At 43.0% G+C, this 72,089-nt stretch overlaps 3 protein-coding genes across 5 annotated transcripts in view; 1 reads left to right on the top strand and 2 right to left on the bottom strand.

The window, feature by feature from the left end:
* Nucleotides 1–746: 746 nt before the first annotated feature.
* Nucleotides 747–2,229, bottom strand: otor (otoraplin). The gene is given in 4 exon segments (NM_001140604.2): nucleotides 747–947; nucleotides 1,118–1,234; nucleotides 1,658–1,797; nucleotides 2,047–2,229. Coding segments are annotated over 4 exon segments (408 nt in total). The 5' UTR covers nucleotides 2,174–2,229; the 3' UTR covers nucleotides 747–923.
* A 31,897-nt stretch (nucleotides 2,230–34,126) lies between these two features.
* LOC106576995 (GTP-binding protein 2) lies at nucleotides 34,127–61,119 on the top strand. Of its 2 annotated transcripts, XR_006760338.1 has the most exons (13): nucleotides 34,127–34,515; nucleotides 37,390–37,416; nucleotides 40,738–40,922; nucleotides 41,303–41,411; nucleotides 41,564–41,761; nucleotides 41,899–42,073; nucleotides 56,524–56,743; nucleotides 57,334–57,469; nucleotides 57,557–57,615; nucleotides 57,839–58,010; nucleotides 58,188–58,352; nucleotides 58,830–59,410; nucleotides 59,683–61,119. XR_006760338.1 is itself a non-coding variant. In XM_014154625.2 (12 exons), exons 1-12 carry the CDS (start codon nucleotides 34,303–34,305, stop codon nucleotides 59,013–59,015), a joined length of 1,845 nt encoding a protein of 614 aa, XP_014010100.1. In that variant the 5' UTR covers nucleotides 34,127–34,302; the 3' UTR covers nucleotides 59,016–61,119. The 2 variants fall into 2 exon arrangements, 1 of the variants encoding a protein (XP_014010100.1); XM_014154625.2 differs by having other exon boundaries at nucleotides 58,830–61,119.
* Nucleotides 61,120–66,089: 4,970 nt separating this feature from the next.
* polh (polymerase (DNA directed), eta) overlaps nucleotides 66,090–72,089 on the bottom strand; it is a 9,532-nt gene continuing 3,532 nt past the window's right edge. For both annotated transcript variants that reach the window (XM_014154624.2, XM_014154623.2), the window contains 4 exons: nucleotides 69,884–70,007; nucleotides 69,675–69,740; nucleotides 67,728–67,900; nucleotides 66,090–67,520 (listed from right to left, as the gene is read on the bottom strand). In XM_014154624.2, the coding sequence (XP_014010099.1) occupies nucleotides 66,431–67,520; nucleotides 67,728–67,900; nucleotides 69,675–69,740; nucleotides 69,884–70,007 (1,453 nt within the window). In that variant the 3' untranslated portion in view covers nucleotides 66,090–66,430. The remainder of the gene's footprint in view (nucleotides 67,521–67,727; nucleotides 67,901–69,674; nucleotides 69,741–69,883; nucleotides 70,008–72,089) is intronic.

Below are 72,089 nucleotides of genomic sequence, written 5' to 3'. Positions count from 1 at the left end.
AATACCACTACAGCAGGAGGAAGAGAATGTGCTCTTAAACATAATTAACTTCAATTTTCAGCCATTCAACATCCACAGACCAGGATGCATCCCCAGAGAAATTCCATCACCACAGATAAATACACAACTTGTCTGGTGTTCACGCTCCACACGGCCCAAAAACCCTCATCTTTCTATTTCCACTGCTTATCTGTAAAATATCTTCTTGACAAATCTTCACATAATATTTCTTCTAGAGGTATTTACTACTCTATAACCTAATATCAAGTCATTAGGTTGTTTCTATTAAATGTGTCATACCCAGCCAGATGATGAGGTTTTGCCTCATCAACTGCAAAATCAATGACACGCTTTCTCCTTCCTCTGTTTCCAAGCATATCAAATTGATATAACCTTCCACTAACATTTTATCAGAATGTTTTCAGCGGTGCTTCTCATAACACCTAATTCTATGAAACAAGGTAACTCCCATAACCCTGGCAGGCTTACTCTGAGATCCTGTTTACCAAGGATCTAAAAACATCCAAAATATACAGGAGGCTTTCCAACACACAGCAGCAGTATCCTACCCTCACTGTGATATTGTTGTATGTTTGGGTACTTGGAAACATAGAATTTCCACTCAGCCAAACTCCAACAAGTTTAATAGAGCCAGCCTACAGTAAGCTTAGAAAATTCGTTTTAGTCATATTAGTGATAATTTGATCCCTGATTTCAGAAGATACAACATGTACAGTACAAACATTGGGATGAAAGGGGTTTTATTGAAACATTTTCTATATCAAAATACAAGAAAAGTCTTTGAAATAATAAAAACCTTGCTCCGCAGATCACAAGGATCTCTACTTCCGCATATTTCCTTTGTAATTCTCAGAAAAAAGCAAAAGAGTTTATCAATAAAGAGACCTACATCATCCAGAGATTCAAAAACAGTAGAAGTCAACGTCCTGCAAGAGAGAACAAATGTAACAATGATCAAAACTACAACAATAAGTAATACTTCAGGATCTGTTGATTACCTGTGAGAATGTAGCTACTGAGTGAGAATGAATGGAGACAAACAACATGTTGTTGGTAGCTATAGTGTTGAATGCGTGGAAGTTGAGGTAATACTCACGGCCGTAGGGATCTCCACAGTATCAGTATCCTTCTTAAACTTGGTAGTCTCCTTCACCAGGTTGCTGGGGAAGTAGCCGAGGATGCCCATCTGGTCCACATAACGCTCACTGTAAACCTGCCAGAGAGAGGAACATGGTGCTAGATAGATGTGCTCAGGTGTTTCACCATGACAGAAACAATCATATCTAGCGGGCAGGTTTAGGAAGAGTAGAATAGATGCATTTGTGTGATCGAGTCATATATCTGTGAGATTCTGCCCAAATCTCACACATTCCACAACTCAAAATGATTAAACAATGTGACAGGCACAGCAAAATGCACCTCAAAAGGTATGCACTGCACTACCAACAAGATGGAGCACAGAATCACCTGATTTGATTGGTACATTGATCATGTGGAATAATTTCACCAGGGTCTTTACATTTCAACATGAATTGACAAAAACGGTTCGGATGGACCATTTTCTAAAAACATATTTTGAATAGTGATGAAAATGTTCCTGTAACTCTGGAAACAAACCAGTCATCACAGAACATACACTTCCAGACCAGAAGACTCCAGTGCCCTCCTCTGGTGTGAGTTTGGAGTACACATAGATCATCTGGTCCTTCTTGATGTTGATGAATCTGCAGTCAGGAGCGGTGAAGTCATCCAGAGCCACAGCCATAGAGAGAGCATCTGAGAGGGAACAACAACAAAAACAACATGAAAGCAAATTACCTACAGTACATAAAATAAGAAAAAACATTGACTGTGCACTCTTTTGTCAAATCACATATAAAGCCAGTATTGACTGGATTGACTGATGGGTGCATGGTATTGTCACACCCCTCAAAAAATCCAGAATGTCTGAATAGAGAACACAAATCCATACTCTCCAACAATGGTCTTCTGATCAGTAAGGTGCATAAAATCTACTGTACTCACATGAGCACTCCTCATCTGCACAGATTTTGCTGTTTGCCAGTTTGTCCATAAGAACAGCACTGGTGGTGGTCTGGTACAGAAATCCCAAAGAGAGGAGCAGGAGAGCGAAATGCAGTGGATGGTTCATCCTGAAGACTGTGTGAGAAAGTGAGTGTGCTGTATGTGTGTGAGTGAGTGTGAAATAACTCTACTGTAAACTTCCACACACTTCTTCTCCTATGTCTGGATGGGCAGAACCCTTTCATCACAGGCATTCTGACCAATCAGATTTGACTGGCTCCACATTCCACATTCCTAAAAGAAAAAGAAAAAAAGTGGTCTGCAAGTTTTATGGGGAAAACAAAAGCCCTGCAGTGAGCTCTTATCAAAAACAGACATGGATATTTGTATGTTTTCTTGTTTGTTCTTTTTTTGTTTGGCAACATGCAGCTGCCTCAACACGTATATCCTTAGTGCTTTATAGGACATTTGAGATTTGAGTATGATTCAACCACATCCACTTGATTTCTCCAGAGTTCCATCAGAAACAGATAATATCTGTGAATCCTCCTTCTCCGCATTCTGTTCCTCCTCTAAATCCGAGGGTGTTCAGTGGCTCCCAAGTGGCACAGCGGTCTAAGGCACTGCATCTCAGTGCTAGAGGCATCACTACAGACCCTGGTTTGATTCCAGGCTGGGAGTCCCATAGGGTGGTGCACAATGGGCACAGCATTGTTTGGTTTTGGCTGGTGTAGGCTGTCATTATAAATAAGAACTTGTTCTTAACTGACTTGCCTGGTTAAATAAAAAATGTAATTCAGGACATCACTGCATTTAGGGAATATATTCTTTCTGCCCTTCATTTCCACTAGTTCCATTTAGGCTAACAGGTTTGTCGTTTTGCAGACTACACCTTGATATCCCAGCAGGAGCCTACAAAAGATGGGCCCTGTCTTCAAATTGTACCTACATGGTAGCTGGAAACGCTCTTATCCAGAGCAGACGCTCTGGAGAAGAGCATCTGCTAAATGACTAAAATGTAAAAAAATGTAAATGTGTCAGTAAAACTGGATTGATCATGCGTTATAAAAACTGGTCAATTCTTAAATACCAGCATACGACTGGGGAAAATGAACTTGAACGCCCCTCCAACTAGTAATTACTAGTGGGAAACTTGTCTATCATCTCTGAACTCTGAAATCACATACTAAGGAAATTACCTTGATAACAGCATTTTCTGCAGTTAAATGCAACTACAAAACATTATTCCTAAAAGACAATCTATTAATGTGGATTTTTAACTCTTAATTTGTTAATGAGCATAATAGCTGTACTTTTAGTTTATGGTTGACGCAGCTTGTTTGCCATTAGCCAATCGTAGTTCTCTATGAGTTTAAAGCACGTGAACGCACACAACTTGTTTACAATATTGTTTTCAGAGCCTCTCACTTGTTTTGAGCAAAAGCACTACGATCTGCGTTATAGAGCAATTGAAATGTAAAGGTAATTTCCATTTGAGCCAACATATGCAGCATTTACCGTGAATGCAGTCTCTGCGAATGCAGGAACATCGCCTTTAAATTTCAATCACGCTATAGCGTGGATCTTCCGCGATACGGATTGAATCTAGGCCTAAATTTTATCTGCAGTTATGTCACAGATGTGACTTATTTGCATGTCAATAAAACATGCCTTGCTATTGGACAATTGTCTTGTCATGAGATTGGAGCAGTGTGTATTTAACAAATAGATGTTAAGTCTCCTATAGATGGGACTTTGAGTGGTTCTGGACCGGTTCCGACCAATGTTTCTTTGTACAGCGTGCTCTGTGAACAGTGCAACATCAATTGCTTTAGACTCCCGAAAGCTCTGGTTGTCCCGATTCATTTGCGCTATTGCAAGCGCAGCTGTGAGGTTCACAGACACTGGAAATTGTCTATTTGCATAGGGAGCAACGCGTCACATGTTCTGGCCTATCCAGACAAAGGAATGGTTTTCTATGACTGTGAACCTCATATCTGTGCTATGGGAGAGTCTAGCGGATTCAAAATAGCAGTTTCATCTAGCTGTGATGTTCTCAGATGAATCTATAGCCCTCAACAGGAAATAATATAACACTATTTTGTAGAATTGATTATTTTGCACAAAAGTCTTTGTCGTCAGTTATATGAAATGGTGCCAATATTGTACTGTCACTAAGAATGATCATATTTATTGTACAGTTATAAGAAAGGTGAAATCGTATAGTAAGTGGTCTATAATTTGATTATTACTATGTTTAGAAAGCATTTCAGTCATTTCAAACCCTATTGCCCCACTTTTGTTGAATAGGAAAAAAATCAGATATGATTTTTCATATTTTCATAATATTTTTACTTTGTACTTGAGCTTGTGTCCTCAAAAGTGAGTACACCTCAGCAATTTATAACTATTTTTATCAGAACAGTGAGTTCCAGAAATGTCTAAAACTATGCACCATTATCAGTTATTGTGTATGGCCATCTCATGAAAAATAATTACTTTTGGGCATGTCTATTTAGGCGGAAAATCTACATTTTGCCCTAACATTCAATTAAGTAACTATCCAGTGAAAATCTCACTTTTTAAAGTTCATACCCAAATAATGTTCTTGACTCATCTTATACTTGTATTTGTGGCCAAAGTATAAATTGGAGAAAAACATCTTCAAAAACCCTACCTCAAACTTGTATCTCAAACATATAATTTAAAAAATGCTTGCTATTTCCTCATAGAGTATGATGTCATACTCCTGAGGAGGATGAGATGGACAATCAGCGGTCTACTCGCATTATATTTTCAATGACTGGTATGTGCCCACACCTTTCTGTTGTTGGGGTGCACCCGTACCATTCCAACACAGAAAAGCTTTTTTTTTACATAAGTAATTACTGTTTTTTGTAAGGAAAAATATTTCACTCATATTGCAATTTATTATAGGTCATATTTCATAGATATCTGGAAACACTGGATGCCATGATCTGTTTCACCTGTCCTTGTGCTTGTCTCCAAACCCCCTCCAGGTGTCGCCAATCTTCCCCGTTATACCTGTGTTTTCTGTCTGTCTGTGCCAGTTCGTTTTGTTCATCAAACCTACCAGCGCTTTCCCCCCTTTTCCTGTCTTGCCTATTGTTCCTGTTTTCCCCAATTTTGACCTTTTCTGCCTGCCCTGAGCCTGCCTGTCATCCTGTACCTTGGCCCCACTACTCTGGATTATCGAACCCTGCCTGCCTTGACCTGTCATTTGCCTGCCCCTGTTGCTGTAATAAACATTGTTACTTCAACACAGTCTGTATTTGCGTCTTACCTGAAACGTGATAGGACTGTTACTTTAACCCCATTTCATTTTGTGTTCAAGGTGGCTGCCCACGGGAGGTGATGCAGTCCAGAGGCATGGTGGATTCTTGGTTTCCAGAGCTCGTTCGCTACTGTGTTTGGTGAAAGCATGGCTTATGGAGCTTGTAAGCTGAAATGTGAGAAAAAAATGGATGTGTGCATCCTGGGCTGCACCACTTCCTGTGCCCCTTTTGGTTTCTTTGTTTTGTGTTAGTTTTAAGTGTAGCAGATGGGAATATTTGAAACTCACTCCTCAGTCTGAAGGATCACCACTTGCGCTATTAAATTCAGTAGCGTGACCTGTTAAAACCCTTCAGGATGGTGGTCACGTGTGTTTGCGAGGCAGAAGTTCAAGTCTCGATATGAACTGGATTGGGAGGGAGCACTATGTCTAAGCAAGCAGCATGACGTCCTTTACAATGGTGCCATGACCCGGATTTGAAGGTGCAACTTTCACTCAGCACAACAATGGGGACGGCCATGGAAGAGGCTCTCCGCAGTCTGCAGCATCTCGAACACCCCCGAGAGATGTTGCAGCGGAGGATACTCCAGAGCCAGTCTACCCAGCGAGCCAGCGCAACAGCCCATTCAGCAACCCACTCAGGTCAGCGGTGCGCGTCTATCCCTCCTGGAGAAATACGACGGTATACCATCCAAATGCCGTGGCTTCCTCCTTCAGTGCTCCCTCTATTTTTCACACCAGTTGGGAGTCCCCATCACCAAGAGGTCTAAGGTTGCCACAGCTATTTCTCTTCTGACCGGGCGACATTGGAATGGGCTACGGCCCTCTGGGAGAGAGGCGAGGAGGAGCTAGATTCTTATGAGGGGTTCATGGCTCTGTTTAAATGCATTTTCGCTCATCCCACGGAGGGCAGAGAGGGAGGTGAGTGTCTGCTTCAGCTACAGCAGGGGAATCAGACGGCTGTTGAGTATGCGCTCAGCTTCCGGACAGTAGCAGCTTCCAGTGGATGGAATGAGCCAGCGCTTCACACGCTATTTAGAAGAAGTCTGCGCGAGGAGGTCCAGACGGAACTGGCCTGTCATGACAATAACCTCACCCTGGACTCACTCATTGCGATGGCCATCCATCTGAATAACCTTCTTCCGGGAACGTCGGCATTCTCATTGCTTCTTTCCCTCCGACGAGCACTCGGGATCAGAGCCTGAACCCATGGAGATAGGAGTCACACGCCTTTCCGCGGCAGAACGACGCAGACGGATACAGCTGGGGCTATGTCTGTACTGTGGGAAAGGAGGGCACAAGCTCCAGCGGTGTCCAGTACTTCAGAATCTGGGATCCACTAGAGCAGAGGTACGGTCACGTGATGTTCCATCCCCTGGACCAGGAGTGAGTATTCCAGATTCAGCTCTTTCTGCTAGACTCTTCATGGTGTCCATCACTCTGGCTGACTGTCCCTGATGTACAGTGTCTACAGCTTTAGTGGATTCCGGCGCCGCAGGGAACTTTATGGATCAGACCCTTGCCTCCTCCCTCAACAATACCATCTACCTGCTCTCCTCTTCTTTACCGGTTCAAAGTCTCGACTGTCAGCCATTAGGATCTGGAATCATCACACATATCACACAACCACTCACCCTCATGATGGAGTCCAATCACCAGGAGAACATCCCCTTCATCACCAGTGCACCAGTTCACAAAATCATCCTCGGCCTCACTTGTCTCCAACGCCATGGCCCTACCATCTCATGGTCGAGGATGAGAATCAGACTGGTCACCTGAATGCCGGAGGACCTGCTTCCCTGTCCCCTGTGTTTCCACGTCAGTTGAGAGTCCTGTGGTTGCCCTTCAACCCAACATCCCAGAGGAATACCAGGACCTAAGGGAGGTATTCTCCAAGACCCGCGCTACCTGTCTCCCTCCTCATCGCCCCTGGGACTGTGCCATCGACTTGTTTTCCGGGTGCTACACCTTGTCGCAGATGCATCTACCCTCTGTCTGTAGCTGAGACCCAGGCCATGGAGGTTTACATTCAAGAGGCCCTCCAACAGGGTTTCATCCACACATCCACATCCCTGCGTTGGCTGGTTTCTTCCTCATGGCCAAGAAGGAGGGAGGATTATGCCCTTATATCGATTATCGAGGACTCAATGACATCAACACAAAGTATCGGTACCCTCTCCCGTTGGTGCCACCGAGCATCTCCGCGGGGCCGAATTCTTCACCAAACTGGACCTGCGGAGTGCCTACAATCACATCCACATCCGGGAGGGGGATGAGTGTAAGACGGCATTCAGCACGATGTCTAGACACTACAAGTACTCGGTTATGTCCTTTGGCTTAGCCAATGCTCCGTCAGTGTTTCAGGAATTCGTCAACAAGATGTTCAGGGACATGCTCGGACATCAGGTGATTGTATACATCGATTACATCCTGATCTTCTCGACCAACCTGGAAGATCACATCACCCACGTGATGTTTGTCAAGGCAGAGAAGTGCCAATTCCATCAGAGGGCTGTATCCTTCTTGGTTTACCAAATCAGCCCGCAGGGAATGAAGATGCAGGATAAGAAGGTAGATGCAGTGAGGTCATGGTCAGTCCCATCCACCATCCAGGAGTTACAATGGTTTTTGGGGTTTGACAACTTCTAGCGCCTCTTCATCAGGAACTTCAGTGCCGTCGCCGCCCCACTCACCTCCCTCTTCAAGGGCGGGCCTCATAGGTTGGTGTGGTCTCCAGCAGCCGACGAGGCCTTTTGTCTCCTCAAGGGGCATTTCACCTCTGCCCCTTGCTAAAACACCCAGATCCCATGCTACCTTTTGTGGTTGAGGTAGACGCATCTGAGGTGGGCGTGGGGGCAGTTTTGTCACAAAGACAGGGTAACCGATTGAAATTGTATCCTTGTGCTTTTTTTCTCCAAGAAACTGTCCTCCGCAGAGAGGAATTACGACATCGCCGATTGGGAGCTCCTGGTGGTGAAGTTGGCATTAGAGGAGTGGAGACACTGGCTGGAGGGCGCCAAGGAACCATTTGTCATCCTCACTGACCATCGGAAACCTAGAGTACATCCGGACAGCAAGGAGACTGAATCTGCGCCAAGACAGGTGGGCACTTCTCTTCACCAAGTTTGACTTCATGCTGACCTATCGCCCAGGTTCTAAGAACATCAAGGCCATTGCCCTGCCCCATATCTATGATTCGGGAGAGGTTCCTGTCCAGAGGGAACCCATAATCCCATCCTCCCGAGTCATGGGTCCAGTGGTTTGGGACTTAGATGTGGACATCCGCCAGGCTCTAGAGAGGGAGCTCGCACCCAGGAATTGTCCTCCTGAGCGCATCTACGTTCCCACAGGGATAAGGGATCGGCTGCTGACATGGGCACACACAGCTGTCATCACTGGACATCCAGGTATTTCTCGCACCATCCACTCCATCGCTGAGAAGTACAGGTGGCCCACCTTGGTGCAGGATGTCACTCAGTATGTCAACTCCTGTTCCATATGTGCTCAAACCAAGTCCCCCCGGAATGCTCCAGCAGGGAAGCTCCTGCCGCTTCCCGTGCCTCAGCGACCTTGGTCACATCTATCCATTGACTTTGTAACTGATCTTCCTCCCCTCTGATGGTTTCACCACCATTCTGGTGGTAGTGGATAGATTTTCCAAGTCATGTTGCTTCCTGGTGTCCTCATTTGCTCTCCAGGTTGCTGAGGCACTCTTCCAGCAGGTCATCCGGCATTATGGCCTTCCGGAAGGCATCGTCTCTGACCGTAGCCCCCAACTCACATAATGAGTATGGAGGGCCTTCATGGAGAAGCTCGGTGTCACGGTCAGCCTAACTTCCGGATATCGGCCTCAGTCCATCGGGCAGGTGGAGAGGATGAACCAGGAGCTGGGGAGGTTCCTGAGATGTCATTGTCAGGACCGGCAGGGTGAGTGGGCATGATATCCTTCCCTGGGCAGAGTACGCCCAGAACTCCCTACGTCACTCCTCCACTGGGTTGACCCCCTTCGAATGTGTTTTGGGTTTCCAGCCGGCCCTTGCCCCATGGCCCCCGAGCCAGAGTGCGGCACCTGTGGTAGATGAGTGGTTCCGGCGCATGGAGGAGGTGTGGTGCAAAGCACACGTGAGACTCCAGCGCGCCGTCCATCGTCAGAAGGAACAGGCAGACTGCCACCGCAGTGAGACCCCTGTGTTCCATCCTGGGGACCGCATCTGGCTCTCTACCAGGAACCTCCCACTCTGCCTGCCCAGCAAGAAACTTAGCGCCCGGTTTGCGGGGCCGTTCAAGGTTCTCCGGAGGGTCAACGAGGTGACGTACAGGTTACAACTACCCAGTCACTATTGTATCTTACCCTCTTTTCATGTCTCCCTTTTCAGGCCGGTGGTCCCTCGTCCCCTAGCTGATACTGTCCCCTACAACACACCTCCACCCCCCCTCCCCAGACATCGAGGGGGGCCCAGCGTACGCTGTCAGAGCCCTACTGGACTCCCGATGTCGTGGGGTTCGGCTCCAGTATCTGGTGGACTGGGAGGGGTATGCCCAGAGGAGCGATGTTGGGTTCTGGTGGAGGACATTCTGGACCCCAACATCATCCGTGATTTCCACTTTCGCCGCCCGGACTGACCCGCTCCTCGAGGTCGTCCCTCTGGTTGGTGTCATCCTGCGGCTGGAGCTGCGCGTCAGAGGGTGGGTACTGTCACATCTTCTGCTCCTCCCCTCCGGCGTACGACGTCACTGGAATACTAACCACCAGTCCTGGGATTCATCATTACACACACCTGTTAATCATTATGATTCAAACCTGGACTTCATTACCTTCATCGTTACCTACCCTTTATATGTCACTCTCTTATGTTCACTCACCAGTTGGTTTTATTCTTGTGTAGCCACATGGAATTGTCTCATTCCAGGTTTTGGTTTATTAAATGTTTCACCTGCTTCCAAAATCACAGCTCCGTTATTACAATGATACAACTTAAACAAGTTGTAAATGCAACAAGTGCTGATATTGTGTCATATAATAGCACTAATAGCTTTCCAAGAAAATAGAATCTGAGACATAATTGGTGCAATAAATGTTGACTAATTATTTATGGAAATAAATGACCTAAAAATAGGGTTTTGTAAATCCTGGTGGATTGTAGTATGACATTGAAATATCTGAAAACAAATGTAGTCAGTCATAATAGAACTTCCAAAACAGCATTCAGTGGAACAGAATAAAATGTGCAGCGCAATAAACAGCAATTAGCTAACATACAAAAGATTACAATTAAAAGCACAGACAGCAAGCTACCAGTTATCATTAATTAAAAAAACATTTAATTGTACTGCAGTTTTATTGCAGTTTAATGGCAGTGTATTTTTGTAATGGTATTATTGTACATATTTATTTAATGCTGGCAGCCTATAACAAATATTATGGAAGCGATTGTGCACTTTTCAATTGGGTGGACTGCAACTACAAAAGACACTGCCATACCGCGTAGTAAAAGCAAAAGCATTTATAGTATCGGAGATTCTCTAAATTAGGGACCATCTCTGATAGCTATAGGACCACAAAGACTGTCAAATGTAATCCTTTAATGATAGAGCAAATACCCATGACATGTGGGGTGAAATATATCACATTTATTAGTAAAAAAATGGTATTTCAACAGCTGCTGAATTAAAAACCTCAAATGGCGCTACTCCTGAAAAGGTTCATCGGGACGGATAAGCTGAAGTGGACTCAGCCCGGGTACCATTAGCCGGAGCCCAGAGTAATATGATTCTGCCGGACTCGGGAGTCCAAATACATGCCGAGTCTTATGTGCAATGGGTGCATGGCCCACAAACACTCTACCCATGTTTTTATAGATGTCTATTAATTGAGTAGCATTTAGATAACTGGTCAGTAGTTCAATCAGATTTCAACCAAAAACCAGATATCAACCAAAATAAGGCATATTTTTCATGACGTCTTTTTGATGTCATGAAAAACACCTCTTAAAACCTCTTAAAGATCTCTACAGATCGGTGTCCCACCCTCAGTTGACGGTTGAGCTAATGTTCGCTAATGCGATTACCATGACTTATTAAGTAACAAGAAAATTTCCCAGGACATAGACTTATCTGATATTGGCAGAAAGCTTACTATTTTGTTAATGTAACTGCACTGTCCAATTTACAGTAGCTATTTCAGTGAAATTATACCATGCTATTGTTTGAGGAGAGTGCACAGTTATGAACTTAAAGTTATTAATAAACATTTTAGGCACATTTGGGCAGTCTTGATACATAATGTTGAACAGAAATGCAATGGTTCATTGTATCAGTCTAAAACTTTGCTCATACACTGCTGCCATTTACTGGCCAAAATCTAAATTGCGCCTGGGCTGGAATAATACATTATGGCCTTTCTCTTGCATTTCAAAGATGATGGTACAAAAAAATACAAAAAAGGCATGTTTTTTCATTGTATTATCTTTTACCAGATCTAATATGTTATATTCTCCTACATTCATTTCACATTTCCACAAACTTCAAAGTGTTTCTTTTCAAATGGTACCAAGAATATGTATATCCTTGCTTCAGGTCCTGAACTACAGGCAGTTAGATTTGGGTATGTCATTTAAGGCGAAAATTTAAAAAAGGGCCGGATCCTTCTGCCTTTGATCTGGTTATAAGACGTTCTGACCAGATTTCAACCAGTAAATTACATCTTTATCGCATCGTATACCCACTGGATTGTGATCAAAACCATTTTTCTTTGGGTGATTGGGGGTGGGGTTCTAAAACTCAATCATATCACACAATTTTAGCATTTATAAAATGTTTTTTTTTTTTTATATTCAGACTATTGCAAAAATATGTGAAACTTCACAAATGATCCAATGGATTATGATCATTTGCTGATTAAAAAGTATAGATGCAAAAACATAATTTGTTCCATGGCTCAGGCAGCCAAGTTTAGCGAGAGACAGAAGAGGAAGTGAGACACCCCACTCATGTTTTTTTTCTGGTTCAATGAAAGTCAATGAACTAAGTAGACCAGACCAAGCTGCTATTGCATCGGTATCTATGGGTATCCGTTAAGTAGACTGGAACTGACCCAAAAAAACGATACCGATAACCGCTATAAAACATTTTTTAAAGCATTTTTAAGCATTCTAGTACAGTTAAATAGTTAACACACACACACGGACGCAGCGGTCTAAGGCACTGCATCTCAGTGCAAGAGGCATCATTACAGTCCCTGGTTCGAATCCAGGCTTTATCACATCCAGCCGTGATTGGGAATCCCATAGGACGTCGCACAATTGGCCCAGCGTCATCCGAGTTTGGCCAGGGTAGGCCGTCATTGTAATTAAGAATTTGTTCGATGGGCTCGTCCCGTATACGCCTGAAAAGCATAACGAAATGTTATATATATATTTTTTCAAATATAGGACTATGTTATATCGTTTTATAGATACACCTCTCCTGAATCGAACCACGTTGTCCGATTTCAAAAAGGCTTTACAGCAAAAGCAAAACATTAGATTATGTTAGAGGAGTATATCGTAAAAGTAGCCACATAGCCATTTTCCGACCAACCACATGCATCACAAATAACCAAAAATCAGCTAAATGCAGCACTAACCTTTGACAAACTTCATCAGATGACACTCCTAGGACATCATGTTACACAATACATGCATTCTTTTGTTCTATAAAGTTCATATTTATATATAAAAACAGCATTTTACATCGGCGCGTAACGTTGACTAACTATTTTCCCTCAAATGCATGCGGTGAAACAGCGCTACAATTTACTAAATTACTATTCGAAAACATTTTTAAAATGTAATATTGTCATTCTAAGATTTATAGATGAATATCTCTTGAAACCACCTGTAATGCCAGATTTAAAAATAACTTTACTGGGTAATCACACTTTGCGATAAAAGGGGATGCGATACTCAGAACAATAGGCTAGCAATAGCAATAGGCTAGCCATCTTGGAACAATCGCATATCAAATCTAGTCTTGTATTTTATTGTCAAAAATCCCTTACCTTTGATTATCTTCATCAGAAAGCACTTCTAGGTATCCCAGGTCCACAACAAATGTATTTTCGTTCGAAAAAATGTATCCTTTATGTTCCAATAGCTTGTTGTTGTTAGTGCGTTCTGAAGGCTGCTCCAAAAGCTCCGTCGGCCGCGGGACTACTCTTTCGAAAAAATGCGTTGTATAACATAAATCTTTCGGGCCTTTTTCAACCAGAGCTCTAATAAGATTCAAGGGAGACGATTGCATTGTCATTCAAAACGTTTCGAAAGGGGAGGGTAGCCCGGGGCGCCGGCGTCATAATGGTGATGGCCCTCTCCGTGTGACCACGTTCCACAGCGTGTCATTCAGTCAGTTTTCAACGTAAGAGACTCAAACCACTTTGTGAAGACTGGGGACATCTAGTGGAAGCAATAGGAAGTGCTCAATGAACCATTTCTCACTGTGTGATTTCTAGGCAACGAGATGAAGTTGACTCCGCAATTCAGAATTCCACTTCCTGTTTCGATCGGTCTCGGGGTTTTGACTGCCATATGAGTTCTGTTATACTCACAGACACCATTCAAACAGTTTTAGAAACTTTAGGGTATTTTCTATCCACAAGTATTAATTATATGCATATCCTAGCTTCTGAGTTTGAGTAGGAGGCCGTTTAAAATGGGCACGATTTTTTTTCAAAAATCGCTGTAGCGTCCCCTATCCTAGGCGACCGTCAAGAGGTTAACTGACTTTCCTAGTTAAAGGTGATACTTTCTTAAACGGCAACACATGACTGATGTGAAATACTGAACATCCCTTAAAGATGGGTATTTTCTATACATTGTTAATGTGGAGTCGTGCCTCCTGTATACTGGAACCCACAGGACATGGTTTAAGACGGAGATGAACTAATATCTTTAAGAGAATGTTTTAAAAGGGAATTAGTTGCGATTGTCAATATTTGGTTGAGACAAATTCTCAGCAAGGCTGGCCAACTGACTAATACATGAAATGTCTTTGTTCCCATCTACTGCTTGGCTGTCATTGTAGATAATAATTTTCTTAACTGACTTGCCTAGTTAAATAAATACTTTCGTCTCTAGCGGCACTGTGTGTCCCTTGGTGATGAACTGGTGTCTGTACCCAACGTTGTGAAGTACCTTGGCGCAAACCTGGCATCTGTGCACAGCTCTGAGGAGGATCAGTTTCTACAGGAGTTGGTCTTGGTCAAGACTGTTGGTTTCCCTCCTACCTGGATTGGCGGATTTTATTCTGTTAAAGTGGGACTATTAAGCACAGTGTTATATAAAGCCATTATTGCAAGGAACTCCGTTCCGTCTCATATTGCTCAAGTGAACAGCAAACCTGGTTTAAAAAAAAAAAAAATGTGAGGTGTGGCATGTAGGCTACCTGTAATTTGTTTATGTAGTTCTGTCTGAGTTGTGTATAATGTCATTTTGTGTGGACCCCAGGAAGAGTAGCTGCTGCTTTTTTTAACAGCTACTGTAATGGGTTCCCAAATATAATGAGTACCCAGGCGACAGGTAGCCTAGCCGTTAAGACCATGGGGCCAATAAAGGCACGGCTGCTAGTTTGAATCTCAGAGCTTACTGAGTGAAATCTGACGTGCCCTTGAGCAACGCCATTAACCTAATTGATCCTTTAAGTCATTCTAGATAAATATATTTAAGTAATTTAGCAGATTCAACTGTCAACTTCAGTAGGAGGCTTTTATACACATGTAAAACGGTTCTAGTTAAGTATAAATTCGATCAAAGTAATCTATTCCAGACAGTCTTCTTGTAAACATGTGTATGGGGTTTCTAGCTTCAACAGTTGTAGGCTAGTTATGGTCTTTGAAATGCATTGGGATGATTGCAGATGTGAGGATTAAGCTCCACGTTGTTCTTTACACAAGCAACCGTCACAGTCGGTGGGTTTTGTGGTAGCTTTAACTGTTTTGTTGTTTCAGGTGGTAGAGGAAGGACTACATTTAGTTTTTATTATGAAACCCCACTTTCCCCCCTCAGGACAGGCAGTGGTTCTGGAGCGATGGCTCCGACTTTGATCACCAGAACTGGGCAAAAGGAAGGCCCGCGATGCTGGTGCCAGAGAGACTTGTATTCACATCAACTTTGGAGGTACATTCACTGATCCAGTCATCAAATTAAACTTTATTCCCAGTTCATTTAACAAATGAATCTCATGTAGACTTTCCTACTGTTGTGTGTCTGTGTACAGCTGAATATTTCCGTTCTGTGTTTCGTCTTCAGGTCAAAAGCGCTGGAACAATGCTTTATGTGGAAGGAGCTTGCCCTCGGTGTGCTCCCTGAGACTCCTGCCGCTTCGCCAGACTATACATTAAAAGCAGCAATGCTATTCCGTAGTGTCTGAATCCTAAATACTTCATGGTAAAGTCAAATACTTTGTTGCTGCTAAATTAAGTTTCAGTTACTACACAAATGTTGAGGAATTGTTTGCAGCCAATAAAATGTGTACACTATTTTGTCTCACGAGTTATTGAACATGAATGATACGTTGTAGTTAGTACTCTTTCTTACTGGTCCTCTGTGGGACTCAAACCCACAACCCTAATGTTGCAAGTGCCATGCTCAACTGTGCCACCATGCATATAACTGTCATTGTGCCTAACTTTTTGTAAATGTACACCTGTGAAATGACGCAGTATGTTTAGGATACTGGAGGTTCAAAAGACATGTTTAACCTGTCATGATGTTCTTTAGTTTATAAAATGTTTGTTTCTTAAGTTGTGTTTTAAAGAACTGAGAAGGTCATTATGCCGGTCTTTTGTCACCACTCTAAAAAGAGGTGGTTTTAATTCACCTAGGCAAGTCCACTTGTTTACAATGACAACGGATGGCGCTACGCCAATTGTGCGCTGCCCTACGGGACTCAATCACAGCTGAATGTGCTACAGCCTGGAGTCGAGCCAGGTACTGTAGTGACGCCTCTTGCACTGAGATGCAGTGCCTTTAACTGCTACGCCACTCAGGCGCAGGTTCCTGGAGTATCCTTTAGGGTTTCTTCAGATTGTAACTAGGGGGAACCCCTATGTTCAGAAAACCCCTTGTAAGTGATACTTGAAGAAAAAATGTAATCATGAGGAGAAATGCCAGCAGAGCTTCAAGTCCAATGTTTTATATCTAGGGTGTTGCTGTTCTCGATCCATAGCCAGAATGCTCACCATGCACTGCAACACAGGATTCCAGTTATATTCATCAGCGGTGTAGGGAGGTTAAAATCTGAACCCTGAACATTTTTATTATACAGATTAACAAAACAAGCACACGACAGAACTCATACCTTGGTTTTTGTGGTGACAGAACTTTTGCTAAAAGTTCTCATACCGTCTCCAAAATGTAGAGGCCTATAGGGTATTCATTGAAGAGGTAAGGGAGGATGTTAAATGTGATCTGCATAACATACCAATTGACATGCCTCATCTGTATACCTGCAGACAATTGAGCAGTTCAGTCTTCTGCACGCAATACAGCTAACATTATCTTACCTCTTGATTATCCATTGAATTGTGAATATTTTCTGTTTAAGATTGACACATAGGAAAATAAATGGTATCATACAAGGGACAAACCTCACCTTGATCTTATCATTTTTCAGTTAAGCACCTGCTCCTACTGTCCTTTCAAATCGAAATGTTTGTTGGGCAGGTAGGTTCCTGCAAGAACCCCCCACCAGCTAAGGAGGTTCCATGATGAACCCCACCTTCTATGGGGTTCTTGGAAGAACCTTTTTTGGGGGCATTTTCAGTGCCAAGAATCGTAAGTTTCTTCAAAGAACTGCGGCCCTTAGAACTCCAGATGAACCCCGCATTTTTAGTGTACTCTGACTAGGATTCAAAAGGCACTCACACATCTCTTTGTTGCAGGTGCATGGTTTTAGTTGAATGAGATGAGGAAGAACACCGTACACTGTTCATGCTAGTCTCACTGCTCTAAAGCTGTACGTATCGGCCTCGTCAGAGCTTTCAGTGTTCACAACCTGCACCTCTATGTAGACATTGCTCCAACCACATCCGTTCAATGCATTCAATGGGGTTGGAGTGTGAGAGAAAATATGTGTTACCAAAAGTAACAATGTGCGTTTCATGAGTATTCTAATAAAGTGTGTACATAACGTGTCAAACAAGACTAAAATCGCACAGAGGACATAGACCTATCAAGTAAGTTTCCGTACAAGAATAAAACATGAGTAGACTAAAGTGGCAGGATTAATTCATGTTCACATTTACAACGTAAATAGGCATTTCATCATTAAGACCTTTTGGGAATAATGAGGGTGAAAATCCCTAAACATTCTTCAAAAGACACTGATATGATCCCACCATCAATAGACACGGACATGACCCCACCATCAAAAGACAATATGGCGGTTGTTTTGCTTTTCACACAAGCCTCACAAGACTCGTCTGAAGGTAGACCAGTTTAAAAAATGAATAGACGTATACAGTTTATTAGGTACAGCCATCTAGTACTGGGTTGGACCCCCCCATTGCCTTGAGAAAAGCCTGAATTCTTCAGGGCTTGGAAACATTGCTCAATTGGTATCAAGGGACTTAACGTGTACCAGGGAAACATTATTACACCTCCGCCACCAGCCTGTACCGTTGACACCAGGCAGGATGTGGCCGTGGGCTGATGCTGCTTACACCAAATCCTGACTCTGCCATCAGTATGACGCAACAGGAACCGGGATTCATCGGGCCAGGCAATGTTTTCCACTCCTCAATTGTCCAGTTTGCATAATACCTGACATTCTCTTTCGACCTTTCATCAACGAACTGTTTTCGCCCTAAAGAACTGCCACTGACTGGATGTTTTTTGTTTGTCGAACCATTCCCGTTGCTGACAGTTGTATAAATAAATAAATAAAAATAGAGCACGCAACCATGCAATCTCCATAGACATACATTGGCAGTAGAATTGCCTTACAGAAGAGCTCAGTGACCTTCAATGTGGCACCTTCATAGGAAACCACCTTTTCAACAAGTCAGTTTGTAAAAAGTCTGCCAGGAGAACACCAACTGCCCGAATGCATAGTGCCAACTGTAAAGTTCGGTGGAGGAGAAATAATGGTCTGGTGCTGTTCATGGTTCGGGCTGAATGGAAGCACATCACCGCAGCAATGTTTCAACATCTAGTGCAAAGCCTTCCCAGAAGAGTGGAGGCTGTTATAGCAAAAGGGGACCAACGCCATGATTTTGGAATGAGATGTTTGACGGGAAGGTGTCCACATACTTTGTCATGTGGTGTGTTTAAATTTTATATCTTAACTAGTTAGCAAATTATAGGCTGAACATTTACTTACCCCCCTGAAGTTATTAATTTCCCTTCTCGGATGTCCTGTTCACCTAGGGCAATGATGTGAATCACCCAAGCATTCTAGCTAGCTAATACTGTACTAACCATGTTCATGTCTGTCAAGTTTTCTCCAAATATTGGCATGAAGTACCCTAACCATTAATAGATTATAGTCTGTCCCTAAAAGATCAGATGGCAGCAAATGTAACAAAACCAGGAGATATGAATCATCTTTCATCAAGTCACCCTACAAGTTCTAATACAACATTTACTCATGTAAAGATGAAGAGAATGTACTTTATTTTTTCAGGATGATATAATGCATGAAGCAAACAATGGAATGATTTAGTGTAATGTGAAGATGTAGACTCAGTAAAGGGATCTTTTATCCCTCTGTGGCCTGGAACAATTCTTCAGCCTCAGAGTAGCATGGTTCTGATTGTGGACTCTGTTGAACGCCTGTATATATTGGAATGACATTTGGATGTCTATGGAGGACCAAAGCTGCCATAATTAGAATTAAAATATATAAAGAGAAAGCCACACAAAGGAAATACTGACAGATATGATTCCACAGTCCAAGTCCTCCAATCAGAGTGAGAATGCTAATATTTGTAAACTCTTTCAGTTGTGTTCTGTGGGTATCACTGAGTAGGCTGATGCCCCATATCATGGACCCAAGAGCCATTAAAAAGGCCTTGCATGGGCACATGACTAAACCCCCCAACCCCCTTCTCAGCTGTCCATCTTTCTGATTTCCACCAATCAGAGTGGATGTCAGAGTGATTAGTAGAGTGCTGAGTACCAGGCAGTTAGCAAGTTTGGTAGACTGGTAGACTACTAATGACCATCACCAGCATCAGAGCTTGGAGAAGCCTAATTACTAAATGGTCACATGGAATTTGACTGCCTTATTGTCCTGTAACCGCCGGTGTGGTGGTAATACAGTCACCATAACAGTCCTACCCGTTCCTCCATTTCCCAGAAATGGACTGGTTCAGATAAATTGTTCAGCATATGACACCAACAATAAAGTAAGTAAATCAACAGTTTAATCTCTGGATTCCTTCATGTATTTATATGGAATGTGAATCAGTTCCTGTAGTACAGTAAAGACAACTGTCAGTCTTCTACATCTTAGTTCCAACGCCTTTCATCTACAATTACAGACAAAAAAAAGAAACACACATCAAGAATCAGCTGCAAAGTAGTAACATTTAGTGAATGAGTATGTATATACATACACCTTGCTGCAACAGTTGCTAGCAGTTGATAGCAGTGCCTGGAGGAGTTTATACGGAATAGGGTTCCATTTCAGATCCAACCTAGGTATTTCCCGGCTAAATATTGAAGTTCTGCTACTTGTTTAAAAAGGCCTATGCAGTCAAAATTCAGTTTCTGTCTTTTGTATAACAGCTGATGAAACTAAGACTGAAAGTGAGGGTAAATTGTATCAGTGTTGTTTCCTGACAGTTGCTAGACAATCCAATCATACATCCAGTTGAATGATCCAACCATCATATCAGAATACCTCAGTCCAGCATCTAGACACCAATATACATCTGGAACTAGAGGTGTGGCAGGTAGCCTAGCAGTTAGAGCATTGGGCCAGTAGTTCAAATCAGTGAGCTGACAAGTTGATATATCCATCTATGTGCCCTTCAGCAAGGCACAACCTTAATTTCGCCAGTGTCAAGGTTGATAATGGCTGACCTCTCAGAGGGTGTCCCATGGAGAACTGGTTATGAATAGAAACATTTCCAATTCCCACCTGCGTATTAATACCTACGTGTGTGAAGTAGGACAGAGCAACACCAACAAATATTTTTATTAAAATGTTGGTGAGTAGGTGTGAGGTATGTCACGCTTACTTCCCAGAGCAAAAGCTGTGCTGACAAGCAGAATGGTCAAATTCGCCATGGTGATTGTCTCCTGAGAGAGAGAGAGAGATTAGTTGAGCATTTTAAAATCATCTGGAATTGCTGTGGGTACCAGAGGAGAGGTTAAGTAAACCCACTGTTAGGCACAAAACCTAAGCAACTGCCAAAGCAGTATTTTCTAAACCCAGTCCTGAGGACCCCAAGAACTGAGTATTGGCAACGCGGTGCTACAAGTCATCTGCCAAAACTCAGATATAATTTCTTCAACCACATACAATAGATTAGCCTGGCACACAGGAATATGTATCCTTCCCAAATGGCTCTTCATTCCTTATGTAGTGAACTACCTTTGACGAGGGCCTACAATGCACTACATAGGGAATGGGAACAATTATAGATATTGTCAGAGACTACCCATTTACTGCAAAGGTACAGATTAGTCTATGCTCTTAAATTCAGGGGGCCGCTCCACAAAATGTCACAACTATATAGAGCACTACGTTTGACAAGGGCCACATAACATTAAGGTAGCATTTGAGATGCAGATAGTCTATTAAATAACGATGCACTCTCACCTTCTGCACTCTTCCAAGGGATTCACTGGGTGTGTCTCTCTCTGTTCGTGAGTTATGGTCTACCTCTTCCTTTAAAGGACCCGTCACAGGTATGACTAGTTGCCTCATTAACCCAACGAGAGATCCTGTTGTCGGGCCATTAGTTAGTGGTGTAAAGTACTTAAGTACTACTTTAAAGTATTTCTACTTAAGTCATTTTTGGGGGGTATTTTTGACAACTTTCACTTAACTACATTCCTAAAGAAAATAATGTACTTTTTTCTCCAAACATTTTCCCTGACACCCAAAAGTACTCGTTACATTTTGAATGATTAGCAGGACAGAAAAATGGTCCAATTCACGCACTTATCAAATTAACGTCCATGGTCATCCCTGCTGCCTCTGACCTGGCAGACTCACTAAACACAAATGCTTTGTTTGTAAATTGTGACTGCGTGTTGGAGTATGCCCCTGGCTATCCGTAATTATAATTTAAAAAACAAGAAAATGGTGCCGTCTGGTTTGCTTATTGTAATTTGAAATGATTTATACTTTTGCTTTGATACTTAAGTATATTTGATCAATTACATTTAATGTTGATACTTCAGTATATTTAAAAACAATTTTAAACCTTTACTCAAGTAATATTTTACTGGGTGACTTTCACTTTTACTTGAGTCATTTTCTATTAAGGCATCTTCATAGGCAGTAAAGAGAGTAGTAGAGGAAGATGGCTCCAGTATCGAGGGATCCTGAGAGGCTCCCTGTGAGTATGCCGTTGCCAATAGAGAGTGATAGGAATAACATGTGTTTCAGTAAGGTTGGTTTCTTAGCATTCATAGCCATGGTTATCAACTGTACCGCAGAAATGGAACATAAATCACAGAAAATTGATGTTGTGGTGGCAGCTGCAGAGAACTCCTTGGGTTACAAGATTTTACTGCAGAAGAGTTTCAAGGTGTGATGAACGACAGTGTCCCGTTCTCCCAGGCTGCCGGCCTGCTGTAGGATCAGATAGGGCCAAGTAGTGGAATAGTGGGCAGGTTTTAATGGGTCTATAGTCAGATAGGGTCATGTAGTGGAATAGTGGTGAGGTTTTAATGGGTCTAGGATCAGATAGGGTCATGTAGTGGAATAGTGGTGAGGTTTTAATGGGTCTATGTTCAGACAGGGTCAGGTAGTGGAATAGTGGTGATGTTTTAATGGGTGTATGGTTAGTTGGTAGGGCTATTTTTATTTTCAGTTTATTTTTTCTATCCATTTCCGCATTCTTTTTACCCTCCCCTTTTTTGTGTCACAAATTGTAATGAATTCACAAACCAGAACAGGACAGTCCATGCTGAAGGACTCAGCCAACGCAGTACGACTCAGCCAACGCAGTACGACTCAGCCCACAAAGTATTTATTATTAAGTTATACGTTTTAAAAACATTACCATATATTCATTACAGATTTCACAACATATTAAGTGTGTGCCCTCAGGCCTCTACTTTACAACCACATATCTATATCACAAAATCCAAGTGTACATGTGTGTATAGTGCATATGTTATCGTGTTTTTGTATGCATATGTCTATGTTTGTGTTTCTTCACAGTCTCCGCTGTTCCATAAGGTGTATTTTTATCTGTTTTTTAAATAAAATGTTACTGCTGGCATGGGTTTCTTGATGTGGAATAGATTTCCATGTCGTCATGGCTCTATGCAGTACTGTGCGCCTCCCATTGTCTGTTCTGGACATGGGATAATGTGAAGAGACTTCTTGTAGCATGTCTTGTGGGATATGTATATATATATTATGTATGGGTGTCTGAGCTCTGTGCCAGTAGTTCAAACAGACAGATCGGTGCATTCAACATGTCAATACCTCTCACAAATACAAGTAGTGATGAAGTCAATCTCTCCTCCATCTTGAGCCAGGACAGATTGACATGCATTTTATTAATGTTAGCTCTCTGTGGATATCCAAGGGCCAGCCGTGCTGCCCGGTTCTGAGCCAATTGCAATTTTCCTAAGTCCCTATTTGTGGCACCTGAGCACACGACTGAACAGTAGTCCAGGTGCGACAAAACGAAAGGCTGTCGACCTGCCTTGATAGTGCTTCAGGCTGTGTAAGGGCTATTTGACCAAGAAGGAGAGTGATGGAGTGCTGCATCAGATGACCTGGCCTCCACAATCACCCGACCTCAACCCAATTGAGATGGTTTGGGATGAGTTGGACCGCAGAGTCAAGGAAAAGCAGCCAACAAGTACTTAACATATGTGGAAACTCCTTCAAGACTGTTGGAAAAGCATTCCACGTGAAGCTGTTTGAGAGAATGCCACGAGTGTGCAAAGCGGTCAAGGGAAAGGGTGGTTACTTTGAAGAATCTCAAATATAAAATATATTTTGAATTGTTTAATACCTGATTCCATATGTGTTATTTCATAGTTTTGATGTCTTTACTATTATTCTACAATGTAGAAAATATATATATTTTTAATTATTTATTTCACCTTTATTTAACCAGGTAACAAGTTCTCATTTACAACTGCGACCAGAATTGGATGTAGTCTATCACGGTGCCATCCGTTTTGTCACCAAAGCCCCATATACTGCGACCTGTACGCTCTCGTTGGCTGGCCCTTGCTTCATACTCGTCGCCAAACCCACTGGCTCCAGGTCATCTACAAGTCTTTGCTAGGTAAAGCCCCGCCTTATCTCAGCTCACTGGTCACCATAGCAGCACCCACCTGTAGCACGCGCTCCAGCAGGTATATTTCACTGGTCACCCCCAAAGCGAATTCCTCATTTGGCCACCTTTCCTTCCAGTTCTCTGCTGCCAATGACTGGAACGAACTGCAAACATCACTGAAGCTGGAGACTCATATCTCCCTCACTAGCTTTAAGCACCAGTTGTCAGAGCAGCTCACAGATCACTGTACGTGTACATGGCCCATCTGTAAACAGCCCATCTATCTACCTCATCCCCTTACTGTATTTATTTTATTTATCTTGCTCCTTTCCATCCCAGTATCTCTACTTGCACATTCATCTTCCGCACATCTACCATTCCAGTGTTTAATTGCTATATTGTAATTACTTCGCCACCATTGCCTATTTATTGCCTTATCTCCCTTATCTTACCTCATTTGCACTCAGTGTATATAGATTTTTTTTCTACTGTATTATTGACTGTATGTTTTGTTTATTCCATGTGTAACTCTGTGTTGTTGTATGTGTCGAATTGCTATGCTTTATCTTGGCCAGGTCGCAGTTGCAAATGAGAACTTGTTCTCAACTAGCCTACCTGGTTAAATAAAGGTGAAAAAAATTAAATAATAAATCTGAACAATAGCGCACTTGGTAACGTTAGTGTGTACCGGTGCTCGACCAGTCGCGAAAGCCAACATCACCCACGACAGAGAACGGTTGATTGTCAATGGCAATGAATTCTATTATCTTGGCTTTAGTGGATTTTGGCTTTGAGTTGTCTCGCTGAAATGTTCTTATTCTTTCAAATGACTGCTCGACTTGTTGACTGCTCGATCCACACAGCAGACATTGTGGGCTAGGTTAGGAATGCTGTGTTGCAGGTGTAGCGCAAAATTTTACTTGGCGTCATTATGTCATGTACCTACATTATACAGTGGGGGGAAAAAGTATTTGATCCCCTGCTGATTTTGTACATTTGCCCACTTACAAATAAATTATCAGTCTATAATTTTAATGGTAGGTTTATTTGGACAGTGAGAGACAGAATAACAACAAAAAAATCCCGAAAAACGCATGTCAAAAATGTTATAAAATGATTAGCATTTTAATGAGGGAAATAAATATTTGACCCCTCTGCAAAACATGACTTAGTACTTGGTGGCAAAACCCTTGTTGGCAATCACAGAGGTCAGACATTTCTTGTAGTTGGCCACCAGGTTTGCACACATCTCAGGAGGGTTTTGTCCCACTCCTCTTTGCAGATCTTCTCCAAGTCATTAAGGTTTCGAGGCTGACGTTTGGCAACTCGAACCTTCAGCTCCCTCCACAGATTTTCTATGGGATTAAGGTCTGGAGACTGGCTAGGCCACTCCAGGACCTTAATGTGCTTCTTCTTGAGCCACTCCTTTGTTGCCTTGGCCGTGTGTTTTGGGTCATTGTCATGCTGGAATACCCATCCACGTCCCATTTTCAATGCTCTGGCTGAGGGAAGGAGGTTCTCACCCAAGATTTGACGGTAGATGGCCCCGTCCATCGTCCCTTTGATGCGGTGAAGTTGTCCTGTCCCCTTAGCAGAAAAACACCCCCAAAGCATAATGTTTCCACCTCCATGTTTGACGGTGGAGATGGTGTTCTTGGGGTCATAGGCAGCATTCCTCCTCCTCCAAACACGGCGAGTTGAGTTGATGCCAAAGAGCTCCATTTTGGTCTCATCTGACCACAACACTTTCCCCAGTTGTCCTCTGAGTCATTCAGATGTTCATTGTCAAACTTCAGACGGGCATGTAAATGTATTCTTGAGCAGGGGGACCTTGCGGGCGCTGCCGGATTTCAGTCCTTCACGGCGTAGTGTGTTACCAATTGTTTTCTTGGTGACAGCTGCCTTGAGATCATTGACAAGATCCTCCCGTGTAGTTCTGGACTGATTCCTCACCGTTCTTATGATCATTGCAACTCCACGAGATGAGATCTTGCATGGAGCCCCAGGCCGAGGGATATTGACAGTTCTTTTGTGTTTCTTCCATTTGCGAATAATCGCACCAAATGTTGTCACCTTCTCACCAAGCTGCTTGGCGATGGTCTTGTAACCCATTCCAGCCTTGTGTAGGTCTATAATCTTGTCCCTGACATCCTTGGAGAGTTCTTTGGTCTTGGCCATGGTGGAGAGTTTGCAATCTGATTGATTGATTGCTTCTGTGGACAGGTGTCTTTTTTACAGGTAACAAGCTGCGGTTAGGAGCACTCCCTTTAAGAGTGTGCTCCTAATCTCAGCTCGTTACCTGTATAAAAGACACCTGGGAGCCAGTCATCTTTCTGATTAGAGGTGGGCAAATACCTATTTATTTATTAAAATGGAAATGTTGGCATGTGGACTAATATGTTGTTGAATTGTGTTCTTACACTGGTACAGTCATGCCCTATGAGAGATGTATGACTGCGCATGTGCGAAAATAAATAAAGTGCATTTTCCCCCGTTCTGGTTGAAACACCAATGATGAACATGTGTGTTTATTCCTCCGTTAAGTAAACCGGTATTCCTGTCCTGAAGATGTCAGCACCAACAGGTTATGGGCCCAGGAGGGAACATGGAAGCCGATGGAATAGATTATATTTCGACGGAGATGAAAAAAAACTACGAGTTATGGGAGACAAAGTTTTTGGGGCACTTGCGTTTGCTTGGGCTAAAGGCCGCCATATTGAGCGTGGATGAAGATGAAGAAGACGGAGAGAAAAATGAAGAAGCCTACGCCGAATTGATACAGGTTTTGGATGATAAAAGTCTTTCCCTGATAATGAGAGAAGCAGCAGATGATGGGAGAAAAGCGTTGAAGATATTGAGGGAACATTATGCAGGTAAAGGGAAGCCACGTGTGATTAGCCTCTACACTGAACTAACTTCTCTTCAGAAAGCCGCTGACGAAAGTGTTACGGACTATATCATTCGTGCTGAGACGGCTATTACAGCACTGAGAAATGCTGAAGAGACTTTAAGTGATGGGCTGTTGATTGCAATGATTCTGAAAGGTTTGCCCGAATCATTTAAGCCGTTTGCCATCCACATTACGCAGAGTGACGAGCCGACAACTTTTGGCAAGTTCAAAACCAAGTTGAGGAGCTATGAAAGCACCGAGAAGTTTAGCGCCATTTCCACTGACGACAACGTGATGAAGGCAAGTAACATTAAAGTTAGCTGGCCAAGAGGGAGAGATAAAGGGACCGAGATAACCTGCTTCAACTGTGGCCAGAAAGGGCACAAGGCCCGGGAATGTACCGTTACTGGAGAGCGCAAAGAACGGAGACAGTGGTGTAGTTTTTGCAAGAGATCCACTCATACTGACGCAAATTGCAGACGAAAAAGAAGAGACAATGTGAAACAAGCAACAGATGCTGAAAGCCACACATTTGCATTCAGAATAAGTGACTGTCAGGTTAGTGGACTGAAACAGAAAGGGCTGATGGTTGATACGGGAGCAACGTCACATATAGTCACGGACATCGGGAAGTTTAAGGAGTTTGACGAGACTTTCAAACCGGAAAAACATTCCGTGGAGCTGGCTGACGGAACAAGAACGAATGGTGTCGCGGAGAGGAGAGGTGCAGCGGAGGTTTACCTGAGAGACAACACGGGTCGTCGGGTAAAAACAACGCTGACGAAGGCGCTGTACGTGCCGTCGTTTCCACAGGACATTTTCTCTGTTAAAGCAGCGACAGCCAACGGAGCTTCAGTCAACTTTCGACAGGGGTGTAACAAGCTCATCCACAAGAACGGTACCACTTTTGACATCAAGGAGTACGATAGACTTTACTATCTTAACACTGTAAGTGATGAAAATGATGATGGATGTCATGGGTGCTATGATATTCACACATGGCACAAAATTCTTGGCCACTGTAATTTTGAGGATGTGTCAAAGTTAGAAAATGTGACAGAGGGAATGAAAATCACAGGTAAGATTGACAAATCTACCCTCAACTGTGAAATCTGCACTCAGGGAAAATTTGTTCAGAGCAGAAACAGAGAGCCTGATGAAAAGGTAAAAGCGGCTCTTGAGCTTGTGCACACTGATTTGGCTGGCCCTATTGAGCCAGAGGCGAAAGATGGGTTCAGATATACTCTAGCATTTACGGATGATTATTCAGGGGCAGTTTTTGTGTATTTCCTAAAAGCAAAGAGTGATACTGTAAAAGCTACTGAGAAGTTTATTGCTGATGTGGCCCCTTATGGGAAAATAAAGTGTGTCAGGTCAGATAATGGCACAGAATTCACAGCCAAAGAGTTCCAGTCACTGCTCAGTAAGAACGCCATAAGACATGAAACTTCAGCCCCTTACTCACCCCATCAAAATGGGACCGCTGAGAGAAATTGGAGAACACTGTTCGAAATGGCAAGATGCATGCTACTTGAAAGCAACCTACCAAAGAACTTGTGGACATATGCTGTAATGACTGCTGCAGTAATTCGCAATAGGTGTTACAATAAGCGTGTAGGACAGACTCCACACTACATGTTTACTGGGAGAAAGCCTGATCTTTCAAAGATGAAAGAATTTGGATCTGTTTGCTATGCATATAGACAGAACAAGAAAAAGTTAGACTCAAGATGTGAAAAGGGTATTTTTGTCGGGTATGATAAAAATAGTCCAGCATACCTAGTCTACTACCCAGACACTGGGAAAGTTCTTAAAAACAGATTAGTCAAGTGTGTTACAAAAGGTGTAGTCGAACACCAAACTCAGACAGATTTGGAAAACAGTGATGATCTTCATGGGGAGAGATTTGAAAACCCCATGCCGAAAGGCAAGATGGCAGATCAAAACTCAGAAGAGACACAAGATGTGCAAATTGAGACTTCAGATGGTCAGAGTCCACGCTATCCAGACAGAGCGAGGAAGAAACCCCAGTACTTAAAAGACTATGAGTGTAAAGTGAAATGTGATGACCAGATACCACCTAGTGTTGACTACTGCTACAGAGTAATGTGCAATGCACCACAAACCTTCAAAGAAGCAATGATTTCACCAAAATCAGAGATTTGGGCTACTGCTATGAAGGAGGAGATGGATTCCCTTAGGGAAAATGATACATTCACATTAACCACACTGCCAGAGGGTAAAAATGCAGTGGGGGCAGGTGGGTCTATGCGGTCAAAAACAATTCAGATGAGACTGAGACATACAAGGCAAGATATGTTGCAAAGGGGTATAGTCAAGTGGCAGGAATAGACTATAAGGAGACTTTTTCTCCAACTGCAAATATGACATCAGTACGCTGTTTGATGCAGCTAGCAGCTCAGTATGACTTAGAGTTACATCAGATGGATGTCAAAACAGCATATCTACATGCTCCTATTGACTGTGAAGTGTACATGGAGCAACCAGAGGGTTTTTGAAGTCAGGTCAGATACAGGTGAGCAACTAGTCTGTAAACTGAACAAGTCATTGTACGGCCTGAAACAGTCAGGAAGGAACTGGAACAAAATGTTGCATGATCACCTTAGTGAAAATGGTTTTACACAGAACCCAGCTGATCACTGTGTTTATAACAAACAAACTGCAACAGAAAGGATCATTTTGATAATTTGGGTCGATGATCTAATTATCGCTGCTAGTGATAGTGACTCACTCACAAGTGTAAAAGAAATGTTAAGTGAAAAATTTAAGATGAAAGATCTTGGGAGGCTTGGACATTTCCTAGGCATTGATTTTACACAAAGTGAAGGGAAAATAACGATGAACCAAAAGAGCAACACTGGATAACAGCTAAACATGTGTTGAGGTACTTGAAGGGAACAATGAATCAGGAGTTGTGTTACAAAAAGGGGGTGGAAAAACTCAACCTCGTAGCATATAGTGATGCTGATTGGGCAGCAGATCAAAGTGACAGACGAAGCATAACAGGGTATTGTTTTAGTTTAACTAAATGTGGACCTGTCATTTCATGGAGGTCTAAGAAGCAGCCAACAGTAGCTTTATCTACATGTGAAGCAGAGTACATGGCACTGGCTGCTACTACACAAGAAAGTTTGTACCTTGTACAGTTATTGGGCGAGATGGATAGTGAGTGCCAATATACACCAGTAACAATCTTTGAAGATAACCAAGGTGCAATTGCTCTGTCAAAGAACCCAGTATGTCGTCAGAGATGTAAACATGTCGACATCAGATATCATTTCATTCGATCTGCACTCAGTGATGGTAAAATAAGTATTGAATATTGTCCAACGGCAGACATGGCTGCAGATGTTTTGACTAAACCTGTAACGAAGTTCAAAAATGAAAAATTCTTGGGTTACATGTTTGGAATATAAACTGACATTTGTGAGATGAATAACTGTAAGCTAAATGTGTTGATAAAGTTAGGTTGAATACGACTTGTACAGTATAAGAGCAAGTGGGGGTGTTGGCATGTGGACTAATATGTTGTTGAATTGTGTTCTTACACTGGTACAGTCATGCCCTATGAGAGATGTATGACTGCGCATGTGCGAAAATAAATAAAGTGCATTTTCCCCCGTTCTGGTTGAAACACCAATGATGAACATGTGTGTTTATTCCTCCGTTAAGTAAACCGGTATTCCTGTCCTGAAGATGTCAGCACCAACAGGAAATCAATTTATAACATTTTTGACATGCGTTTTTCTGGATATTTTTGTTGTTATTCTGTCTCTCACTGTTCAAATAAACCTACCATTAAAGTTATAGACTGATCCTTTCTTTATCAGTGGGCAAACATACAAAATCAGCAGGGGATCAAATACTTCCCCCCCCCACGTCAGCTTTGACATCATTTTTTCACATCTGCGTTAAATTAGACAACGGCCAATACCGATGTTGGAATTTTTAGCTAATATTGTCCGATTCCGATATGTTCACGGATATATCATGCATCCCTAGTAAACAGCCTGAGTCAACTATCTTAATATTTTCACCATATTTGTTGTAGCCAAAGATTATACACTGCCCAAAAAAATAAAGGGAACACTAAAATAACACATCCTAGATCTGAATTAATGAAATAATCTTATTAAATACTTTTTTCTTTACATAGTTGAATGTGCTGACAACAAAATCACACAAAAATAATCAATGGAAATCCAATTTATCAACCCATGGAGGTCTGGATTTGGAGTCACACTCAAAATTAAAGTGGAAAACCACACTACAGGCTGATCCAACTTTGATGTAATGTCCTTAACACAAGTCAAAATGAGGCTCAGTAGTGTGTGTGGCCTCCACATGCCTGTATGACCTCCCTACAATGCCTGGGCATGCTCCTGATGAGGTGGCAGATGGTCTCCTGAGGGATCTCCTCCCAGACCTGGACTAAAGCATCCGCCAACTCCTGGACAGTCTGTGGTGCAACGTGGCGTTGGTGGATGGAGTGAGACATGATGTCCCAGATGTGCTCAATTGGATTCAGGTCTGTGTAACGGGCGGGCCAGTCCATAGCATCAATGCCTTCCTCTTGCAGGAACTGCTGACACACTCCAGCCACATGAGGTCTAGCATTGTCTTGCATTAGGAGGAACCCAGGGCCAACCGCACCAGCATATGGTCTCACAAGGGGTCTGAGGATCTCATCTCGGTACCTAATGGCAGTCAGGCTACCTCTGGCAAGCACATGGAGGGCTGTGCGGCCCCCCAAAGAAATGCCACCCCACACCATGACTGACCCACCGCCAAACCGGTCATGCTGGAGGATGTTGCAGGCAGCAGAATGTTCTCCACGGCGTCTCCAGACTCTCTCACGTCTGTCACGTGCTCAGTGTGAACCTGCTTTCATCTGTGAATAGCACAGGGCGCCAGTGGCGAATTTGCCAATCTTGGTGTTCTCTGGCAAATGCCAAACGTCCTGCACGGTCTGGCAGTGCTTCTCCTGCTCCTCCTTGCACAAAGGCGGAGGTAGCGGTCCTGCTGCTGGGTTGTTGCCCTCCTATGGCCTCCTCCACGTCTCCTGATGTACTGGCCTGTCTCCTGGTAGCGCCTCCATGCTCTGGACACTACGCTGACAGACACAGCAAACCTTCTTGCCACAGCTCGCATTGATGTGCCATCCTGGATGTGCTGCACTACCTGAGCCACTTGTGTGGGTTGTAGACTCTGTCTCTGTCACGTCCTGACCAGCAGAGCGAGGTATTGTATTAGTTTTGGTCAGGACGTGGCAGGTTTTTTGTGTGTTAAGTGTTGTGTTGGTGATTAGGACTCCCAATTGAAGGCAGGTGTGTTGAGTTGCCTTTGATTGGGAGTCCTATATAGGAGTGTGTGTTTTTCTTTGGGGTTGTGGGTAGTTGTTTTTGCACTGCGTGTTGTGTGCCTGCAAAATGTTCCTGTCTTCGTGAGTATCGTTTATTGTTTTCCCTGTGGATGCTTTACTTGTGTTTATTAAAAAAACTGTGAGTATCCACCTTCCCGCTGCGCCTTGGTCCATTTCTGAAGACAGCTGTTACAGTCTCATGCTACCACTAGAGTGAAAGCACCGCCAGCATTCAAAAGTGACCAAAACATCAGCCAGGAAGCATAGGAACTGAGAAGTGGTCTGTGGTTACCACCTGCAGAACCACTCCTTTATTGGGTGTGTCTTGCTAATTGCCTATAATTTCCACCTGTTGTCTATTCCATTTGCACAACAGCATGTGAAATTTATTGTCAATCAGTGTTGCTTCCTAAGTGGACAGTTTGATTTCACAGAAGTGTGATTGACTTGGAGTTACATTGTGTTGTTTAAGTGTTCCCTTTATTTTTTTGAGCAGTATATATTATATTGCTCAGCTCAGTCGTGACTAGCAAACTATGCAGGAGTTTATCATTAATAAACAACTGCATGCTGGTGGGTGGTACCATTCAAATTAAACCCAACCCTGAAATTTAACGTAGGCTAAAAATAATGTACACATCGTTTCATAGGAAAAGACACGTCATTGGCACGAATTTGTCACTTCAAGCCCAAATATATGAGTACAACAGTGGCGTGCAACACGGTATATCGGAACACACAACTCGTCGGTCCTTGTCACTGATGGGCTATACAAGAAGAAGCGGCTCCGATGGGCATGCGATCACCAACACAGGACAATTGAGGAGTGGAAAAACATTGCCTGGTCCCTGTTGCGTCATGCTGATGTACTTCTGTTACTCTCTGTTTATTATTTATGCACTGTCACTTTACCCCTACCTGCATGTACATACTGCCTCAATTACCTCAACAAACCCGTACCCCGACACATTGACTCAGTACCACTTGTATATAGCCTTGTTGTTGTAATATTTTTCCTTTGGTTGATTTAGCAAACATTTCTTACCTTTATTTAACTAAGCAAGTCAGTTAAGAACAAATTCTTACTTACAATGACAGCCTACCCCAGCCAAACCCAGATGACGTTGGGCCAATTGTGCAGCACCCTATGGGACTCTCAATCACAGCCAGATGAGATACAGCCTGGATTTGAACCAGGGAGACCTCTGGCATTGAGATGCAGTGCCTTAGATCGCTGCACCACTCAGGAACCCTTTTGTTTTTGTTGGTTAAGGGCTGAAAAGTAAGCATTTCACGGTAAGGTCTATGTTACAAATAACATTTTATTTTAGATGGGTGTACCTTATAAACTGGACACTGAGTGCATATTTACAGTTTGTGTGTGACATGGGGGTTGGATACATGTTTATTTCAAAATTACAAAGGAAAACTTTTATAAACAATGGCAACACTGCCATGTTGCACTGAACCTTGCTGTTGGAAAACCTAATATTGTGTGCAACTTTTGGCTGTCACAGATGCACCTCCCCAAAAGCCAATATATTTTTTTGTGTATGGCCACATGGTGGTACTATTGAACAATATACATGTTCATACAAGTTGATCCCAGTAGTAACCGTAACCTCATAAAGTGTAGGCCTATTGGTTAGGTTAAAATACATATATCTTAACTTGCATTAACTCAATATTTCTAACAAATGGTATTGCTACACAATCAGTTGGAAAGTTATTTAAAAATGTACTTCATCTTCAAATATAGGTAATATGAATACACCTCTAAGTAGCAAATTTTGGCAGTGTCAAAACCGTGATGTAGCCTACCATGGGTAAATTGTGATTGACTGAATGATCTAAAAATAATATTGAGTCGTTATTGATGATGCAAGTTGATGTGTAGATCAATCAGTCGGAAGTCGCTTGCACTGTGGGCAGCAATGTCGAACAAGCCCAAATATTTTGTATTGATGAAATATACTGACGTAGAAGCTACTTTAAATATGAATAATGCAGGTCTGACGTAGATCCGCTGTCAACTCAAAACGAGTCAATGACGCGGAGTTGTTATTGTCCACTTTGTAGTGGGGGGCAGGAACTCTAACCAGCTGGTAGTTGAGTTGTTCTTCTCGCTTTTTTAAAAACTCTCCCTATGAAAAATACGCTTGAATGTCTCGGTTTTAGGACGTTTTCTATTTCAAATCGTACATAGCTAGCGTACACACGGTTCCGAAGTAATGGATTCGCGGGTATCAGAGCTTTTTGGTTCAGGTTCCGGGCAGAAGTCTGGTTGCCAAGGAGTTGGATGTAACGTTAGTTCGGGGAATGGCTTCGGAATGAGTTCTAAAAAGTGTTTGAAGAATGCCAAAAAAGCAAAGAGTCGGTCATCCCGAAACTCCAAACCAAGCAATAACCCCCCATATCTTCCCCCGGCTAATCTACCCCCAGAGGTAAGCAGATATGCTTCCGTAGCCTGCAATTGGGTGGTACAGTAGCTAGCTAACGTTTGCTAGCTGACTAACGAGAAATGGCTTGCAAGTTTATTACCCGCCAATTTTGTTCTAAAAACTCTTACAATTTGTTTGTGCATACCATACTTGTATGTATATTGTCCAAAAACATGTTTGTAACCATCTTCTGTTAGAAGTTCTTGTGAACTGACTGCCCGTTTTGAAGCAAGTGTCTGCAAACAGAAAGTCATTTTTACACTATTAGCTAGCTTCCTGGCTGGAGATGCAGTGACACGTAACTAAAGCAAGCAAGCTAGCTAGCTAGCTCTACAAAATACAGTATGTAGCAACGTTGGTTGTTTATTGAACTGAATAGTTGCAGTAAAACTACTATAGCCAAGTTAGCCAGATCGTTCCATTTTAATATTTTGTATAATTTTGTCCAATGTTTTGTTGACGTTACTAAAAAAAAAAAAACGGAACAGCTGTGTTTGTAAACAGCAAAGGGACGGCTTGCCTCGCCTACTGAGTGTAGAGGACTGAAGCAAAGGCAGACGCCACTGAAATCCTCTGCAGAGCTGATGAATTGCTTTCTCCCCAGAGAGATTGAGAGATTTTGATAGAGTAGAGCCTCCTCACATAATAATTAGCTATAGTGTATTACTTAGTCTTTTAGCTTTCTTTCCCATTGACTTTAACTTGGGCTGGTGTGTGTGTGTGTGTGTGTGTGTGTGTGTGTGTGTGTGTGTGTGTGTGTGTGTGTGTGTGTGTGTGTGTGTGTGTGTGTGTGTGTGTGTGTGTGTGTGTGTGTGGATAGATCTCTCTCGCTCACAAATTCAGCAAAAAAAATAAACGTCCCTTTTTCAGGACCCAGTCTTTAAAAGATCATTAATCAAAATCCATATAACTTAACAGGAATGCACAATCCCTCCATCAGTGCTCAGACTGTCTGTGATAGGCTGCGAGAGGCTAGACTGAGGGCTTGTAGGCCTATTGTAAGGCAGGTCCTCACCAGACATCACCGGCAACAACATCGCCTATGGGCACAAATCCACCGTCGCTGGACCAGACAGGACTGGTAAAAAGTGCTCTTCACTGACGAGTCACGGTTTTGTCTCACCAGGGGTGATGTTCGGATTCGCATTTATTGTCTTAGGAATGAGCGTTACACTGAGGCCTGTACTCTGGAGCGGGATCGATTTGGAGGTGGGCGGTCATAGCATCATCGGACTAAGCTTTGCAGGCAATCTCAACGCTGTGCGTTACAGGGAAGACATCCTCCTCCCTCCTGTGGTACCCTTCCTGCAGGCTCATCCTGACATGACCCTCCAGCATGACAATGCCACCAGCCATATTGCTCGTTCTGTGTGTGATTTCCTGCAAGACAGGAATGTCAGTGTTCTGCCGTGGCCATTTAGAATCCCCATTACATAGGACAGTGGTCACCAACCTTTTCTGAGTCAAGATCAATTTCTGAGTGAAAATGCAAGCTGAGATCTACCGCTCAGATTTTTTATTTATTTATTAACATGACTTAAAAAATCTAAGCCTATGCAACATTACCCTATTAAAAACATTACTGTAACAATGACCCAATACATTTTCACCGCATATTGGCTTTGCTTGACTAGTCCTGCCAATGCATTGTTCGAACCATTGTTCGAACCAAATCTAAAAATATATTTCTAGATTTGAGGTAGGCTTTATGATCGCACCGGTAATAGAACAGTTGTTGTATTACTTGTGAGGTACAGCTGAGTGAGCATACATTTCAATATTTTGCTTTTTGTTTTTATTTTACTGGACTGATGGTCAGTCTCAGTGGAGGTAGAGAGTAGCAGACTGAGGGTTCTCCTCCCTTTCCTCTGCTGACACTGACCAAAAAGCGACAGTCTTCCAGCTGATTGAAACTCGAGTCGCACCGGATTATTTCTACCTCGTGCACAAATTCATGTTACTCTTATGAGCAGAGAAAGTGAAATATTCCTTGACATTAAAAGACACAAACTGCTAATAATAACAACGCAAACCCATCAATACACTTTCCTACTCATTCATTACAGCTGCAGTGCTGGTTATAGCGCAAGTGGATGTAGGAAGAACACATATTTTATGGTTGAATAAAAAGTGACAGTGCTGATTAAGAACAAACATGAACTCGCTCATAAAAAAAAAAAAACAGCAGCTCTGCTGTATTCGTTGAGTCTTTCACTATTCATGGTAAAACACTTTTTTTTATCTCACCATATCAACTTTGCTATAGCTTTCTTTTACGCCTGCTACGTTACTGCCGACATTAATCTGAGCCAGCCAGCGGTAGGCCTATAGTGCACTTGATTTGTACCTTCAGACACAGGAGATGGTACAAAATGGGAACACTTCGCCTACCCAGCCTCAGGGCAGCTGAATCGGGTGCACTTACCATCAACAGTGCGAGAAGCACTTTATTGTTGGTTTTTTTACAGAAATATTTTGACGATCGACTAGGAATGCCTTGGGGATGACCAGCCGATTGTGATCGACCGGTTGGTGACCAATGATGTTGGGCTTATTGTTTTTCCATTGACTGTGCTATTGGCTGCCTGTATGTGGTCTTTAGTACACCGAATAATCAGGAAATCTCTACTCAAAGAGCAATTTAAGCCAGCATTGCATCACTTTACAGTTATATTTGCATGTAGACTCTTTTATGGCTAGTTGAAACAATGTAGCAGCTTTAAAGTTCTTCCAACCACCCACTCCATTCATTTACTGTTGGATACTGGGCTTTCAGTCAGAGTGGGGTTCTTTGTGCCTTTTTAGAGAACAGTAGGTACCATTTGTCTCAGTTCTCTTCTGTCCAACATAATAATGCTGTCCTCTCCTCTCTTTCAGGCTGAAGAGGGGAATATAGAGTACAAGGTAAGCTGAAATACAATGTTATACATGTGTCATGACACACACCTTTGCTCACTCATTACTGGAGAGTAGCAGTTGTCAGCTGATGGAAGGCCTTCCAGTTTCCAATAATCTTACCTCCATCATTGGTTGTCTATATTTCAGCTTTTCTTCACAAGTGAATAGCCTATCCCTAGTTTATCACTGCAGGTGAAGAAGCCGGATGTGGAGGTCCTGGTCTGTGGTTGAGGCTGGTTGGACGTACTACCAAATTCTCTAAAACGACGTTGGAGGTGGCTTATGGTAGAGAAATGAACATGCAACAGCTCTGGTGGACATTCCTACAGTCAGCGTACCAATTGGACGCTCCCTTAACTTGAGACATCTGTTGCATTTTGTTTTGTGACAAAATTGCACACTTTAGAGTGGCTTTTTATTGTCCCCAGCACAAGGTGCACCTGTGTAATGATCATGCTGTTTAATCAGCTTCTTGATATCCCACACCTGTCAGGTGGATGGATTATCTTGGCAAAGGAGAAATGCTCACTAACAGGGATGGAAACAAATTTGTGCACAACATTTGAGAGAAATAAGGTTTTTGTGTGTGTATGGAAAAGTTCTGGGATGTTTTATCTCAGCTCATGAAACGAGGGACCAACACTTTTTACATGCCATTTTTTTCCCTGACTGTCTAGTTTTTTTGTTGTTGGTGATTTGTTAATTCTACGTACTTTATATCTGAATACTTTACACAAACGTTACATTGAAAACGTTTTACCGTCCCGAAAATATAGGGGAAACACTGGAAATGACTAAAAGTTAATGAATAAAAGTTTTGGGGTGTTTTCCATGCTCAATAAAGTACAATGTGCCCTCAAATATTTGAGTCACTTGGGTGTGACAAATATTCAGCTGACACTTTAAGGGCAGGCCTTTTACCGTGGTAACGGTGTGATTCGTCTGTCTGATCGATGGGATTCTCTGACATCCCTTTGCTAGTAGCTGTTGATCAAGATCAAACATTGGATAACAATCTTGTGTGTGTGAACAAAATTACGTAAAAAGCCAAGAAACACAGGGACGAAGTCAAACTTAAGTAGACTTCCGGCTAAATTCGACCATTCTATGCTGGTGCGGTTCTAAAAATGAATCTTTCAGCACTTCACTCAGTCCATGCAATGCCCCAGGCACTGTTGCTGCATGTGAGGTGGGTTATATGGGAATCTACATAGTTGTTTGCATAGAAATAAGAAATCATTCTGATTTTATATGGTTCTTTGTGATTAGCTACCCACTATGAAACAAAACGCAGAAATACAGTTGAAGTCGGAAGTTTATATACACCTTGGCCAAATACATTTAAACTCAGTTTTTCACAATATATCCACATAATTTTCTTTCTTCATGATGCCATCTACTTAGTGAAGTGCACCAGTCCCTCCTGCAGCAAAGCACCCCCACAACATGTTGCTGCCCGCTGCCACCCCCGTGCTTCACGTTTGGGATGGTGTTCTTTGGCTTGCAAGCCTCCCCCTTTTTCCTCCAAACATAATGATGGTCATTATGGCCAAACATTTCTATTTTTGTTTCATCAGACCAGAGGACATTTCTCCAAAAAGTACGATCTTTGTCCACGTGTGTAGTTGCAAACCGTAGTCTGGCTTTTTTATGGCGGTTTTGGAGCAGTGTCTTCTTCCTTGCTGAGCGGCCTTTCAGGTTATGTCGATATAGGACTTGTTTTACTGTGGATACAGGTACTTTTGTACCTGTTTCCTCCAGCATCTTCACAAGGTCCTTTGCTGTTGTTCTGGGATTGATTTGCACCAAAGTATGTTTATCTCTAGGAGACAGAACGCGTCTCCTTCCTGAGCGGTATGACGGCTGCGTGGTCCCATGGTGTTTATACTTGCGTACTATTGTTTGTACAGATGAACATGGTACCTTCAGGCAGGAAATTGCTCCCAAGGATGAACCAGACTTGTGGTCTTTTTTGTGGTCTACAATTTTTTTTCTGAGTTCTTGGCTGATTTTCTTTTGATTTTCCCATGATGTCAAGCAAAGAGGCACTGAGTTTGAAGGTAGGCCTTGAAATACATCCACAGGTACACCTCTAATCGACTCAAATGATGTCAATTAGCCTATCAGAAGCTTCTAAAGCCATGACATAATTTTCTGGAATTTTCCAAGCTGTTTAAAGGTACAGTCAACTTAGTGTATGTAAACCTCTGACCCACTGGAATTGTGATACAGTGAAATAATCTGTCTGTTACCAATTGTTGGAAAAATGACAGAGAAGATAAAGAAGCCCCCTGCATGTAAAGACATTTGACTTCAACCAACCACAGCGCAGACAAATCACATTGCATGCAGGTATCGGAAGGCGAGACAAAGCAGTTTTTCCCTGTCATCGCTCGCTTTGTGACTGACAAGCGCCTATTTTTTAAAATTTTTTATTTCACCTTTATTTAACCAGGTAAGCTAGTTGAGAACACATTCTCATTTACAGCTGCGACCTGGCCAAGATAAAGCAAAGCAGTGCGACAGAAACAACACGGAGTTACACATGGAATAAACAAGCGTACAGTCAATAACGCAATAGAGAAAAAAAAGAAAGTCTATATGCAGTGTGTGCAAATGGCATGAGGAGTTAAGGCAATAAATAGGCCATAGTAGCAAAGTAATTACAATTTAGCAGATTAACACGAGTGATAGATGATGGTGTGTAAGCAGTGATACTGGTGCGCAAAAGAGCAGCAAAGTAAATAAAAACAATATTGGGATGAGGTAGGTATATTGGGTGGGCTATTTACAGATGGACTATGTACAGCTGCAGCGATCGGTTAGCTGCTCAGATAGCTGATGTTTAAAGTCAATAGATTGCTAGAAGATGTATATTGTTTCTTCTAGCGGGAGAGGGATCGGTTGACTATTTTGAAAATTAGCTTAGTTAATTTAAGTGGAAAAAGTAGCTGGCTGAAAATGAGCCTGTAATCGGCTGTTTAGCCAACAGCCGGCGCTAGTGGAAAAGACTGGATGTAGCTTTGTTTCACTCTTCTGTTCTGTATGTAAAGGTGTATTATGACCAAAGAGCAGTGAATAGTCTGGCTGCAACCCGAACATGTTCATGTCCTACCACAGTGGATTAGCACTGTCGTTTTTAGGACCAGGGGCAGCTGCTGCCTCCAAACAAATGTACAAAGACATCCTACTTACAGTATTAGTTATTTTCACCACCTGCAAAGTGCAAACTAGAAACATTAATTGGCCTGAACAGAGGTGTTAGCCATTTATTAGCTATACCATTCCTTCAGCTCTTTAGTCTCAGCTTTCTCTCCCCCTCTACAGCTGAAGCTGATCGACCCCACGCAATACCGCTTTGAACACCTGGCCACACAGATGAAATGGCGTCTACAGGAGGGGCGGGGTGAGGCTGTCTATCAGATTGGTGTCGATGACAACGGCATGCTGGTGGGCCTATCAGAGGAAGACCTGAGGTCATCGCTAAAGACCCTAGGCAGGATGGCAGAGAAGTACGACCCACACACCAACTGTTTAGATTTTTATTTTATTTACCTAGGCAAGTCAGTTAAGAACAAATTAGAATTTACAATGACTGCCTACACCGGCCAAACCCGGACGACGCTGGGCCAATTGTGCGCCTCCCTATGGGACTCCCAATCACGGCCGGTTGTGATACAGCCTGGATTTGAACCAGGGTGTCTGTAGTCACGCCTCAAGCACTGAGATGCAGTGTCTTAGACCGCTGCGCCCCTCTGGAGCCCTGCCAGCCTTCTCGTATACTCCATTTTTTAAAGATGTGATGAAATTGCTTGTGCAATTCTTGTACCAAAAGTATTTCTGGGTCGATGTTGTACGTGTAATTGACTCTTCATTTACTTTTGACTTGAAGGGTTGGGGCTGACATCACCATTCTCAGAGAGAGAGAGGTGGACCACGATGCTGATATCCCTCGTAAGATAGCTGAGGTTCTCATAAGGAAGGTGCCAGACGACCAGCAGGTTAGTGACCTCATGAGAAGCTCATAAGCTGTTAAGTGTAGACAGCGAGAGTCACTACTTGTCGTACTACTACTACAACATTTGCTGATAAGTTGGCTATGTGTGACTAGGTCAACATTCATACTATGTTCTACGTGTGTTTTTGTATTTAGTTCCTGGACCTGCGGGTGGCTGTGCTGGGTAACGTGGACTCAGGAAAGTCCACCCTGCTAGGTGTGCTGACACAGGGTGAGCTGGATAACGGGCGAGGCCGGGCCAGACTCAACCTCTTCAGACACCTCCACGAGATCCAGACAGGACGTACCTCCAGCATCAGCTTTGAGATTCTCGGCTTCAACAGCAAAGGAGAGGTGAGGGAAAGGACTGGCCATGTCCCAAACTCTCAAATGGCTTTTTCATGACTACTAATAGATGAAAGGACTAGATGGGTTGGCTTGTGTTTTTTTTTTTTTTTTTTTTTAAACCTTTGCCCTCTTGTGTCCCTCAGGTGGTGAACTACAGTGAGTCGCGGACAGCAGAGGAGATATGTGAGAGTGCCTCTAAGATGATCACGTTCATTGACTTGGCCGGCCACCACAAGTACCTGAAGACAACCATCTTTGGCCTGACTAGCTACTGCCCAGACTTTGCCATGCTGGTGGTCAGTGCAAACACGGGCATCGGTGAGTCTGACTGCTACACTTGACCCAGACTCTGTGGTTGTTTGTTAAAATCGCTTTTTGTTGGTTTACGTCAGGGGTCGGCAACATGCTACCCGCAGGTAAGACCAGCCACCTGTGATTATAATTTTTTGTTCCCCCAAGGTTTTTAGCAAAAAATTGTCAACCCACAGCTAATTCTAGTTGCCTACCCCTGGTTTACATGAAAACTGTGCCTCTGTGCTTGTCCAAGGCAGGTTATGCCTTCTAAAGGTCACAGTTAGGATCAGTGTGGGGAAAGTTGTTCTTACTCCAGTGCTTGGAGGCAACACTTGAGCGTTGTTGTCAAGACTTGTGCTTTGACAGGTTCTTACATTTTTACAGATAAGCCAGTCGGTGGAGCACTCCCTGATGGAGTAGGGCTGGCTCCAATTAGTCGACTGGTCGATTGTTAGGCTGTTGGTCGACCAAGATTGGTTTTTATATATAAATATATATATATGCATGCATACAGTTGAAGTCGGAAGTTTACATACACTTAGGTTGGAGTCATTAAAACTTGTTTTTCAACCACTCCACAAATTTCTTGTTAACAAATTATATAGTTTTGGCAAGTCGGTTAGGACTTCTACTTTGTGCATGACACAAGTAATTTTTCCAACAATTGTTTACAGACAGATTATTTCACTTATAATTCACTGTTTCACAATTCCAGTGGGTCAGAAGTTAACATACACTAAGTTGACTGTGCTTTTAAACAGCTTGGAAAAATCCAGAAAATGATGTCATGGCTTTAGAAGCTTCTGATAGGCTAAATTACATAATTTGAGTCAATTGGAGGTGTACCTGTGGATGTATTTCAAGGCCTATCGTCAAACTCAGTGCCTCTTTGCTTGAGATAATGGGAAAATCAAAAGAAATAAGCCAAGACAAGTCTGGTTCATCCTTGGGAGCAATTTCTAAACGCCTGAAGGTACCACTTTCATCTGTACAAACAATAGTACGCAAGTATAAACACCATGGGACCACGCAGCCGTCATACCGCTCAGGAAGGAGACGCGTTCTGTCACCTAGAGATGAACATACTTTGATGCGAAAAGTGCAAATCAATCCAGAACAACAGCAAAGGACCTTGTGAAGATGCTAGAGGAAACCGGTACAAAAGTATCTATATCCACAGTAAAACGAGTCCTATATCGACATAACCTGAAAAGCCACTCAGCTAGGAAGAAAGCACTGCTCCAAAACCTCCATAAAAAAGCTAGCCTACGGTTTGCAACTGCACATGGGGACAAAGATCGTACTTTTTGGAGAAATGTCCTCTGGTCTGATGAAACAAAAATAGAACTGTTTGGCCATAATGACCAGAGTTATGTTTGGAGGAAAAAGGGGGAGGCTTGCAAGCTGAAGAACACCATTCCAATCATGAAGCACGGAGGTGGCAGCATCATGTTGTGGGGGTGCTTTGCTGCAGGAGGGACTGGTGCACTTCACAAAATAGATGGCATCATGAGGCAGGAAAATGATGTGGATATATTGAAGAAACATCTCAAGACATCAGTCAGAAAGTTAAAGCTTGGTCGCAAATGGGTCTTCCAAATGGACAATGAGCCCAAGCATACTTCCAAAGTTGTGGCAAAATGGCTTAAGAACAGCAAAGTCAAGGTATTGGAGTGGGCTTCACAAAGCCCTGAGCTCAATCCTATAGGACATTTGTGGGCAGAACTGAAAAAGCGTGTGCGAGCAAGGAGGACTACAAACCTGACTCAGTTACACCAACTTATTATGGGAAGCTTGTGGAAGGTTACCCAAAACGTTTGACCCAAGTTAAACAATTTTATGGCAATGCTACCAAATACTCATTGAGTGTATGTAAACTTCTGACCCACTGGGAATGTAATGAAAGAAATAACAGCTGAGAAAAATAATTCTCTCTACTATTATTCTGACATTTCACATTCTTAAAATAAAGTGGTGATCCTAACTGACCTAAAACAGGGAAGTTTTACTAGGATTAAATGTCAGGAATTGTGAAAAACTGAGTTTAAATGCATTTGGCTGAGGTGTATGTGAACTTCGACTTCAACTATATTTTTTTTATTTGCGCCCATCTCGGTGAACTAATCCATTGCTGAGCCCTAGACTAAAAGCCTATTTATGCTTAATTTGAAAATGTGGTCCGAGGCTCCATATGGAGGGTGTGACGCAATTGCGGAGCCTCCAGAGGCATGCAGAGGCCAAATCGAGCTCTGTACCACATCGCCATGTGTCTCCCAAATGTTGTAACAATGTGGAGGGCTCTGTATAGCTCTGCATTGACATGATTGGTTGACGGTAGGTAGGGGCGTTACATCCTGTATAAACAAACTCACTTCCTTGACAACAGCTCTGCACTGCTCTGCGAAGCTCAAGAAGTATGAATGCCCTGACCTGCTGAGGCCATATCACTGTAAATGCTGCATTGCCAATGCAGACGTCAGATTCTTTCATAACTTCATTGTGTGAATTGTTTGTGTTTTGATTGTTAGGGTATATCAATTCCCCATTACATATATCACCAGTAGTACATTTACCGTTAATTCCTATGATTCTAATCTACAATGTTTGTTACTTTGGTTATGGTCATTTATTTTAATGCATTCTATATTATGTCTTTCTGTTCTCATTGTCAGTGGACACATTTGTTTTCAGAGTGCACAACCTATGCTACACTTGTGACAAACAAGTTTTGGCTTATTTAATTCCATTTACGATTTCTGTCAATTTAGTCATTGTCTTTTGTTTGGAGCGCTCCTGTCAATGTTGAGTAAGGACGCGCACGCATAGAAGTAGGCCTATAGGCTACCTGACCTGCGCGCAAATTGTAGGCATATAAATGTGCCCATTTGGGGATCTGATAGTATTTCTGATTGGCTTAACGCACCACCACTAATAACCTGTTTAGCTTCTCAAAGTAATATTTTCTTCACCTCAAACAGTAAGCAAACTGTCTGTTATTACATCCATTGAGAATTACAATAGTTCCTCAATGTATTTGAAAAATCTTTCCAGCTCTCTCCCTTTCGATAACCACTCAGCTTGAAAGGGAAAAAGGTCATGCTCTGATCCTGTGGAAACATCATAAAATAGGCTTCTTATCAGTGCTTGACTTGGACTGAAATAGGTTCTGGTACTCATTTCAGGTGCTGGTACTGTTTATAAACTCAGGAAAAAAAAGAAACGTCCCTTTTTCAGGACCCTGTCTTCAAAGATAATTCGTCAAAATCCAAATAACTTCACAGATCTTCATTGTAGGGTTTAAACACTGTTTCCCATGCTTGTTCAATGAACCATAAACAATTAATGAACATGCACCTGTGGAACGATTGTTAAGACACTAACAGCTCGCAGACGGTAGGCAATTGATGTCACAGTTATGAAAATGTAGGACACTGAAGAGGCCTTTCTACTGCCTCTGAAAAACACCAAAAGAAAGATGCCCAGGGACCCTGCTCATCTGCGTGAACGTGCCTTAGGCATGCTGCAAGGAGGCATGAGGACTGCAGATGTGGCCAGGGCAATAAATTGCAATGTCCGTACTGTGAGACGCCTAAGACAGCGCTACAGTGAGACAGGACGGACAGCTGATTGTCCTCGCAGTGGCAGACAACGTGTAACAACACCTGCACAGGATCGATAAATCCGAACATCACACCTGCTGGACAGGTACAGGATGGCAACAACAACTGCCTGAGTTACTGTCCGTAATAGGCTGAGAGAGGCTGGACTGAGGCCTTGTAAGCCTGTTGTAAGGCAGGTCCTCAACAGACATCACCGGCAACAACGTCGCCTATGGGCACAAACCCACCGTCGCTGGACCAGACAGGACTGGCTAAAAATGCTCTTCACTGACAAATCGCGGTTTTGTCTCACCAGGGGTGATGGTCGAATTCGCGTTTATCGTCGAAGGAAGGAGCGTTACACTGAGGCCTGTACTCTGGATCGGGATCGATTTGGAGGTGGGCGGTCACAGCATCATCGGACTGAGCTTTGCAGGCAATCTCAACGCTGTGCGTTACAGGGAAGACATCCTCCTCCCTCATGTGGTACGCTTCCTGCAGGCTCATCCTGACATGACCCTCCAGCATGACATTGCTACCAGCCATACTGTTCGTTCTGTTCGTGATTTCCTGCAAGACAGGAATGTCAGTGTTCTGCCGTGGCCATTGAGCACGTCTGGGACCTTTTGGATCCGAGGGTGAGGGCTAAGGCCATTCCCCCCCAGAAATGTCCGGAAACTTGCAGGTGCCTTGGTGGAAGAGTGGGGTAGCATCTCACAGCAAGAACGGGAAATCTGGTGCAGTCCATGAGGAGGAGATGCACTGCAGTACTTATCTGGTGGCCACACCAGATACTGACTGTTACTTATGATTTTGACCCCCCCCCCTTTGTTCAGGGACACATTATTCTATTTCTGTTAGTCACATGTCTGTGGAACTTGTTCAGTTTGTCTCAGTTGTTGAATCTTGTTATGTTCATACAAATATTTACACATGTTAAGTTTGCTGAAAATAAATGCAGTTGACAGTGAGAGGACGTTTCTTTTTTTGCTGAGTTTATTTAGGTGCAGGAGCTCCACAATACTTTTGAGCTAATATTCTATAAGAGGAACAGGAACTCAAGCAGTAGAACATTTGAGGTGCCAGTACTAAGCTCCGGTGAGCTCCTGCCCAAGTCAAGCACTGCTTCTTATCCCTGGTGCAAATACCCTACAGCTGTGTCTGTCCTGAGCTCACTGGCTCAGGAAACTGAGGTTCCAGAATATTTTATACAATGTTGCAAGTTTGCTAGTGCAAGCTTTGGGCTGGCCCAAGTTAATAGTTGATGCAATGTTTCAAGTTTGGCTACACATGGCCTGTCTGAAACAAGGTGATTCATAGGAAATGTATTTTTAATCAGGTTATTTTCTAACTACAGCCTGGAATGTTATTTGTTCGCTTTGTCGGCTATTTTTACTTAGTTGGCAACGGCAATCAGTTACTTTTTAGGTTTGTACCATTTTTCATTTCGATTTGGATGGAATTTCGATTAACCACATATGAATGATTTTTGAGATATGAAGATCTTATTATAAATTAAATTAAACTGTTTACGAAAATGTGCATTTGAAAACCATAACTGTCATTCATCTCGGTAGAAATTGTCAAATAAATTGGCATTCCACATGAAAGGTTGCAGACTCCTCGTGTAGCATATTACTGGCAACTTCAGGAGCGTAATGGCAGAAATTGCGAAAGCCAACAGGAGTGGGAGGAAAATAGTTCAGTCTGGTGAACTTCTTTTTTTCCTTCTGGTTATCTAGATCTCTGGTGTCCTCTTGAGGCTTCAAACCGTTTAAAGCATCAGACGAGTTCAATACACATAGTTGATTTTATTAAAGCTCATACTGTGTGTTTTATATATGGAAAACTACGTTTAAAAATGTTGAGCAATCAATTGTTAGGAAGAACAGACTTTCGGTCGACCATGATTTTCTTTAGTAGGGGACGGCCCTAAGCAGGAGTATTGCACAATATGACTCCAATGTACTCAAGTCCAACCCTCTTCTCTCTCTTCTGTAGCTGGCAGGCTAGCTAAGTTCCAAGCTGGGCAGTAGGGCTGTACAAACACACTGCAAAAAAACAAAAACACACTGCTATCTGGGCTTATGTAACAGCCCCCTCCCCAGTCAAAATCAAATCAAGTCCCAGACTAACCGGCGTTCCTCTGAGCCCCCTAACAGATGATGGTCTGTAGCTCACCAAAGGGTGTCTGTGAAACGGACACCTGTTGAGTTAGTAAGCAGACACTTGGGATGTCAGTGCTGACGCTACAGGAAAGGTTCAGATTCTTAAAGTTCACCACTGTCCCAAGACTTTCAAAGGCATTCTGCTCTTGTTTCCTTTCTGTTCCTTTGTACTGATACTTGAAGGAACTGGATAGGTGTCCTTAATATTGCCTTCACCTTTCAAGTCCTCCCAGATCAGTGGTCTTGACTGAGGAAGAGGAGACAGTCTAAAATAGCTTTATCGGGACACAGCTGAAATCTGAGCGAAGGAAGGAAAGGAAACTGACACACAGTCGGCACCCTTGCTTAGCCTTTTTCTTTATTTACAGATTATCTTTCAGTGGTTAGTGAATAGCTCATTGCTTTTTTCCTTTGTTATAACACTATCCATTTGATCTGTAATTTGCCAGGATTAGCAAAAAAATTGTCAGAAGTGGGATTCGAACCAACGCCTCCAGGGGAGACTGCGACCTGAACGCAGTGACTTAGACCGCTCGGCCATTCTGATATGACAGTTGCACATTATATCACGTCCTACCAAGACTCCCTCTCTCTGGGTTTCTAACTCTATAGATAAGCAGTGGTATCTGCTTGTCTGCCAACACCATACTTTACTGCCTGGATATCAGAGTGAGCTTGAGTGCCTCAAGGGGAATGTAGGCAGCCTGCCAAGTTAAAGCCTCTAGCCCTGTTTCAGGTTTTGGCTGTTACTAAATACCTATTGTAAATGTAGGAGTATGTCACTATTGATTTGCACTCTTAGTTGCCAGGAACAACCAAAATGTTGTCAGAAGTGGGATTTGAATCCAAGCCTCCAGGGGAGACTGCATCCTGAACGCAGCGCCTTAGACCGCTCGGCCATCCTGACATGTTTATCTTTCCTCCTAACTCACCTACATGTCTAACAGTCAGGCGCCATTGGCTGCTTCTGGGATCTGAGATGATTTGAATACCTTAGGGCAAAGATGATCTATTATATTGACAAAATAAACGGAGTGACCGCTCTAACAATAGAAATGCATGTCCTCAGTGATTTGAAGACAGGTGAGATCAGGTGGGACCATTCTCGCCAATGAGAGGCCAGATACGCTTGTGAACAACCAGCACAACTTAGTAGTTTTTCTCAAAGTTGCCAGAATGCCAGGTGCATACACTTATGTCATTACATTTGTAATAACCTAAACATTATGAAACATCTATTAGATCAAATAAGCCTCACGTAATTTGACACTCTCATAGACCGAAAAAGGGCTTATATCATGCAGACAGATTTTGGGCCAGAGTAAATCCTCTCGCTTCGCGTCTTCCTCTCTGCTTAAAGCTACAATAGGCAGAAATCGCTCTGCCATTTCCTGGTTGCTATAATTCGACTGGTTTGCCTAATTTCAGTTTATTTGACAGAGAATCATTGTACTGTCTAAAATGCTGTGAAATCTATTCAATAAACAAAAATATTGTATTTTCTTCTGTTTGAAGCTGGGGGTAAAAAGAGCACAAACAAAACTTGCCCCCCTTGCTTTCAATGAGTGACAGATCTAGAACTCTCATTTCTACGTGAATTTGTTCAGGTCACCCATAAAGCTACCTACTGCTCCTTTAAGTGCTCTTTTTTGACAACAGTATTCATTTGCTCACTGTATTTGCAGATGTGTTCATAACTTTCCAGACATCATGGCTGGTTCGGGGTTCCAGGATTATGAATACCTTTTAGGCTGTGTTGTAACAACATTATTAATTTGTTCACCTATTAGTTGTGAGGGTTAACCAAAATATTAGTGTCAGAAGTGAGATTTGATCTCACGCCTCCAGGGGAGACTGCGACCTGAACGCAGTGACTTAGACCGCTCGGCCATGCTGACATGCGTCACCCTGCCTCTAATTCTCCCAGAACAGTGACAGGTGGAAACTTTTCAGCTGCAGCTGGTGAATACGGGCTCTCTCTTCCGTTACTGCGTTAATATGCATGAGATTTGCTTTTGTTGCAGACAGTTTGTATGATTTTCTTCTGAATTACTTAATTGGGAAATTATTCAGACCACTTTACTTTTTCCACATTTTGTTAGGTTACAGATTATTCTAAAATTGACGAGGGGAAAAAAAGGATTTAATCAATCTACACACAATACTCCATAATGACAAAGCATAAATACAGGTCTTTAGACATTTTTGCTAATGTATAAAAAAAGGATATCAAATTAATATAAGTATTCAGACCCTTTACTCAGTACTTTTGGTGAAGCACCTTTGGCAGTGATTACAGCCTCGAGTCTTCTTGGGTATGACGCTACAAGCTTGGCACACCTGTATTTGGGGTGTTTTTCTTCTCTGTTGATCATCTCAAGCTCTGCCAGGTTGGATTGGGAGCGTCGCTGCACAGCTATTTTCAAGTCCGGGCTCTGGCTGGGCCACTCAAGGACATTCAGAGACTTGTCCCGAAGCCACGCCTGCGTTGTCTTGGCTGTGTGCTTAGGGTCGTTATCCTGTTGGAAGGTGAACCTTCGCCCAAGTTTGAGGTCCTGAGCGCTCCGGAGCAGGTTTTCATCAAGGATCTCTCTGTACTTTGCTCCATTCATCTTTGCCTCGATCCTGACTTGTCTGCCAGTCCCTGCCGCTGAAAAACATTCCCACAGCATGATGCTGCCACCACCATGCTGCTGCCACCATGCTTCACCGTAGGGATGGTGCCAGGTTTCCTCCAGACTTGATGCTTGGCATTCAGGCCAACGAGTTCAATCTTGGTTTCATCAGATGAGAGAATCTTGTTTCTCATGGTCTGAGAGTTATTGGGTGCCCTTTGGCAAACTCCAAGCACGCTGTCATGTGCCTTTTTTACTGATGAGTGGCTTCTGTCTGGCCACTCTACCATAAAGGCCTGATTGGTGGAGTGTTGCAGAGATGGTTGTCCTTCTGGAAGGTTCTCCCATCTCCACAGAGGAACTCTGGAGCGCTGTCAGAGTGACCATCGGGTTCTTGGTCACCTCCCTGACCAAGACCCTTCTCCCCCGATTGCTCAGTTTGGCTGGGCGGCCAGCTCTAGGAAGAGTCTTGGTGGTTCCAAACTTCTTCCATTTAAAAATGGAGGCCACTGTGTTCTTGGGGACCTTCAATGCTGCAGACATTTTTTTGGTACTGTTCCCCAGATCTGTGCCTCGACACAATCCTGTCTCGGTGATCTACGGACAATTCCTTCAACCTCATGGCTTGGTTTTTGCTCTGACATGCACTGTTGGACATTATATAGACAGGTGTGTGCCTTTCCAAATCATGTCCAATCAATTGAATTTACCCCAGGTGGATTCCAATCAAGTTTTAGAAACATCTCAAGGATGATCAATGGAAACAGGATGCACCTGAGCTCAATTTCGAGTCTCATAGCAAAGGGTCTGAATACTTATGTAAATAAGGTATTTCATTATTTTTTTTAGCAAACATTTTGAAAAACCTGTTTTTGCTTTGTCATTATGGGGCATTGTGTGTGGATTGATGAGAGAAAATGATATTCATTTTAGAGTAGGGCTGTAACGTAACAAAATGTGGAAAACGTCAAGGGGCCCGATTACTTTCTGAAGGTACTGTATGTTGGTTGGTCAAAATAGTCCACCAAACAGATCAAAACATTGATCGATTTATCCATGGAAAATATTATCATTCAAATGTCCCAAATTCCTGAGCCGTCTTTATACTCTAATTTTACATTTGCATAACTAGTAACCAGACACAGGCATGTTTGTTTGGAAAGTGACCTTCAGCAATGTGTTTACTTGTATGTTATGGTATGTGCACAGGTTACACAACCTGCCATACCACCCCCTCCCTGTTTCACTGGCCCAGCCAGGTAGTGATTCTGAAGTCAGACTAATGTCATGGGGGATATGGGTCAGGTATGAGGACCATCCATGGGACACACAGACAGACACGCCTTGCTGGCCTTGCAACGTCAGAGCACAGACTTGAATTATAAAACAGAGAAATGCATCTGTGTAAGGAACAGGCCTAGTCTGGTGTATTCTCTGTGACCCGCCGAAAGGCCATGGAGAAGCTGGCCCATATTGGCTATGGGCCCAGATATAGAAAACTATCATTAGGCAAGCATTAATGTTGGATAAGAAGGGGACCGGCCCGCTAAGTCGGGGACAAAAAGGCTCCTGAGCAGCTTCTACCCCCTAAGCCATAAGACTGCTAAATATACTTAACAAAAATATAATGCAACATGCAATAATTTCAAACATTTACTGAGTTAAAGTTCATATAAGGAAATCAGTCAATTTAAATAAATTAGGCCCTAATCTATGGATTTCACATAACTGGGAATATAGATATGCATCTGTTTGTCACAGATACCTTTTAGGGGGGGGCATGGATCAGAAAATAAGTCAGTATCTGGTGTGACCACCATTTGCCTCATGGCGTGTGACACATCTCCTTTCGCATAGAGTTGATCAGGCTGTTGATTGTGGCCTGTGGAATGTTGTCCCACTCATCTTCAGTGTCTGTGCGAAGTTGATGGATATTGGAACACGCTGTCGATCCAGAGCATCCCAAACATGCTTAATGGGTGACATGTCCGAGTTTGCAGGCTATGGAAGAACTGGGACATTTTCAGCTTCCAGGAATTGTGTACAGATCCTTGCAACATTGGGCCATGCATTGTCATGCTGAAACATGATGTGATGGCAGCGGATGAATGGCACGACAATGGGCCTCAGGATCTCATCACGGTATCTTTGTGCATTGAATTTGCCATCGATAAAATGCAATTGTGTTCGTTGTCCATAGCTTTTGCCTGTCCATACCATAAACCCACTGCCACGTGGGGCACTCTGTTCACAATGTTGGCATCAGCAAACCACTTGCCCACACAACACCATACATGTGGTCTGCGGTTGTGAGGCCAGTTGGACATACTGCCAAATTCTCTAAAACGATGTTGGAGACAGCTTATGGTAGAGAAGTGAACATTCAATTCTCTGGCAAAAGCTCTGGTGGGCATTCCTGTAGTCAGCATGCCAATTGCATGCTTCCTCAATTTGAGACATCTGTGGCGTTGTGTGACACAACTGCACATTTTAGTGGCCTTTTATTGTCCTCAGCACAAGGTGCACCTATGTAATAATGGTCATACTGTTTAATCAGCTTCTTGATATGCCACACCTGTCAGGTGGATGATTATCTTGGCAAAGGAGAAATGCTCACTAACAGGGATTTTAAACAAATTTGTGCATAGAATTTAAGAGAAGCTTTTTGTGCGTATGGAACATTTTCTGGGATAAGTTTTCAGCTCATGAAACATGCAAAGTGTTGGTCCCAAGTTTCATTTTTTTTTTCAGTGTAGTTAACCAAATAGCTACTCGGACTATCTACATTGACTTTTCTTTTAGTTTTTTTTTTTTATGTATTTTTAACACTCTTTTTGTCTATGCACTGTCACACTGGACTCTACCCACACACTCACAAATTAAATCACATTTTGTTGGTCACATACACATAGTTAGCTGATGTTTATACCAGTCAGAAGTTTGGACACATCTACTCATACAAGGGTTTTTCTTTATTTTTTACTATTTTCTATATTGTAGAATAATAGTGAAGACATCAAAACTATGAAATTACACACATGGAATCATGTAGTAACCAGAAAAGTGTTGAACTAATCAAAATATATTTATATTTGAGATTCTTCAAAGTAGCCACCCTTTGCCTTAATGACAGCTTTGCACACTCTTGGCTTTCTCTCAACCAGCTTCACCTCTCCCTTAAGTAAGCATTTCACTGTTAGTCTACACCTGTTGTTTACGAAGCATGTGACAATTAAAGTTTGATTTGACAGTGACACATGGACATGGATCAGCTGATCGGCGAAGCTGCAGGCTATTCAAGGCATGCCTCTCTTGCTAGTACATGCACACACAGATACTTTCCACTCAGTGAGGGGGGGGTGTTTACAGAGCTCTGTTGAGGTATCATGTTGAGCCAAGACATGCCTCTTGATGGGGCCCATAAAAGCAGAGGAATAGGTTGGCTCATTATGACACCATGTAGCCTTGCCCCCTAACACACACATACAGACAGTGTAAGTTATGTTTCGTTTGCCAGCATGCAAATACAATCTGTCTCAGCTGAGAGGGTAGGTTTATTTCGGTCCCGCCAGACTGTTGTGGGTCAGTGCCCTTGACCTCTCTGTGGCCTATATCCAGACCAAGCCATACATCTCTCACGTCTCACCCACCGGGGGGGGGGGGTGCTTTGCTATTAGTGTCAGCGCAATGACATGCTAGCTGTTCCCATAGACTTCCAGTCATTGAGCTAATGACTATTCATTTAAAAGCTTTTCAATGTAGAAATATATAAATATTGACTTTTTTTCAGTTGTTGCAAGAATTTAGCAGTGGTTGGCCACTGTTGCTAAATGAATATAGGGGAGACACTGGCTTAGGATAGAGACATATTGTTGATATACAGAAATAGCAGGTTTTTCTTCAATGGCAAGAACAACTGATGAAGATGCCCTTTATGAAGGTTATTTTTATGAGCATAAGCATAGTTGTTTTGTTTACTTGTCAGCAGCAGTGTTTTTCTACACACACTACAGGAAGCTTGAGGTGATGTTTTAGTGTCACACGGTAGGCTACACCCACTCTGAAGTTCTCAATCTCTCTCCCTCACCCACGCTCTGTAGCTTCTCTCTCTCTCGTACGTGCTCAATCTTGCTTTCCTCTTCTCTTTCTCTTTTTTGTGTCCTTATGCTTTCTCTGCAATAGGGCCTACTGTCTGTTTCTCCCTAAACTATAGTCTCTCCTTATCTTGTAGTTCTCGTTTAAACTATACTGAACAAAAATAAAATGCAAAGTTTTGGTCCCATGTTTAATGAACTGAAATAAAAGATCCCCAAAATGTTTCATATGCACAAACATTTCTCGCAAAGTTTGTTTACATCCCTGTTAATGAGCATCATTTTTTTTTTGTCAAGATAATCCATCCACCTGACAGGTGTGGCATATCAAGAAGCTGATTAAACAGCATGATCATTACGCAGGTGCACCTTGTGCTGGGGACAAAGGGCCACTCTAAAATGTGCAATTGTTTTCAAACAACACAATGCTACAGATGCCTCAAGTTTTGAGGGAGCATGCAATTGGCATGCTGACTGCAGGAATGTCTACCAGAGCTGTTGCCAGATAATTTCATGTTCATTTCTCAACCATAAGCCACCTCCAACGTCGTTTTAGAGAATTTGACAGTACAGCCAACCGTCCTTACAACTGCAAACCACGTGTATGGTGTCGTTTGGGCGAGTGGTTTGCTAATATCAATGTTGTGAATGGTGGGGTTATGGTATGGGCAGGCATAAGCTACGGACAACGAACACAAGTGCATTTTATCAATGGCAATTTGAATGCACAGAGATAACGAAATGAGATCCTGAGGCCCATTTGTAGTGCCATTTATCCACCGCCATCACTTCATGTTTTAGCATGATTATGCAAGGCCCCATGTTGCAAGGATCTGTACACTATGCCTGGAAGCTAAAATGTTCAAGTTATTCCATGGCCTGCATACTCACCAGACATCATTGAACCCATTGAACTTGTTTGGGATGCTCTGGATCGACGTGTTCCAATATCCATCAACTTCGCACAGACATTGAAGAGGAGTGGGACAACATTCCACAGGTCACAATCAGCAGCCTGATCAACTCAATGTGTCGCGCTGCACACTACATACTGACAGGTTTTCTGATCCACGTTCCTACTTAAAAAAAAAAAAAATCTAAGTATCTGAGACCATCTGTATTCCCAGTCAAGTGAAATCCATAGATTAGAACCTAATGAATCTATTTAAATTGACTGATTTCTTTACATCAACTAACTCAGTAAAATCTTTGAAATTGTTACGTTTTATATTTTTGTTCAGTGTATAGTGATAAGAAGCATATGACTGTGTACAAACCGTCTGGCTCCAGACAGCTAATGACATTTGCAGTGTGTGTTTGTTTTTAAATGTGTTCCTATGTGATGTGATTATCTAATGGAATCAGACCGTGATGGTTTGAGTCCACGTGTAGTAGCATGTGACGGAATACTCCAGTCTCACAACTCTCTCACGTTCCTTCTAAAAGTCACACCCAGCCAAAAAAAAACATGCACAGTGACCTCAACTTTGAGGTAGCCAACATATGGCTAGGGTCAAAGTTATTGTGAAATATGTATACAACTTTAGGCTATATCCAAATCAGATGGCCGGGGATCTCAAATTGTTGAGATATTGTCAAAGTGTGATTATGTCACGGGGCTCTCGGTTTCCTTGTATTATCTGCTCTCACCTTTGCACACTTCTTTCCATGACATAACAGTCATAACCTACGCCATGGCTTGTTTACCTGACGTTATTAACCTGGCCTCATGTCCGTCTCTTTCTATGGGGTTTAAACTCTAGATAAGCAGTCTCATCTGCTGGCACTCCAACACTGTACTGAACTACATGGATATTAATAAGCTTCGGAATGCATGCTTTTTGAATCCGTGATAGAAGCCAAAAGCTGCACCATACATAACACTTGATAACATACTATATGATTTAAAGAGTGTTAAGAGATCTGTGTTGACACATCAATGAAATGTATGGACATGACTCGTATTAACCTGCGCCCCCCTCTCTGTACCCCATCCAGCCGGTACAACACGGGAGCACCTGGGTCTGGCCATGGCTCTGAAGGTGCCCATCTTCATTGTGGTCAGTAAGGTGGACCTGTGTAAGCGCGACACGGTGGAGCGCACGGTCCGGCAGCTAGAGCGCATCCTCAAACAGCCCGGCTGCAACAAGGTGCCTCTGGTGGTGTCCACTGCTGATGATGCCGTCACGGCCGCACAGCAGTTCGCTCAGTCACCCAGGTACACACTAGGAGCTCGAATGCAATAATTGAATAACCAACGTTTCGACAGACAAGCTGTCTTCATCAGGGTATAATGACAAACACTGCGGGTCACTAGCTTATATACTTTGAAAGGACACACACAGGTGTCTGTAATCATGGCTGGGTGTGGCTTGATTACAGATTATAAATATTACAGATAGAAATAGGACATATAAAAAGCATGAATGGATAACATACGATCATAGATACAATTTGGCTACATAGGCCAACAAACATTTACAATGGATAGCAAAAACACAATCACAAGAATGGCTTCCGGTCAAGTCTACGTTGAGACCGAAGGGAGCAAGCTTCTTTAAATGAAAGATCCAGGCGGCCTCTCATTTTAACAATAAATTGTCAAGGTAAATCCTTCACACACACACTTGCAGTGTCATGATCAATGTACATGATGTGTATTTAATGTACTGTACGTACACAGCCACACAGGGTTCCAGCCATAATGTTAGCGTCATATCATTGTATTGGTCATTTGATGTTGGTCATGGTGTGCGTTGTCATAGCCCTGGTCATGTGACGGTGGTGGTGCTGTTGTTTCCTGTGCAGCATCACTCCCATCTTCACCGTGTCCAGTGTGTCTGGGGAAAGTCTGAATCTGCTCAAGGTCTTCTTCAACATCATCCCCCCACTCAGCAACAGCAAGGAGCAGGAGGAGCTCATGCAACAGCTCACTGAGTTTCAGGTAACACACACGAACATACAGACACACACAGTAAATGAATAGCATACATGTAAATGTGTGTTTTGACTGTGTGTGCTTTCCCTGTAGGTGGATGAGATCTACACAGTGCCTGATGTGGGGACAGTGGTGGGAGGAACTCTATACAGGTCAGTGCACTGATATAGGAGCCCCAGTGTCTTGTCCTCTCCTCTCCGTCATGTTCCTTTTTCTTATCTAGTTCTCCTTGTGGAGTAGCATCTGTCTGACCTTCCCTTTTTGTCTTATTACATTTCTCTCTGTCTCTCTCTCTCATGTTGTAGTGGTGGTACGTCTAACTGTCCATCCATTGGTATCTGTCAAACTCTCATCCATCTCTCTCCATCCATCCAGTGGTATCTGTCGTGAGGGGGAGCAGCTGGTTGTGGGTCCTACAGACTCCGGTCAATTCCTCAAGCTGACAGTGTGCAGCATCCAGAGGAACCGCTCAGCATGCAGGGTACTGAGGGCCGGCCAGGCCGCCACACTCGCACTGGACACTTTCGACCGCTCGCTGTTACGCAAGGTGAGACGCTCAAACTGTGTACTTGTATTTCACTCAAGCTGCTGAAACTGAGTTGTACGTCTCTGTCCATCGTGGTTTATGCAGTAGTGTTTGCCTTCAATTTCTAATATCAACATATTTTTCATTGTTCCGTTTCATTGTGTTTAATGACTGTACTTCCTGTGTGTTCCCTCCCAGGGTATGGTGATGGTGAGTCCAGAGATGAACCCCACTATCTGTTGGCTGTTTGAGGCGGAGATCGTGCTGCTATTCCACGCCAAGACCTTCCACAAGGGCTTCCAGGTCACTGTGCATGTGGGCAACATCAGACAGACTGCTACTGTGAAGGCTGTGCACGGCAAGGTCAGTCCTCCACCGTTCCACAATCCTCTCTGTCTGGAGAAACCCTGCAGTCACAGACAGAAGTGCTGCACGGATGAAGTAGTGTTGCACGGTATACCGAAACTTCGGTACTTTTTCGATACAGTACCAAACTTTTTTTTCATGTTTTAGTATCTTTTTTTACTTTTGGTACTTCACAGATTAAGCCTGTCTATCAACGCCCCCTACCCTTATTATAGCGTGAACCTTGCCTGCTCCCCCTTACTCATTGCTAGCCTGCACTGGGAGTCTGGGATGTATCATGTTAGCTCCCCTGCTGCACAAAAGTTAACCCACTTAAATATTTCTGGTACAGTGTCAACACTAGTTTTAAGGATTTGTAGAATTAATATTTGTGAAGTGCTAACATACAGTGATAATATTCTATACAAGTCTTCCTCTATGAAACTAATACAAGTCTTCCATGAAACTACTAATCCATCTATCTGTGTACCACAGGAGGAGCTGAGGACAGGTGAGAAGGCGGTGGTGTGTTTTAAGTTCATTAAGCACCCAGAGTACCTGAAGGTGGGGGCCAAGCTGCTGTTCAGAGAGGGAGCCACCAAAGGCATCGGCCAGGTCACCAAGCTGCAGCCTGTCTCCCAGTCACAGCCCTCACAGAGTGAGGAGGAGGACGAGGCCTAGAACCCAGAACCGCCCAGTGGAACAGGAGAACCACAGCCGTCCCAGCTAGATCCCAGGATCTAGAACATCGGAGGAGAGGGTTCCGTCTCTTTCTCCTGTCATCTTCAGCCTTCCTGCTTCTTCCAAAGCCCCTCTCCTGTCATCTCAGCAAAGAACCGACTTTTCCCTCAACTTTTGTCTTTTACTTAGTTTTTCCAAAGCCTTGTTGTCACCAAACCTTTTCTCAAGCCTTTTCAAGAACTGCTATTTTGATTGTTTCCTTTTGCTTTTCTAGATATTGATGAGGGAAGTATATTTTGTCTCCTGTGTCACCTGTTCACCTAGCAACAGTCACTACGGTGAGGTTGAGGTGTAAGGAAGACCTGGTCACAAAAGGCACAGAAATCTATCCAATGGTAACTATGGAAATGAGTGTAAAGCAGCAGTCACCTTAAACACAGTTGATTCACACCTCTGGGTGACGTGCTTACACACACTCGCCTCTCACTCAAACATACATTCACGTACTGAAACACAAGTACGCAGGTGCGTCCACACACACTGAGATGCCTGTATTTATCACCTGAAAAGACACTGAGTTCTGTTACCAGATGTCTGGCATGTTTACAAACTAAAAATACAGACAGAGGACTGATGGCAGATCGATGTGAGTTTTCTTCTATTGCAGCTACAGAACTAGGATGTCAGAGGTTAGAACTGTGATGCCTCCTCTGTCAACTTCCTAATCCCACATCATCTGGTTTGTATGACCTGCACAGTGCCTGGCTGAAAGTGACAAAAGTCCTCTTATACCATGTTTGAATATGTTGTTCACATTGGCACTTTATGAGGCATTTCCTTTTAGCTTGTGATGTATGAGTAAAACTTGACCTTGTAATAAACTGGCCAAGATGGCCAATGATCTCACTGACGTTCATCCCCAGTAAAGTTCTCCTTTCTCTGGCACAGTTTGAGAATTATGTTTAACTCGTAGCAATGCCTCTCGATAGCCCGACTAACCAATGAATGGTGTTGCTACCTACTTTTCAAGTGCTTTAGTTACTCAGGTCAGTATAGTTCGTACAGTATAGACACCATTCCACTCTCTCACAGAACTACTTCAATGATTTTGAGATTTTATTGATCATTTTGATTATCTTTGTGGAATAGTCAGCCATTTCTCCCAAAGAGATTGACTACTTTGTGTGTTTTGATTATGCTTATTGTTTAAAAAGCGGCCACTTTGTGCTGCTATGTTTAAACTCCCCTGTTCGGCAATTGTCTGAGGTTGTCTTTTTCTGTCGTCTTCTCCCTTACGTTACTGTTGTCTCTGATTATGAAGGGGTAAAACAGTGCCTAGTGGAACTACTTTTGGAGTACCCTTCCATGACACCCCAAGGTTTTACAACTTTTTCAGTAAATCAACTTCATTTGGTGCTGCTCCTTGAAACAACTTTTGATATCTAGATGATGAATAGGGAAAGGTGTTCATTGCTGAATTTGTTTGTTCAAGTCTGCTGTTGACCATATAAAGTGTCAAGTTATTGCATGTTAGAAAGAATGACGCAGAGAAATCACTCGCTCATTTATGCCTCGTTCACATGCTAGTCAGAACTCTGGAATTTCCAACTTGGCTAACTGGTTGAATGCGGTACGTGTATCTACAACCAGTTAGCAAGTTGGACATTTCTGAGTTTCCTATTTCCAACTAGCACGTGACCGCGGTATTAAAACTATTAAGAGGTGCAACTAAATGTTCTCTTTTTGTTGCACATGTGGTATTATGTGTGCACTCGTAGAGGGAAAATGACTTTGAACCAAAATATGAAAAAAGAGCTGATCAGATGTTGTAAATTGATTTTTGCATCTAAGTAATGTTTCTGTTTTTTATAGATTTCTAGTGGTTTCTAATTTCACTCAATTGTATATTCACTTGTTGTTCAGACTGTTTTAGTCCAGCACCAACAAGTGTCACGTGTTCTCTACCAAGGATGCAACGATTGTTTTCCTTTTTTAAAAATTGTTAATGATATTATAATTTTTTGGGAGGGTGAAGTACCACATATTTATGTACAGATCCAGTTTGTATATTATGGTACACATAAATAAAAAGTTGTTACATTTATATTTGTCTGTGTTTTCTATAGATTCTACACCTGAATGGTGTAGTTAGGCTGTTTACCTGAAGGGTGCCCTGGTGAAAAGCTATTATAAATGGGTCCATGAAGTTATCTCTCCTCCCCTTTGTTAGCCTCCTCCCTTTTCTATTACTCAGCTGATGCAAGACACTAGAAACTGTGAGTCAGACTGTAACACCACTGTGTTATGAAAGGGATGATCACTTGATTCCTCATGAATGGTGCAATGCCACTCATCATAGAGGCAACCAGGACTGTACTAATGTCAAAGACCTGGTGCTGATGTCAACAGTTAAAACAAGACATTAAGATTAAACCTCAGTATTAAGACCCCATTGAAATGATCCTTCCAGTCTATGGGAATAGTTCAATCCACATTGAAAGAAAGTAGTTCTATTCAGACACTTCCTATTGTATCATATCCCGCTGTGGAACATCTTGTTCTGCCCGTTGCAAGACTGTTGTTGTATGAGGCTAAGGGTACGGGCTGCTGGTTTCTCTCGAGTCTTCCTGATAGAAGGAGGAGATGCCAGTATGGTGGCTGGCTGATAAGCTAACTACAGAAGAAGAGTGACAAGATGTACTAGAAACAGTTGAGGTTGGGGTTTCATTCTCAGACACACTCCTCTTTACTACAGAGAAAGACACAGGAAAAGAGGAAGGCTGGAGAAAGGTTCCATAGCCCCTATCATTCTCTTCTTCCTCCTTCCTCTGTTTCTCTGCAGATCTTTGGAAGAAGGACTGGATGGCGCCGGGTCTCTTGGGGGTGGATTCCTTCTTTGAACCAGAGCAAGACTGAGTGGAGGCCTGGGTGGAAGTGACATCACTGGACAGGAAGCCGGCGATTCCTCCGGCCCCGGCAGAGGGTGCGTCATTAAATTTACTGGCTGAAATGTGGAGCAGGGTGAGGGGAGGAGTCCTGGATAGAAAGATAAGGAAAGAGAGTGACACATATACATTCGACAGTGGTGGAAAAAGTACCCAATTGTCATACTTGAGTAAAAGTATAGATACCATAACAGAAAGTTAATCATGTAAAAGTGAAAGTCAGCCAGTAAAATACTACTTGAGTAAAAGTCTAAAAGTATTTGGTTTTAAATATACTTAAGTATCAAAATAAAATGTAATTGCTGAAATATACTTAAGTATCAAAAGTAAAAGTATAAATCACTGTGTGGCCAAGCACGCCTCCAACTCAATCATAAAGTTTGCAGACGACACAACAGTATTCGGCTTGATTACCAACAACTACGAGACAGCCTATAGGGAGGAGGTGAGGGCACTCGGAGTGTGGTATCAGGAAAACATCCTCTCACTCAACATCAACAAAACAAAGGAGATGATCGTGGACTTCAGGAAACAGCAGAGGGAGCACCCCCCTAACCACATCGACGGGACAGCAGTGGAGAAGGTGGAAAGTTTTAAGGTCCTCTGTATACACATCATGGACACACGGAAATGGTCCACTCACACAGACAGTGTGGTGAAGAAGGCGCAACAGCGCCCCTTCAACCTCAGGAGGCTGAAGAAATATAGCTTGTCACCTTAAATCCTCACAAACTTTTACAGATGCACCATTAAGAGCATGCTGTTGGGCTGTATCACCGCCTGTTAAGGAAACTGGACCGCCCTCAACCGCAAGGCTCTCTAGAGAGTGGTGCGGTCTGCACAACGCATCACTGGGGGCAAACTACTTGCCCTCCAGGAGACCTACAGCACCCGATGTCACAGGAAGGCCAAAAAGATCACCAAGGACAACAACCACCCGAGCCACTGCTGTTCACCCCGCTAACATCCAGAAGGTGAAGTCAGTACAGGTGAATCAAAGCTGGGACCAAGAGACTGAAAAACAGCTTCTATCTCAAGGCCATCAGACTGTTAAACAGCCATCACTAACACAGAGAGGCTGCTGCCTACATTCAGACTTGAATCATTGGCTAATTTAATAAATGGATCACTAGTCACTTTAAACAATGTCACTTTAAATAATGCTTCTTTAATCATTTTTACATATCTTACACTACTCATCTCATATGTATGTACTGTATTTTATATAATCTAATGCATCTTGCCTATGCCTCTCGGTCATCGCTCATCCATACATTTATATGTACATATTCTTATTCCATCCCTTTAGATTTGTGTGTATAAGATAGTTGTTGTGGAATTGTTAGATTACTTGTTAGATATTACTGCACTGTCAGAACTAGAAGCACAAGCATTTCTCTACACTCGCCTTAACATCTGCTAACCGTGTGTATGTGACCAATACAATTTGATTTGATTTGTGAAGGCTGTGCATGGCAAGGTCAGTCCTCCACCGTACCACAATCCTCTCTGTCTGGGTAAACCCTGCAGTCACAGACAGAACACGGTATACTGAAACTTCTGTCCTTTTTCGATTCTAGAACATGAAAAAACGTTTGGTACTATATTTGTTTATACTTTTGGTACTTCACAGATTAAGCCTGTCTATCAACGCCCCCTACCCTTATTATAGCGTGAACCTTGCCTGCTCCCCCTTACTCATTGCTAGCCTGCACTGGAGGTCTGGGATGTTAGCTCTCTCACGCTGCACAAAAGTTAACACACTTAAATACTTCTGGTATCGTGTCAACACTAGTTTGAAGGATTTGTAGAATGAATAGTTGTGAAGTGTTAACATACAGTGATAATATTCTATAAAAGTCTTATTTTATGAAACTAAGCAAAGAACTGACTTTTCCCTCAACTTTTGTCTTTCCAAAGCCTTGTTGTCACCAAACCTTTTCTCAAGCCTTTTCAAAAACTGCTATTTCGATTGTTTCCTTTTGCTTTTCTAGATATTGATGAGGGAAGTATATTTTGTCTCCTGTGTCACCTGTTCACCTACCAACAGTCACCACGGTGAGGTTGAGGTGTAAGGAAGACCTGGTTACAAAAGGCACAGAAATCTATCTAATAGTAACGATGGAAATGACATACACTTCCGTTCAAAAGTTTGGGGTCACTTAGAAATGTCCTTGTTTTTTAAAGAAAAGCACATTTTTTGTCCATTAAAATAACATAAAATTGATCAGAAATACAGTGTAGACATTGTTAATGTGGTAAATGACTATTGTAGCTGGAAATTGCTGATTTTTTTATGGAATATCTGCATAGCCATACAGAGGCCCATTATCAGCAACCATCACTCCCGTGTTCCAATGTCACGTTGTGTTAGCTAATCCAAGTTCACAATTTTAAAAGGCTAATTGATCATTAGAAAAACTTTTTGCAATTATGTTAGCACAGATGAAAACTGTTGTCCTGATTAAAGAAGTAATAAAACTGTCCTTTAGACTAGTTGAGTATCTGGAACATCAGCATTGGTGGGTTTGATTACAGGCTCAAAATGGCCAGAAACAAATAACTTTCTTCTGAAACTCATCAGTCTACTCTTGTTCTGAGAAATGAAGGCTATTCCATGCGAGAAATTGCCAAGAAACTGAATATCTCGTACGCTGTGTACTACTCCCTTCACAGAACAGAGCGAACTGACTCTAACCAGAATAGAAAGAGGAGTGGGAGGCCCCGGTGCACAACTGAGCAAGAGGACAAGTACATTAGAGTGTCTAGTTTGAACAACAGATGCCTCACAAGTCCTCAACTGGCAGCTTGATTAAATAGTACCCGCAAAACACCAGTCTCAACGTCAACAGTGAAAAGGCGACTCCGGGATGCTGTCCTTCTAGCCAGAGTTGCAAAGAAAAAGCCATATCTTAGACTGGCCAATAAAAAGAAAAGATTAAGATGGGCAAAAGAACACAGCCACTGGACAGAGTAACTCTGCCTAGTTGGCCAGCATCCCGGAGTCGCATTTTCATTGTTGACGTTGAGACTGGTGTTTTGCGGGTACTATTTAGTGAAGCTGCCAGTTGAGGACTTGTGAGGCGTCTGTTTCCAGTTTGTGCTGTTCTGTGTGGGGTGAAGTACCACATATTTATGTATAGATCCAGTTTGTATATTATGGTACACATAAATAAAAAGTTGTTACATTAATTTTTGTCTTTGTTCTCTATAGATTCTACACCTTAATGGTGTCGTTAGGCTGTTTACCTGAAGGGTGCCCTGGTGAAAAGCTATTATAAATGGGTCCATGAAGTTCTCTCTCCTCCCCTTTGTTAGCCTCCTCCCTTTTCTATTACTCAGCTGATGCAAGACACTAGAAACTGTGAGTCAGACTGAAACACCACTGTGTTATGAAAGGGATGATCACTTGATTCCTCACATAGAATGTACACCCAGAAATGGTGCAATGCCACTCATCATAGAGGCAACCAGGATTGTACTGAGGTCAAAGATAACAAAACAGGTATTAAGATCTTATTGAAATTGTCATTCCAGTATTAAATTGTTAAATCCACAAAATGAAAGTAGTTCTTTTCTGTTAGTTCCCAGGCCTTATCATTGATGGGACTGGCGATGTGTCTGTCATACGTTTAGGGCCTAACGCTGCCATGACCTGGAAGTAAACCCAACATGAGGTTTCCACTTATCTTCTCTTTTGTTCGAAACTATTAGGAAAATAATCTGATATGGAATAGTTGAAAAAAAGACCACTTCAGTACGAGCATTATAGAGTGTTTAACAGCTGTGGAGATAGTCACACTACAGCCCAGTTTCTGCAATATAGGCTACTGTTTACACTGACTCATTAGTTTATTCACAAGGTGGGCCAAATGTCTGTTAAAGGTCAGCCAACAATGTTAGCACAGCAAAAGCCCAATAACACATGGGGGCATTTTGCATGTTTGCCTTCTCTTAGATTTGCATTGGTAAAACTAAGCAAACTATTTCCTTGAACACAAATACTGTACCGAAGCTGAATAAGCATTAAACTGGGTGCCTTAACTGTGCATGTGCTCGTCATGTGTGATGCTACCATCTAGTGGCAAAACACATTTCACATGGTTGATAAAAAAGGCCCACAACTCAATCACTATTTTCAATGTTTAATGGAAACATGATCACAGAAATGTACAAGCTTCTCAAGACAACATATCCCTTGAAAGAGGACATCCAGGAAAGTATGGCTTCATCAATATCTGTAGAGCCATCATAAAATATGCAAATTTTCTATAGGTAAAAATATTTATTCTGTACAATAATTGCCATTACAATTAAACAGCATCTCGCCATACAATCACAAATTGTTTTGGCAGTGAGTTTAGAATATTGTTGGTCAGTTTAAATAGCATCAGCAGAAGTAACCAGTCCAGCACAGTGTATTCTCTACCTCCTTTCATGGTCATTCTCTTCTTGTCCTCTACCTCGTCCTCAGCTCCTCTTGAAGAAGGAGTCCAGCGTACCAGTAGCACCACCTTGGGAGCGGGGCCGTTTAGGCTGCGGTGTTGACTGGCCCCTAGCCCGCGTCTTTCCCCGGGACAACTGAAGGGCGCCTGCCCTGAGAGGGGGGCGGGAGGCAGTTGAGAGAGAGGAGGAATGAAGAGAGGCATTGGTGGTTGTGCTTGCAGAGGAGAAAGAGTTCTGTAGGTCCAAGGCAAAGTGGTAGTCATTATGTTCAGGCATCTCCCAGGCCAGCACGTCCTGGCCACAGCACTCACAGGTCAGCAGGTCCTCTTTGGCCACAATGGCATGGCACTGAGGCGGGTCAGAAGGGGGTTGGTAGGGCATCTCTGACCCCTCAGACTGTTTTTCCTCTGATAGAGTACAAGTTCCCTCCCCAGACCCCAGAGATTGGTCCTCTGCTTGGTTAGAACTAGTGAGTTGAGTGTGTTTCGTGTGTTTTCCTTTTACGTTCGCAGTCTGCTCGTCACATGTTTCAGCTCCCGGAGCTGTGTAACTTCCTGCTATTTCACACCCCACTGTGTCTGTTAAAAGTTGGACACTCCCTATTGTATCATATCCTACTGTGGAACATCTTGTTCTGCCTGTTGCGAGACTGTCGCTGTGTGAGGCTGCGGTTACGGGCTGCTGGTTTCTCCCAAGAGTCTTCCTCTGAAAGAAGGAAGTGATGCCAGTATGGGGGCTGGCTGATGAACTGACAACAGAAGAAGAGTGACAAGATGTACTAGAGACAGTTGTTTTTTCTTTCTCAGACACACTCCTCTCTACTGCAGAGAAAGACACAGGAAAAGAGGAAGGCGGGAGAAAGGTTCCATAGCCCCCATCATTCTCTTCTTCCTCTCCCTCCTTCCTCTGTTTCTCTGCAGATCTTTGGAAGAAGGACTGGATGGCGCCGGGTCTCTTGGGGGTGGAGTCCTTCTTTGAACCAGAGCAAGACTGAGTGGAGGCCTGGGTGGAAGTGACATCACTGGACAGGAAGCTGGTGATTCCTCCGGCCCCGGCTGAGGGTGAATCATTAAATTTACTGGCCGAAATGTGGAGCAGGGTGAGGGGAGGAGTCCTGGATAAAAAGAGACAGAAAGAGAGAAAGTGAGACATAAATACATTCGAAAACAGACAGCCATGGGAAATCAACGTCTCTGAAGGTTAAGATTTCAGGGTGGCTATAGCTGTAGAGTTCCAAATAATGGTGTTATATTTGCCATGCTGTCTAGAGTTGGTTGCATATATAGCTAATGTCATGGCAGACTTCATTTGTGCAACTTGCCATGCTGCCTGATGGTTCCCTGCTGTGTTGAGACTCTTGAGGATTGCGAAGCTGTCCGAGGAGATCTTGGTGGCGTCGTAGCGTGCCAACGAGCAGCACCGAGAAAAACTGCTGGGCCTTTTATCACCCAACTGCCTTACACCCACAGTCAACTGCTTAGCCACACGACCATTCTACACAGAGGGAGAGCGAATGAGTGACAGAAATGGAATGGAGTGACAGGCATGCAGGTGGGGAGGTACAGTTGAAGTCGGAAGTTTACATACACTTAGGTTGGAGTCATTAAAACTAGTTTTTCAACCACTTCACATATTTCTTGTTAACAAACTATAGTTTTGGAAAGTTGGTTAGGACATCTACCTTGTGCATGACAAGTAATTTTCCAACAATTGGTAACAGATTATTTCACTTATATCACTATTCCAGTGGGTAAGAAGTTTACATACACTAAGTTGACTGTACCTTTAAACAGCTTGGAACATTCCAGAAAATCATGTCATGGCTTTAGAAGCTTCTGATAGGCTAATTGACATCAGTTGAGTCAATTGGAGGTGTACCTGTGGATGTATTTCAAGGCCTACCTTCAAACTCAGTGCCTCTTTGCTTGACATCATGGGAAAATCTAAATAAATCAGCCAAGACCTCAGAAAAAAAATTGTAGACCTCCACAAGTCTGGTTCATCATTGGGAGCAATTTCCAAACGTCTGAAGGTACCACGTTCATCTGTACTAACAATAGTACGCAAGTATAAACACAATGGGACCACGTAGTCATCATAACGCTCAGGAAAGAGACGCGTTCTGTCTCCTAAAGATGAACGTACTTTGGGGTGAAAAGTGCAAATCAATCTCAGAACAACAGCAAAGGACCTTGTGAAGATGCTGGAGGAAACAGGTACAAAAGAATCTATATCCACAGTAAAACGAGTCCTATATCGACATAACCTGAAAGGCCGCTCAGCAAGGAAGACGACACTGCTCCAAAACCGCCATAAAAAAGCCAGACTACGGTTTGCAACTGCACACGTGGACAAAGATCGTACTTTTTGGAGAAATGTCCTCTGGTCTGATGAAACAAAAATAGAACTGTTTGGCCATAATGACCATCGTTATGTTTGAAGGAAAAAGGGGGAGGCTTGCAAGCCAAAGAACACCATCCCAAACGTGAAGCACGGGGGTGGCAGCAACATGTTGTGGGGGTGCTTTGCTGCAGGAGGGACTGGTGCACTTCACTAAGTAGATGGCATCATGAAGAAAGAAAATTATGTGGATATATTGAAGCAACGTCTCAAGACATCAGTCAGGAAGTTAAAGCTCGGTAGCAAATGGGTCTTCCAAATGGACAATGACCCCAAGCATACTTCCAAAGTTGTGGCAAAATGGCTTAAGGACAACAAAGTCAAGGTATTGGAGTGGCCATCACAAAGCCCTGACCTCAATCCGGTAGAAAATCTGTGTGCAGAACTGAAAAAGTGTGTGCGAGCAAGGAGGCCTACAAACCTGACTCAGCTACACCAGCTCTGTCAGGAGGAATGGGCCAAAATTCACCCAACTTATTGTGGGAAGCTTGTGGAAGGCTACCCGAAACATTTGACCCAGGTTAAACAATTTAAAGGGAATGATACCAAATACTAATTGAGTGTATGTAAACTTCTGACCCACAGGGAATGTGATGAAAGAAATAAAAGCTGAAATAAAATCACTCTCTCTACTATTATTCTGACATTTCACATTCTTAAAATGAAGTGGTGACCTAAGACAGGGAATTTTTACTAGGACTAAATGCCAGGAATTGTGAACAACTGAGTTTAAATGTATTTGGCTAAGGTGCATGTAAACTTCCAACTTCAACTGTAGATTATCCTTCCGTCCCTCAGTCTCATGAGGGTGTGACCAGACAGGGAGGGCTATGAGACAAACAGAAGATGGTGTGATGAAGTCCCTCACCAGCTCTCTGTCCTTGGTCAGTCTCTCCTCCAGCTCCAGAGCCAGCTGATAGAGCCAGTGCTGCACCTGCGGAGATAAGACAGAGTATTTTATTCAGACATCAACAGACATAGAAGGAACAGAGCTCAACAGGAATCAACACGGGAGACTGGCCATAATCTACTGAGATGCACCAGAGGCAGACAGAAGAACAGAATATAGCCAAGTACCTGCTCCCTAGTAGTGAGAGATGTCTTCCCAGGGAAGTTCTTGCTGCAGCCGATGGATTTTGGGAGTTGTCTGGGCTTCACTGCCTCCAAGTCAATCCCCCGACACAAGTCAAACAGCCACTGGCTGAAGAGAGCAATATTTATTAATATCAATATGGGAACTACAGTGCCTTCGGAAAGTATTCAGACCCCTTGACTTTTTACACATTGTGTAACATTACAGCCTTATTCTAAAATATATATATATTTTTTAAATCCTCAGCAATCTACACACAATACCCCATAATGACAAAGCGAAAACAGGTTTTTAGAATAGTAAAACATCTAATTTACATAAGTATTCAGACCTTTGCTATGAAATTGGAACCCTTTGCTCAGGTGCATCCTGTTTCCATTGATCATCCTTGAGATGTTTCTACAACTTGCCTGGAGTCCACCTGTGGTAAATTCAATTGATTGGACATGATTTGGAAAGGCACACACTTGTCTATATAAGGTCCCACAGTTGACAGTGCATGTCAGAGCAAAAACCAAGCCATGAGGCTGAAGGAATTGTCCGTAGAGCTCCGAGACAGGATTGTGCCGAGGCACAGATCTGGGGAAGGGTAACAAAACATTTCTGCAGCATTGAAGGTCGCCAAGAACACAGTGGCCTCCATTTTTAAATGGATGAAGTTTGGAACCACCAAGACTCTTCCTAAAGCTGGCCACCCGGACAAACTGAGCAATCGTAGAAGGGGCTTGGTCAGGGAGGTGACCAAGAACCTGATGGTTCTTGACAGCCTGCTTGGAGTTTGCCAAAAGGCACCTAAAGACTCTCAGACCATGAGAAACAAGATTCTCTGGTCTGATGAAACCAAGATTGAACTCGTTGGCCTGAATGCCAAGCATCACGTCTGGAGGAAACCTGGCACCAACCCTACGGTGAAGCATGGTAGTGGCAGCATCATACCATGGGGATGTTTTCAGTGGCAGGGACTGGGAGATGAGTCAGGATCGAGGCAAAGACGAACGGAGCAAAGTACAGAGAGATCCTTGATGAAAACCTGCTCCAGAGCACCCAGGTCCTCAGACTCGGGCAAAGGTTCACCTTCCAACAGGACAACAACCCTACGCATACAGCCAAGACAATGCAGGAGTGGCTTCGGGACAAGTCACTGAATGTCCTTGAGTGGCCCAGCCAGAGCCCGAACTTGAACCTGATTGAACATCTCTGGAGAGACCTGAAAAAAGCTGTGCGGCAACGGTCCCCATCCACCCTGACAGAACTTGAGAGAATCTGCAGAGAAGATTCGAGAAACTCCCCAAATACAGGTGTGCCAAGCTTGTAGTGTCATACCCAATAATTGATGCTGTAATCACTGCCAAAGGCGCTTCTGAAATGGTCCACCCACACAGACAGCGTGGTGAAGAAGGCGCAACAGCGCCTCTTCAACCTCAGGAGGCTGAAGAAATTTGGCTTGTCACCAAAAACACTCAAACTTTTACAGGTTCACAGACGAGAGCATCCTGTCATGCTGTATCACAGCCTGGTACGGCAACTGCTTCGCCCACAACCGTAAGGCTCTCCAGAAGGTAGTGAGGTCTGCACAACGCATCACCGGGGGTAAACTACCTGCCATCCAGGACACCTACAGCATCCGATGTCACAGGAAGGCCAAAAGATCATCAAGGACAACAACCACCCAAGTCACTGCCTGTTCACCCCGCTAACATGCAGAAGTCGAGTTCAGTACAGGTGCATCAAAGCTGGGACCGAGACACTGAAAAACAGCTTCTATCTCAAGGCCATCAGACTGTTAAACAGCCATCACTAACATTGAGTGGCTGCTACCGACATACAGACTCAAATCTCTAGCCACTTTAATAATTGGATGTAATAAATGTATCACTAGTCACTTTAAACGAATGCCACTTTATATAATGTTTACATACCCTACATTACTCATCTCATATGTATATACTGTACTCTATACCATCTACTACATCTTGCCTATGCCGCACGGCTATCGCTCATCCATATATTTATATGTACATATTCTTATTCATCCCTTTACACTTGTGTGTATAAATAAGGTAGTAGTTGTGAAAACGTTAGATTACTTGTAGGTTATTACTGCACTGTCGGAACTAGAAGCACAAGCATTTCGCTACACTCGCATTAACATCTGCTAACCATGTGTATGCGACCAATAAAATGTGATTT

This window comes from Salmo salar, chromosome ssa18 (assembly GCF_905237065.1).
Source record: "Salmo salar chromosome ssa18, Ssal_v3.1, whole genome shotgun sequence".
In the NCBI taxonomy this organism is placed as follows: domain Eukaryota; kingdom Metazoa; phylum Chordata; class Actinopteri; order Salmoniformes; family Salmonidae; genus Salmo; species Salmo salar.
This window is presented reverse-complemented; position numbering and strand designations above follow the sequence as displayed.

Coding starts and splice junctions, on each gene's coding strand:
- LOC106576995 (XM_014154625.2), top strand. CDS start 34,303: ATGGATTCGCGGGTATCAGAGCTTTTTGGTTCAGGTTCCGGGCAGAAG. Junction 37,417..40,737: donor AGGGGAATATAGAGTACAAG/GTAAGCTGAAAT, acceptor CCCCCTCTACAG/CTGAAGCTGATCGACCCCAC. Junction 57,616..57,838: donor GTGGGAGGAACTCTATACAG/GTCAGTGCACTG, acceptor CCATCCATCCAG/TGGTATCTGTCGTGAGGGGG.